The sequence below is a fragment of the Aplidium turbinatum genome, chromosome 15, assembly GCF_918807975.1.
Source record: "Aplidium turbinatum chromosome 15, kaAplTurb1.1, whole genome shotgun sequence".
NCBI classification, from domain to species: Eukaryota; Metazoa; Chordata; class Ascidiacea; order Aplousobranchia; family Polyclinidae; genus Aplidium; species Aplidium turbinatum.
The window spans coordinates 13,185,461-13,257,549 of NC_137486.1; the positions used below are offsets into that span (position 1 = coordinate 13,185,461).

The window sequence follows — 72,089 nt, forward strand, 5'->3', positions numbered from 1 at the left end:
TTTGTGCAACCGACTAAAACACTTGTAAGTTATTGAAAAGCTGGAAAAAATTATTAAAAGAAGACTTTATTTTTTTGATTAAACTTATGCGACATTTAGCCTAGCACTTCACATGGTTTTATTCTTGCTTTGGCTTTCTGCTTCTGACTTTATTCCCACTTCAAGTGTGGTCATAAAGACGATTATGTCGGAAAAAGAATAAGACAATTGGAAGTTGGTAAAAGAAAGCGATGAAGGGTGAAAAAAAGATGGAGAGATTGTGTGACAGAAGATATAGCCTACCGGTAGGCTAGAAATAGTGAGAGTGAAAAAATGCTGCTGACAGAGTGATGTGGTGGACTGCAATCTGCACCGGCGACCCAACTTAAAGTGGGAATAAAACCGAAAAAAAGAAGAACCCATGCATGCAATACTTTCGCTGTTAACAGTAGTCATAAACAATGACGTGCTGACTACTTGTTGTTTAGCGCTTTGCTTTCTGGTAGTCTACAGTAGGCTGTTGAATGTTTGTTTGTTTACAACATCTCAAATCTAATATGAACATTGATAAGTAGGCTATAGCCTACTGTGTTGTATTTTGTGTGAAAGGTGTTGTTGGGGTAAGATGAGCATCTTTTTGCTCAAGTTTCTTTTGCAAAAAAAAAACAATAGCGGTTCGCTTTGTAAAGTATAAAAATGGTGGACTTAAAGCACCAGCAGTGAATTAAGCTACATTTTCAGATTGAGTTTGATCGCCTTCTGATTTATACAGTAGCCTATAGCTATGGATGGCTGTGTAAGCATCATCAATTCCTATTGCAACCTCCTTGTGGTGACGGATGAAAACAGTTTGGCTGGCTAACTGCAAAGGGCTCAGGAGAAGGCAATGACAAACCACTCCTGGAAAAAATTGTCAAGAAAACTCGTTCATGAACATTAGACAAATACACTTATATAAATGCAATGGCGTATGTGAGGGTTTGTGATAGGCTATAACCTTTTCGCCCTGCAGGGGTTGCGGTGACACCCACCAGGCCCAATCTGCTACTAGAAGGCAACAGTTCTGTAGGCTACAATGTAAATCACAACATGGAAAGCACGCAGTGTTTAAAAATTGACAATGTGCTTCAGGAAATGAGAAGAATAAGCATTAACATCTTAGAAATAGCTAAAATAAAATGGACCAGCATAGACGTAAGAGCTAGGGGTGCAAAACTTTTCAATTAATCAAAGTTTTGAGCAAATTTGATAAAAATTTGGTCAAGAACTTTCAGCATGTTTAAAAAAATTTATTGATATTGAACTTCAGAGTCACTCTGCAACTGCAGAAGACGGTCACAAGTAGGCCTAGGTATGAATATTTATTTACATACATCAAATAGAATTTATAAATATACCGTATTTATGAAATAACCCTGTTGAAGATGAAGTGATAAACAAAACTTTCAACAATTGTTTAAGTGTGAAGGAACTTTAAACCAAATTAACAATGCATGGTTGCAACATAACAATAAACCATAGACCCTACACAACGAAATTTCAACAAGATAGAAATGTGTGTGCATCAAGTGTGCTAATAATGAGATCTATAAGATGGTCACCATTTTCATGCATTATAATGCACATGCAGGAAATCAGCCAACGTGTGTTAGATAGAAAAGGAATGTCAAATAAATGGAAGACGAGCGTGGTGATACCCACTTTCAAGGGAAAGGGGGATGTAATTGATTGTGTGTCACTGAGTCATATAAGGGAATAAAACTGTTGAAGCATGCAATGAAGGTAGAGCCAAGTAGAAAGGGTGTTAGAGAATGGAATTAGATCTGTGGTGAAGCTGATCGAGATGCAGTGTGAAGTTATGCCTGGGAAGGGAACGACAGATGTTATTTTTATTTTGAGAAAGAGGAATATCGGGACAAGGGAAAGAACTTGTACATGTGCTTTGTGGACATAAAAAAGGCGTTTGATAGAGTTCTATTTGGAATGGGCAATGAAAAAAAAAAAGAAATACCAGAAGCACTCGTGCAAGCAACACCGAGTTTTTATGAAGGTGCAAGGGAAAGAGTTCGAGTTGGATCTGCTCTCTCAGGCGAGTTTTCAGTGAAGGTGTAAATGTAAGCGCACAGACAGTACAGATTCCTTTGAAGCGAAGCGAAAGAAATTGGCAAGTGGTTTGTGAAAGTGTCGCAATACGAGGCCGCTTTTACATCGGAAACATGGTCTTTTGCGCCACCTCACGATCAACTATTTTATTCTTGTGTTTTCTTTTTTTGTTGGAAGTGTTAGTTTTTAGTAATTGTCGTAAAAAATAAAATCCCTCTCGTCAAAACATGAAACTTACTGTTTTAAGTGCATTAAATCTTTAGATGAGTAGATTAACTAAAATTGCAAGAACTTGCCTTGAGACGTGCGGTTACTCCACAAACTCAATTTTAATGACAAAATTCACACACAATAACAACACAAGGTTGGTTATAGACTGTAAGATCGATTTTTTTCTAGCTTGGCGATATAACTTTTATCCAAAATTAATAACCAAATGCGTAAGTGCAATTTAACTTAAAAAGTTAACCCATTTGTGCCGAAAGTGAAAGTAGCCTACTTAAAAAAAATTTCGGAAAATTTAAATATTGCATAGTTATGACCTAAAAAACATATCACAATTATTTTTTTCCTAATTGTGTTTGCACTTTTTGAGAAAAAAGCCATCCTATATAGCCTACAGTGTTGGGCGCGATAACTCATTTTTCAGTTAAGCGATAACGATAATCGATAAACGAAAAATGCCTAAAGCGATAACGATAAACGATAAATTAATAAAAAGTTATGCGATAACGATAAACGATAAAATTATCGCCGATAATGTCCGATAACGATAATTTTTTCTTTCTTGATTAGAGCTGCCCCATCCCATGCAGCACGAACTGTTTTCATCAACATGACAAAAAATCGAACATAATATACTGTAAAGGGACAAAACTTTTTGTAAGTTATGCATGAATAGAATTGCAACAGCGGCAGTGGGTATCGAATCTCCAACCTCTTGATCCAGAATTAAACCACTGAGGTAACCGCCGTGCTTATAATTATACCTTCAGATACCAGTTGGATGCTTTTATCAATTGAGTTACACTGCCGCTTACGTGTAGTAGGCAAAATAATTAAACCAAATGAAAATACCATAAAAAATTCCAAACTTTGTATTTTTTTTTCTGCTTAAAGGGCAGTTTACAGCAAAGTCAGCAATAATTGAAAAAATTCCAAAAAACGCAAAATGCTTGAAAATTTATCATTAATCTTAAGCGTTATTGGTAGTAAAAATGTGCATACTGTGAAATCCATCAAGCTTGTCAAATTAGTCGTGTTTGTTTTAGAACAATAAAATAATTATCGTAATCTACTGATAATTTCAGATATTTTTTTTTGTTTTCTTTGCGAACACTATCATTAAATCAATGGCAGAACGCTGAGTTGTTGAGATAAGAATTATAATATAGGCACTGTATTAGTGGGAATAAAAATATTTGATTGAAGTAGGTTATGTCGCATAGGTAAATGAGAAAGGTTATACTGTATTTAGCATAATTTTACCACGCAACTCGATGCACCTATTGTCATGCGAAAACTACTACAAGATGCAAAAAATGTGATGTCGGTCTGCATGTCACATGCTTCAAGCAATATCATATTCTGCAATGACTTGTTTCAGTGATGTTGTGTTACTCTGCTAATTTTCATCTTCATATTTTTTTAACTTTCATTTCAATAAAATGCTCGATGACAATAATGACATGACAAGACATAAACAAGACATTTCCCATTTATCACTTTGAGCGATAAGTAAAACGTAATAACGCTTACGCACAAGACTTGTGAAATCTTGTGAAACTTGTGAAATATTTTTTTTAATCTTGATTGTAGACAAAATGATTAGGTTTAATATTTTGCGCTATTTAGCGCTAAAAAAAATAGATGATACCATCATGTAAGAGAACCATCATGTAAATGGCAATAAAACGATTATAATAAGTTTAGATATCCTCCTCAATGGATGCGATTGATACGCATCTATCCCTAATACGCATCACCGAAAATATAGATTTTAGCATTGCAGAAACGCATAGAAATGCTTTTTTGATTAAAATTAGTTAAGCCTGCACTTACAATATTTAGAATATTAACTTTATTAATGACGTAGGCTAATCTTAGAATGTCACTGCTATTTTTTTGTCTTACATTTGAGTTTTGAAAGAAAAGTTTCAAGTGCACGAATTACGTAATTTAAGTGAAACTGAAAAAATAGGCTACTTCTACTGTGTCAAAATGATTGGAGGACACTTGCCCCCTGTGTCCATGAGACGCTACTCTATTGGACACACGGATATTGCTTTACATACGGCTCTTTGCTTGTCTGAATCGTCAAATTGACTGTTAGGCCTACTATCAATCAGACTGTTACTATCAATCTTTGTATTTGGTACACTACGACTCAGCTCTTTGGAGTTGAGTACTTACTTTGTTTCTTACTTTTATGTGTGACTGTAATATGGACAATCTTGAGTCTGATGCAAATAAATATATAAATTGGTTGACACAAACAAGGGTTGAAATGAACTGAGATATATGAAAGTTTGTTTGTTAAAGTTAAAATTAAAAAAAATTAAAGTAAGAATTTAATTCCAACAAACAAGATCCAATTTAGAGATGATTACAGTTTTTCTTTCACATTACAACGGGGCAATCGATTGTCATTCGTCAAAATGGATTCTGATGGCATCTTTAAAATTCGTTTGGAAACATTGCACGTGTGTTTCTCACTTTCTCTACTTTCTCAGGAGCCGAGCGTTGCAAGAGTTGACAGGAAATCAGCCAGCGATTTTTCAGTTTTATATCATGGGCCTAACCATGGCGGTCAGTTGCCGTGCTTATTCTGTGTGGATTAGTTCTTAGTAGATGTAAAATTCCTGCATTATTAAGTGTAATAGTAAGTTAAAGCTTGTTTCTAGAAGAGTCAAATAAATATAGGGCTCCTATACTAGTACTAATAGGGGTACGTTAGGGTGGCTCTTAAAATTGAGTTTTTGAATTTTGCTTGGGACACCCTTTCAAATGGTGAGGTTGTCAGAAAAAATAACTCTTGCAAATTTTTTTTTAATTTGAAGTTGATTTAAAGGTGGCCCTCCCCCCCCTAAAGTTCTGTGCCCTCCCTCGAAATACCAAATCTGCATAACTCGAAAACCACTTGAGCTAGAGATACAGTTATTGTGTTAAAAGATGCAGAAAACATGGTTTTCTATCTGCTTTCTGAACATTGAATGCATCTATCTTGAGTAGAAAAGCAGTTATTTAGAAAAAACGCATTTGACCAAATCTTGATTTTACAACCTTTTTTGTGACCACGCAACCGTCTACAAAATTTCTTTTTTTTTGTCTTAATTTTTGCACCTTAGAGGGAACACTGGTAACGATATTCATTTCAAAATGTAATTCTGGTCAGTATCATACTGGAAGAAGTGATATTATTGACAATATTTTACATATTGCCTTGCGTATCGTGACAGGATGTCTGCGACCTACACCATCGGACAATTTCCCTGTCCTTGCAGGCAACCAACCAGCTGAGTTTCGTCGCGAAGAAGCCATCCTGTCTCTTTCTCGCCGCACTACGAACCCCAACCACTTGCTCCACTCAAATCTCTACGAATCTGTGAGCGAGCAATCGAGCATCCTCGGCAACTGAAATCGAGACACCCATTTGTATGTGACGCACAACTCCTGATGAAAACCGCTGAAGACCAATCCATCAGCGCGGCTACCTGGGAGGACAGCAAATGGAGCTCAGAGTGAAAGAAGAACTCCTCAAGACTCTAAAGTTGTATCTCCGACACCAGCCCCCATCCAACCGGAATGGATAATTTGCCAAGGAAGGCCTGGGTGCGGCTCAACCGCCTGCGTACTGGGCTAGCCTACTGGAGTCAGACTATTCCGCTTCAACATGCACAAATGGGGGATGGCTCCATCCGCAATCTGTGAGTGTGGCAAAGAGGAACAAACCACAGACCACACCATCTGTAACTGCACCAAATGGTGTGCGTGGTCTGCTTGAACTGGATGACGAATCAATGGACGAATCAAAGGATTGCTGCTCAACACCTGCTCAAGCATCTAAACAGCATCGCCACTGCCCAAGAGTGGTAAAAGACAGAGCCCTTGACCCCTGGAGTAACAAAGAAGGTTTAAAGTTTAAACGAAGAAGAATAGACAATATTGTTCTTGTTGGAATTTGGAAACAGTTTCCTGTGTTCAGTAACAACTTGCAAAAGAAACTGAAGTTGGTACTCATCTTCAGTTAAGATTTTGTTAAAATCCTGGATTAGACTTTGAGCAACTCCTCTCTCTGCTCTGTCATTGACTACTGAAAGTCCCTTCGCCATGTGTAAAGCTTGAATAAATGCACCATCTTCAGTCCAATGAGCAGGATCCTTTGAAAGTATAATTATTGCTTCATTTTCACCCAACACCAACAGCTGAAGAAGCCATTTTGAATTAGAGGTGCAATACTGATCTAGACCCTTATTGCTAAGAAACGCATCTACTTTGATGCTTGGTCTCCTTGGTGGACGTTCTCCTGTTTCATCTAACATGGTTGCCACCATTAGCTTTTTACTTTCCACAGACAATCGAGAGTCAAACAAGGCTAGACCAACCATTTCTTCGGACAGATACCATAAATGCAGACCAAGCTTTTTGCATAAATCGCCTTCGCCATCCAACAAGTGTGATGCATAGCACCTGAAGCTTGAAAGCGGATTCCACGCTCAGGAATTTCTCCAAGGAATATGATAAAAAACGGGCATTTTAGCTATGCATGAATGCATAAAAGTTTAGGAATACTTATTTCGTTTATTGCTTTACCAGTTTTACAGGTTAGTTTATGAACTTTGTTTATTGAATAGCTTGGGCCACAATACTTGTTTAGCACTGTTTTGTGCTAGAATACCGAAAACAGGTTTTTTCTAAATAACTGCTTTTCTACTCAAGATAGACGCAATCACTGTTCAGAAAGCAGATAGGAAATCATGCTTTCTGCATCTTTTGACACAAAAACCGTATCTCTAGCTCAAGCAGTTTTTGAGATATGCAGATTTGGTATTTTGGAGGAGGGCGCAAAACTTTAGGGGGGGAGGGCCACCTCTAAATCAATTTCAAATTCAAAAATTTTTTGCAGGAGTTATTTTTTCTGACAACCTCACCTTTTAAAAGGGTGTCCCACACAAAATTCATATTTTTTTCATTTTTTGCCAAATAAGAGCCACCCTAGGGTACGTAGTCTACTGCTATATTCAATTTATTTTTTGTTGCTGGTGCAAACATGTAGAAAACGATAACAAATTTCGCACTAACAAAAGGAAAAAAGATGACAAAACCGAAAGGTGTAAAATAGGCATCGATAAAACGCTGTTGGATCTTGAAAATGCATACGTACCGTACGGTAGTTACCAAACTTGAAAAGAAAGAGAAAAAATAAAACGTTTATTTCGTCAGTTGTAATTTGTAAAAATAGGCCAACAATCAACACTTGCATGTGTAACAAGGACAATTTAAATTTTACAATATACGATAGTCGATAGCATATAAAAGAAATTCAAAAAGTGACAAGTTTCCTGAAGTTTTTACCTTGAGAGTCTGAATTCCAAAACTTAGTTGTGATGTCATAAAAGACTAATTATTATTATTGTAACTGTCTCCGCCGCCAGTGCAGCCAAATCGTTTGGCATCATAAACGACTAAGCCATGTAAAAATTAAATTATGACTTACGGCTAAAAACATAATTCTGACATAGAAAACGAGATGTTCTTTTTATCATTGTCAAAAAATTTTGCATAAGTAAAAAAGTATTTCCATTGGTTCACGAAACTCAATGTGGTTAGAAGCAACAAGTAGTATATTTAAGAATTTGCGTATGGTTATTAATATTTCTTGACTTACTACTTTCATAAAAAAATGATACGGTACTAAATTTTCTTGTAAAAAATTGATGTGGCCCATGTTTCATATTTGGCCCACGAGTAAAGAAGGTTTCACATGTCTGATTTACAGTGCCTGATAACTCCGGAATGGCTTGTTTTGGTGAGTCCGATTCGGTGAATCCGATTTGGTGAGTACGACCCTATTCAGTGATTTTTTGAATTTTTTTTTTTATTTATTGGGTACCGTAGCCTAATTATCATTGTCGTTTTAGGGTTAGGGGTTAGAGGTTAGGAACTCACCGAATCGGACTCACCGAATAGTAGCAGACCCGATAACTCAGTGGTTAACATCCAACTTTGCGCATGAACACGCCTCCAGATCAAGTGGTGATTTGGCTAGGGATGGTTAAAAACGTTTATTTTCAGTCATCTTTTTTATGTTTTTTATTTGTTTTTTTATATTATTTCCAATCGTTTCATACATTGTTTCAAGTATACTGGTATAACAAGTGTTTTCATTTGTCATAACAAAGAAGTGCGAAAAAATGTGTTGAACTTGTGGTTGGAGTTGCTGCAAACACCCTGCTGCAAACATTACAAAGTTTCTCTTGATCTTTTCAGGGCACAAAATAAGTTGCATAGCCTACTTAACTTATTGAGGGTTAGAAAAGTTTCTATTTCTAACCCTAACCCTTAATAAGGATTCAACCTATTGGTCAGGATTAGGGTTACAAATGTTTCTATTTCTAGGGTTTGCTACTATTCGGTGAGTTCCTAACTTCTAACCCCTAACCCCTTACTCCTAACCCTAAAATGGCAATGATAATTAGGCTACGGTACCCGAGAATTAAAAAAAAAATTGAAAAAAATCACCGAATAGGGATCGGACTCACCGAAACAGGCCATTCCTCTATTTCTAACCCTCATCGTTAATAAGGATTCAACCTATTTCGTCCCCTGAACACTTCGTCCCCCGATAAAGCTATGTCATCAACACATGATACTTTACCTTTGTTTGTTGTCATGTTGAAAAAAAGGCAGAGGCTATATTTACCATACCGGTACGGTATATTGTGAATATAACCTCTAAGGCCTGTTTCATCTGATGCCTGAATATAGCCTTTTTCATCAAGCAAGTCTTGCAGTTAGATGTCTCTGCTACAGAATGTTTTGATCCCTATGAAGTTGCCTTTTTTGCTTTTTTATTTATTTGATCAGAATTTCTACAGAAAAGCTAACCCAATGATTGCTTTGTGTTTAATTATTGCTGTGTAACTAATTTTAATGAAAATATTTTCTTTCTATGAAAGAAATCAAAAACTACTGATTAAAACCAAAGTAAAAACACAGTTTTAAAATGGGACGCCATCAAAGAGACCCTGACAAGGGTCGTGTTCGAGCTCCTCGAAGAAAACCACATCGGCAAGAAGACTTAGTTGTACCATCCAAGTGGAAAGGTAAAATACTCTCAGTAGTTTTTTTAACAGCTAAACTGTTTTTTGACTGAATAATGCATACTGGCTATTATTTTTTACAGATGATGAGCCAGAAAAATCTCTTTCAAGTCGGGCAAAACAAAGACATAAAACTAGACTTTTGAAAAAGAAGTTAAAAGCAAATCTGCTGGTTGATGTCACAAATGGTAATGTAGTAAAAGCATTTTGATCTTGAGAAAAGTTTTGTAAACTTCTTTATGTTTTACCTCTGAGAAAAATGTGCTTTATTTAGCAATATTGTTAAAATAATATATATTATGTAGGCTACAGTACTAGTCCCCGTTTATTAACTCCATGTTAATAGGCCCACCCACTTATTAAGCTCAATTTGGTCCGGCTCGTAAGTACTTTCATTCATATAGTAGTGGCAGAAATTTGTCTTTGCTTAATACGCCACCTTAGACCTGTTCAAACCTCACAAATTGTTTAGCTTCTTGCATTATTTCCCATGATTTTGACCATGAGAAATTCGAAAATGACAATCATTTTGCTCTCAGATAATAGGATACCCTGCCTCAAGAGGCCTGAACATTTCCGTTTTGCCAAAATCACCCATTTTTGACCTGTTAACCCATGATTCTGACGGTGGAAGTATTTATAAATTATTTCAACTGAAAACACTTTCATCCAATGTCTTACTGATAACTCACTAGTGAAAATCAACTTTTGGATGTCTAGCATCGTTTTGAGAAGTGTGAGGGTAATAAGAAGATTAAGAAGCAGCACTTAACGACCCTAGTGGTGAAAAGGCATTTTGATTATTTCAGGCAACCTATATACATCTGTTAAAATTTTCAATGGGTCTAGTCTGACAGAATAAAGAGACTTCAGATTTGTTTTTGATGATGACATCAATGTGATGTCATAAAAGTCATGATCATTCTGAAATTTTAAACTTGTGCTATAATGATCCTTTAAAGGACAAAAAATTAGCTCATTACTCTGTAAGACAAGACAGATAGAGATTTAACTGATAACCGGCGTGATGACTATGTTACAGAATACAGGCCATGAACTAGTTCAGAATTAATTATATTGGCATTCCCAAAAGTAATTATTATTGCCGACGAAAAAGTTTGCACCACAGCTGATAGTCTTTCGGTGTCAGGGTAAGGTAAATTTGAAAACTTTTGATTTTTGAACAGGTCTAAGTCCAAAATCATCCGGTCCCGAGGTGGGATTAATAGGCGGGACTACTGTGTTAATAAAACATAGTGTGAACATTTATAAAGTTATTATTTGATAGCTGCAGCTGATCACTGCATGAGCTCAGAGATTGACATACTTGCTAGGGCCGGACAGGCCAAAATGAGTTCTGCCATTAGCTTTAGCAATTCTAAAATGCTGATCCACTGGCTTTTTCATTTTTCTTAAGATATTACGACAATACATTGGTACATTACATAGTGAAATGAGAGAAGAAAGTGAAACACCTTAAGAAGTCAGCTTCCAGCTGTGTACACCAAGCATACACAGCATAAAATTTATCGTGCAATGTACAGTTGTACAATGTACATAGTAACATTATCTTAAGCCCAGTGACTTCTTTTACTATGTTAAACCCGCTAAAGTTACTATGTTTTATTTCTTTATGGTTCAACAAAGCAAACTCTCTACCAAAGCTTTATTAATCTGAAAGACCGCGCTGAGATTTCAGAGTAAATTTTCTTGTGAAAATTCATGGTTTTTAGGTTTATCTCGGTTAGTTCTGATAGATTTCTTGGATTAATAGTAGCATTTGTTGTGCTGGATTTTGATTAAAATTCAAAATATGTTTGAATTCTTCATTGATTGAGCGCAAAGCACAAGCCATGAAGATTGCATCCAATTTAAAGTGTGCTTTTATACAATATTGTCAGTAATGAATGTTTATTGTTTACTGTTGTATTAAGAAACCGCTGAAGAAACCAACATTCCAGAAGAAACCAACATTCCAGAAGAAACAATAGTTGAACCAAAGGAAGTAAAAGGATTTAAACTGCTGCCTGAAAGTGATGATGATGACGACGATGATGAAATGGTTGGTATTTGCAACTCAGTTATTGTTTTGGAATGTGTATTTTTTGTGACCAGAGAATGCTCAAATATCATGCGATGTACTTAGAGTTATCAGAGAGGTCATATCACTTTATACACTAAAAACGAATGTCATACAGTTTTGACAATTTAAAGATTTTTAGTTTGAAACTTTCACGTTCTGGCAGAGTTTTTTTTGTTTCAGCTTGGCGATGACTTTGATGGCTTACAAGATGTTGAAGACGACGTTGCAGCTGGTATAAAGGAAACAGTTTTATCAGAAATGTTACCAGATAAAGAAGAAGATGAATTAACATCTGATGAAGATTTTGATGAAGACAGTGATGATGATGAGCTTCCGATAGAAAAGAAAGCGAAAGCTATTCGTGAAAAACGAGCTAAAATTGACAAGTAAGTTTGTCTATGAAGGTGCAACTGCAGCTTGCAAATAAATTATGACACAACTGCAGCTTACAAATAAATTGCAAAATGCAGCTTGCAAATAAATTATGACAAAATTACAACACACCAAATCTCTACTCTCACTGTCTTTTCATCATGTCTTTTATAAGAAGTAAAATATTAGAAATTATGTGACTTGTTGATAGTTGAATGACCAAGAAAAAGATATAACTGTCAATTTTAGAGGTGTTGATCCACGGAATGGCCTGTTTCGGTGAGTCCGATTCTGTGAGTCCGATCCCTTAAAGGGGGATTTTTTTTTTAAATTATCGGGTACCGTAGCCTAATTATCATTGCGGTTTTAGGGTTTGGGGTTAGGGTTAAGGGTTAGAGGTTAGGAACTCACCGAATAGTAGCAGACCCGTTGATCCAAGTCCTGTCAAAATCTTGTCAGAAATGAAGATGTCAATATGGGTGAAACAGGCCATTAAGGTTTTTAGAAATTTAGTGACTATGTTTTGTATAGTTTGTTCTGCTTGGCATTGAGTAGTGAGTACTTTATTGTACTATGAATTAATAGTATTTATCGTTTTGTATACGGTATCCGACTATCCGTCTTTTGTATAGCGAGCAATTGATCAGGTTCTACTTGCTGTGAGGTATGCGAGCATAATATGTTGGTGACTAGAAATATTTAGACCAGTGTTTGTCAACGTTTATCGAGCCCTTACCCAACGAAACGTAGCGGCTATGACGTATTACCCTCGATATTTTACTTTGTAAAAGAACTCAATCATTGTGCTCATATTTATATCGATTTGTTGATTACTTTTTAGTAAGTTTTTTGAAACGATCACTGCAAAAAAGTAGCGTTTTTCGTTGTGACTGTTGCAACTGCATAGCTGCGACGTGGAGAACAACATATACCATGTAATGGTGAACTACAACATTACATAACAACATAATAACGAGAAATAACAACATCTATTTTTATCGTAGCTGTGATGCCGCGTTGTCCCCTATTAATCGCATATTACCCTCCTGGGGTAATTTACCCCCAGGTTGGGAACCACTGATTGAGAAAATCCAGCTTAGCATTATCATGACGTCATATTTTGTTGTTTAGGTCTGTCGTTGAAGGAGACCTACAAACCAATATTTCTGAATCTAAAACCTTTACGCTGCCAAGTGGTCAAGAGATTGAAGCTGAAAATATCCTCTCACGTTTTAAATTGATTTTTTGCTTTCTTAGTGCCCAAGATCTAGCAAATTGTTTGAATAGATTTGGTAACAGTTTTCAGAACTGTGAGCTAGTGTAGAGTATTAGAAATTTTTATGGATTTATAATTTGGCGTCTGGCACTTTCGCAAAGCGCCCAATTTCTCAAAAGCATACGTAATTCGAACTAATACGTAATACTTCATTTTATGTACGTAATGTAATACGTAATTCTATGTTGAGCTAAAAAATAGTTCTACGACGTAAAAATAATTCGTATATTTGTGTATTTCAACTGAAAGTGGCAGCTAAGTTACAGTGGCAGTGTTCATTTACCATTAAGCCCTATAAAGTCATTTGTGTTTTATTTCTTAACTGATACATACAATCCCATCCGCTTGGTCTTGAAGTGGTTCATCAAAGAATTAAGGACGTCATTACAGTTCTCACCAATTTCAAATCTCTGTCTGATGGTACAAGGTGAGCACATTTCAAAACTGTTTTCTTCATACCAGTGCCAAATTAGCAGTAAACTATTCCAATCGTTACACAGTTTTAAAGAGAAATAGAGCATAGCTACTCTTTTGGAAGATAAAGAGTGCCATGTAAAGGAGGAGGGTGCGTTTCCATTGCAATTGTAACATCAACATTCATTTTGAAAGATTGACCCTGCATACTCATCAGAACATATTTGCTTCCAGTGCACCAGATTCAGTTTTTCCATTTTTTTGACAGATCCCGTAAAGACTACATGGCCATGCTCAAGAAAGATTTATGTACTTACTACAGTTATAACGAATTTCTTTTGACCAAATTCATCGAGATGTTTTCTGTTGATGAGGTAAGTTGCTTTTGCGAACAGTCTTGCGTAAACACCTGCCGTACTTTGCAAACTCCATTAAGTTTCTCGCTGTAACGGTTTGCACATGGTCTTTGGCATACGAGTACACGTTGCAAAACTGCAGGCTAGTGTTTTCACACAAGTTGATTTTGCCAACCATTCATCTCACACAATCGACATTCAACATCACACTGCATACCCATGGCAAAACCCGCCCTTTCAAAACGGACTCGTTTGTTCCTTAGCTTCGTCTCCAGCTTCGCTAATGCACTTAGCATGACAGAGAAGTAGGAGCGTTTGCTCGACGTTCGAAAGAACGCCCATTCTAAGTCCACCTAAAAAGGACCACGAGTCTCTCTTTCCACGACAGAACAAGAAGCTGGAAACTTTGAAGTTGATACCAGACACGAAGGTTGTTTCGTCCATTCAGTCTAATCTTGAAACACCCGGCACAGCCTCAGAACGACAAAAACACATTTGAAAGAAGTGTTTTGTCGCCTTTCTTAAAACAAGAATAATTTCATGGCTCTATTTGATTTAAGGTGTTCGCGAAACGCGAGTTTACTTGAAATATCCTTGCAGCTTATTGCCTTTTTGGAAGCAAATGAAGTCAGTCGCCCGATCACAATACGAACCAATACCTTGAAAACCAAACGAAGAGATCTTGCCCAGGTTTGAAGTTTGACAATTCACTGGCCCTCAGTAGGATTATTTCTTGTTTTTTTACCGATTATATTTTGTTCACTGTCGTGTCGTTCCATCAGTGTGCTGCACAAGTGCACATGCTTGTATGTATAGTATAGAAAATAGAAGATCAAAAATATTCTGTTGTTTACTTTCACTGCAGCATTTTTTTACTACTCCCTTTAATATTGATTTAGTATCGAAACAGACATTTCAGTGCTTCCTGATTATTTCACTCTTTCAGGCTCTCATCTCGAGAGGAGTGAACCTGGACCCTCTGGATAAATGGACGAAAGTTGGCCTGGTTGTATACGACGCTCCAATTCCTATTGGTGGGTATTGCCTACTGCATGTATTGTGATCGAAGGATCAACAACACTTCGTGCTGTCCACATTATTTCACTTTAAAGAGATTGAATTTAATTGTAACTCTGCCTCAAATTATGAGTGCTCTGGTTTGTATGGTGAGAAAATGTTTTATAACTCTCGTGCCACTAAACTTCCAAAAACACACAGGTGCCTCGCCTGAATATCTCGCCGGCCACTACATGATTCAAGGGGCGTCCAGTTTCCTTCCAGTGATGGCGTTAGCCCCGCAGACGGGAGAGCGTATCCTGGACATGTGCGCTGCTCCTGGGGGAAAGACCAGTTACATAGGTAATGATGACTACTTTAAGATTCGGTTAATTTCACAACTCAATGTACCGATGCACAATCAAAAACCTCATTGAATGAAATTTTGATTGCTAGGATTTCCAATTATATGACAAATATTAGCTAAAGTAGATTTTTTCCTATGCAATCTACCTTATTTTTTGTTTCAATGCTGATAACTAGCGCGATTTTTTTGTAACCTAAAAAATTCAAAAAAAGTGACTTTAATTTTGTGAAAAAGTAACCAAAAAGTAACTTTATGCAACGAAAACAAGAAAGCGAAAGAAAAAGCAGCAATTCAACATAAAAAACATTTAAATTAGCTTCAATTTGTGCTCAAATTATAGTTACACTTTCAAATTACACATATGTAATGTTTTACATTCTCTGGCAGGAAGTTCCTGTCAATCAAACACTTTAGCCTTTGCAGGAAAACAAGTGGTTAAATATAGTTAACACAATCTGTTTCATCGAAAAAGTTACCAGTACTTTACAAGTTTTCGGGAATACACGCGATACGAACAAGCATGGGCTCGTGCAAACCTAAAATCCCTACCATAGTAGAAGATATATTAAAAGTCTTGACATTACATAGAATGTAAATTCATTTCTCCAGTAGCATTGAAAGATAAATAAATAGGGGAATTAGGCAAAAAGTATGCAAAATAAAGTGACCTAACAATTAATAAATGAAAAGTAACCAAAAAACACAAAAAGTGACTTTTGGTAACTTTATAACTTCTTAAATATTGACCCCACAACCATGAAATTTTGGTTCTACATTTCTTTTGTTAATATTATTGGTACAACTAATAAAAAAGTAACTTTAATAACAAAAAATCGTTCTACTGATAACCTTTTTAAATCGACAGTGTTTGACAAAACGGAGTTGGTCGGTGTGACTGGCTTTCATTTCTTTTTGGCAAGAAGTCTATCTGAACATGCTGTTTGTATTTTGTCGGTTTCAGTAACACTGTCTTGGCACGCCACCGCGATAATATTCGTATTTCCAAAAATATTCCAAAAAATTAATTTCAGCTCAACTCATGAAGAACTCTGGAATGATATTTGCCAACGACATCAACAGAGACCGATTGAAGGCTGTTGTTGGCAACCTGCACCGAATGGGAGTCAGCAACACGGTTGTGACCAACTATGATGGAAGGTCGTTTCCCACGGTAAGTTTTATAGAGAATGAGGTGGTTTCGCCTAAATGACGGCCATTTTGGATTGATTGACGTTTCTTTTGTTGCGAATATAAATAAAACAGATCCATCAAGCAAGGTCAAATAAAACAAACGATCACGTAGAATGTGTGGATCCTGCAACGGGGGGCTGCAAAGTGACCTGGAAGGTCTTCTAGTCAAGCAGCCACCCTCAACAAAAGGCATTAACGTCATAATCCATCGTCGGTTTGTTCCCCACTAGTGGGGGTGGCCGATTGCTTCCGCGCAGCAATTGTTTTAATCCCTTTTCTCAATTTCACCCTGTCCCTTGCATCTTCCTCCTTCAGTCTGACTTTTTTAAACTCATCCTTCACTTGTTGTTTCCACGTTCTTCTTGGACGACCGCGTTTCCTCTTCCCATCCACCTTTAGATCTAGTGCCGTTCTAACAAAAATTCCTTCCTCCCTCCTTATCACATGTCCATACCATCTTACTCCATTTGCCCTTGCCAGTTGGTCTATGGTCTCTCTCATCTCTAGCATATCCAACAATTCTTCAGTCCTTTTTTCCCTTCTCGTTTTCACCCCACACATTGCTCTCACCATTGACCTTTCCGTTCTTCTCAGGATTGCCAGTTCACTCTCTCTCAATACCCATGTCTCGCTACCATATAGCATTGCAGGCCGCACACAGCTCCGATGTACTTTTCCTTTCATCCTTAGTGAAAATTTTCTGCCATACAACATTTCCCCACATTCCCTGAACTTTGCCCAGCCCAATCTTGCCCTTGTTGTCACCGCTGCTTCACATCCACCACTTCCATTTATCCGAGCACCCAGATAACAGAAGTCTGTCACTGTTTCGATGCCATGGCAGAACTCATCATCATGGCCTTCCACTTCATTCCTTCCTTTACTGCATTTCCCACAAACAAAACACTTCGCCAATCTTGTTGCGGCTCTCTTGACATTAGCACATCTTGCATGTACCCACTTTCCACATTCCTTGCATTGCATTGAATTTCTCATCACTCTCTTGCCACATATTCCACAGGGATCTACTTTGCTCTCAACAACTGTTCCTTCTGCTCCACTCACCATCACTTTTGTTTTTTCAAGATTCACCTTCATACCCTTGGTTTCAAATGCTTCTTTCCATTTCTCAAACTTTCTCTCCATTCCCTCCATACTATTACTTGTCAAGACCAGGTCGTCTGCATACAAAATTTCACTCAATAAGCCCTCCCTCACTCCTTCAGTTACAACGTCAACCACAATAGCAAATATCAGAGGTGACAAAACTGATCCCTGGTGTACACCAACCTTCACAAAAAACTCGTTTGAATAATTTGATCCAACTCTCACTTTTGTTCTTGCATCCTCATACATAGACATCACAGCTCTCACTAATACCTCCGGTATACCTCTTTTCCTCATTGCCCATTTCATCACTTTCCTTGGTACTCTGTCAAATGCCTCATAGCTGAATACGAGTTGAAGATGATTTTATCGGGTGTGCATTATTTTAGCTCTTTGCCAAACACAACGTCCGGTGTTTGTTTCAAATGTAAGTTTTCACACCAGTTCCATATCAGTTTATATTCCAAGCGCACTCATGTTCATTGCTTTTAGATCATGCACAACTTTTCGCGGGTGTTGCTTGACGCCCCATGCAGTGGCACTGGGGTGATATCGAAGGATCCATCCGTGAAGACCAACAAAGATGCAACTGACATCAGCACCTGCACACAACTTCAGGTGGACTGGATAGCACTGGTCTTCAATATTGTCCCACCGGTGGACCCAACCCGAAATTCAGTCCATTTAAATTGATCCTACGTCTGCAGACCAATGTAAATGGACTAAATTGCTACGCGGGAGTGGTTTAATTCGTTAAAATACCACATTTAAGGATAGAAGTAGACGTTAGAATGATAGTGACTTAGTAATTAGAAGGAGTTCAAGTATGACTCTTTATACGAAGATTGGGAATACCGTATTTCAGTTCATCCGCAACGGACCTTTTTCTACTTTGACGCGGTGTACGAAAATGTTTTCGTAATTTTCTTTCGCTTTTATGTGCGTTTTTCACTTTCGCACAAGAGTTTTATAAGAAGGTATTTCACCCCCACTTAATTAGTATTTTTATTATTTCCTTTTTCAATTCCAGAAAGAGTTGCTGCTCTGCGCCATCGATTCCTGCAATGCTAATGCCGCTAACGGTGGATACGTGGTCTACTGCACCTGTTCTGTCATGGTGAGATTAACTGTATCAACTGATTGCTGTTACTGTTAAAATATTGTCTTTTGCGAAGATGTGAATTTAAAAGAAATGATTTGTTCTCAGGTACGACGCTGTTGAACAGTACATGTGGATCTCACTATTAGCGTGGGGTAAAGTCGTAAAATATTGATTTACTTACAGTACCACGCTGGTCGCACTGATGGTGGTGTGCGGCTTCTGTTAGTCTGAAACTTGCTTAAGTTGCTTTAAGATTCCCACTCGTGATAGCCTAGCACTTTTGATATGGATATTAGGTGTTGTTTTACCTGAATTGGAGTTAACAAATTTTTGGTGGTGCGTTTACTATTTTTTTTCAAAGTCTACTAAAATGTTGCAGATTTTTCCTTGGTTCTCTGTTCATGAACTACCAAAGTCTCTCCTCAGAATGCAGACATCTGCTGATGTCACAGGCATCGACAACATTTATTCATTTTTACAGTACGATCGCTTACTGCCATTTATTGTAGACCAGTTTTTGTTGTTTCATTTTCTTGAATGATTTGTGTCTAGGTTGAAGAAAACGAGGATGTGGTGGATTACGCCCTCAAGCGGCGCAATGTGAAACTTGTAGCGACGGGACTGGACTTCGGCGTGGCGGGTTTCAGCAAGTCAGTTTTCTTGGAATGCTTGTTGTAGATGTAACTGACTCCATTAAAGCATGCAGCCAGCCATTTGCAAACAGGGGTTTCCAAAATATGAGCCCTTTCTACAGAATGACATCGTATCAAAACTTTTCTTTTATTTCTTTAAAAATAGTGATCGTCTCCACAAATCGCCTTGACCCACTCAAAATAAGGCCCATTTGTCTCAAAGCGCAGTCAAGGGTGCGGGGCTATCTCATGGTTTTACATTCGTTATACCCGCTTCAAGGCCGACGCTATTTTTAATGCTTTAATTTTTATCTTGACTACTTTGAAACTACAACCGCGAGGAATAATCTTTTAGACTGAGAGATTGCTTTTGCGAAAGCGTTTAGATTCTTTGAATTGAATGTAAGAAAATGGGAGCGACAAAGCTTTCTGGCCACACTTTTTTCAAGTCTGCATAATATATATTATATCTAAATCTAATACGATTGAAAAGCATTTTGCCGTGCGTTATGCCCTTGAATGTGTTTTGTGTGTGCTTCTAACTGTTTTCTTTATATCGCCATTTTTATGACAGATATCGCCAATTCCGCTTTCATCCTTCGTTAAAATTGACGAAGAGATTTTACCCTCACACTCACAACATGGACGGATTCTTTGTTGCCAAGTTTAAAAAGTTTTCAAATAAACTTCCTGAAACAAACAAGGAGGCCGATGAAAACGTCGAAACGGAAAGCGGAGTTTTTTCCGGCGGATCAGGTTGGTTATCCGTTGTTTTTTCATTTTTTCAGAAGAAGATTCAATTTCAGTTCGTTGATCTTGACCCTTCTCTTTTATCGCAACCGGTCAGTTCTTTCACTGACTGCGGTCACATTGTGAAGTGATTCGTAATGATCGTCGCCCCCCCTGCTTGGGAGTGCTCTTGGTATGTTTTGTGACAGTAGTGCAGCCAAAATCAGACCGCTACGACATCACAATTAAGTCGTTGACCAGACCCTGCGTGCTTATAAAGGTCTCACCTTCACGTTCATGTTGCACGAATGCATATAGCCACTCCTCTTGACGGGAGAGTTCGACCCAAGCAACGGAAAAGTTGATAACTCGTCTCTTACTACAGACGCGGACACCCCGCAGACGGAAAAGAAAGGAAAAAAGGCTGCAAAGAAGCGAGAAGCATCCAGCGATGCAACAAAGGGACAGCCTGCTGCCAAGAAAGCGAAGGTTAAGAGTCAGAAGATCGCTAAGAACGCTAAAGCGAACACTTCCGCTAAAGGTACATTTTTTAACGATGCGTCTGTTTTTTTCAAAGTTACGTTAAAATGAAATAATTCCCATGTATTTTATTTGGTGTCTTAGATTTGCGAATTGTCAGTGTCTCTCAAACGCTGGCTGATCACACCGAAAAGTGTTTTAACATTTCTAGCATTGCATCGCTTGTCAATTTCCCATCGGTTAAATTATGGAAACATCTTTTTTGTTTGCATAGAATTTTTTTTTCATATATGGTATCCTCATGAATGCCAGGGTTGAAATATAGAATAAAGTCAAATACCTGTAACCAACCTTCTCAACAGCATTGCGCTTGCCTTTCATAGTGCATGTATGACGTTTCGCAATCAAGAAGAAATATTTCCTTCTGAAAATGATTTTGTACAGAAACGCTTACTTAGATTACATCAATTTTCTTGTCCGCGTGCCCAAGTGTCGTTTTAATAAAAAAAACTTCTCCTTTTGCAATATTCAGAAATCGATAAAGAAACAATGAAAGCAAACCTGCAAAGCATCAAGAAATATCAGAAGAAAAAACACAAGCCCGGGGTCTGGGTTCGTCCGCCGCAAAATCTATTCCAGAAGAAACGCGAAGTCAAAGGCTACTTGGAGAAGCGACGGGAAAGGCAAGATAGGCTGAAGCCGAAGGACTCGCAGTCAACTGCCGATGCAAAGCAGAGCGAAACCACTGCCCATGTTTCGTCACCAAAACCGAAGAAAAAAGTATCGTTTTCAAAAAAGAAAGGGGGAAAAGTAAACAAGAAAAAACAACAAAGAAAATCTTAAGCAATTTCTCTGGTCATGTGAAACTTTTTTATCGTGTACGCTCACAACAATAAATTTTGCCGTGACGCATTGTGCTTTGCCTGTCAAATCTTGCAAGAACCAACATGTTGTAAGTTCCCAGGTGTTTCAGTTTTGCATTCAGTTGCAGCTAGAAAGTTTTTTTTTCAACATTCCAGTCTGCAACTGGTATAGTGCTGTGGCAGGCCTGTATGCCGTAGACCAAGTCTTATTGTAATGGACTGATACGACAAAGATTTTTCTTTACCGGCAAACGTCTGCGTTGTAAAAATTGCAATTTGTGACTTCGTAAAGCTCAAATTGCGTTTTCTGAACGTCATGAAAGTTTCACGAATCATGATTGGACAATATCTTTAGGTGTTGCAAAATCTTCTCCATGAGGAGGATTAGATTTGGTATATCTGTGTGATGTAGAATTAGTTGCCTTTACGACAAATTCTGAAGACCAGATTTTATCAGCATCGCCAGTAGATGTCGGTAAGTCATAAAAAAGACGAAAAAACTGATCTGAGCAAATGGCGGCTATGGTCGCTATTTTGAAGCCCGCATCGTACGGTACTGGTACTAATTTTTGCTTGTTTGGGAATTCGTTTAGAAGCATTGAGTTTTACTGAAAGATACGCACCCCAAGTACATTTCGATTACTCGCCAAAACAATTATGTCATTTTCGTCTTTGGTAGGATCAGGGATATTTATAACTATATCCCTGGGTAGGATTTTCAAAACATTCTCATACGAATACCGTAGGGTACTAAAAAGATACTGCACAGCATAAGAATCACGTGAAAATGTTTATTCAACACCAATGGTATACCAAATACCAGTAGCCTACATTATAATTATAAAAAGGTTATTTATCGACATATAGATACTTCCACACTAAATTACTGTTTATAAAACCACTGGTTTGTACCACTGTAGTAACGTCACTGCTTGAAATGACAGACAAGTAGCCTGCGAAGTTTCGGCGTGGGATGAGAGCATTTGCTTGCAGAGAAAAATTGAGCGAAAGTGCATAGTTGATTTCCTTTTCGGTCAACGATTCAATAATAATATTGCCATTCAACATTTGATATGATTTTTATCCAGACAAGTGAATGCATCTTGTATTGACACCAGCCCAGGCATTCACTTTATCAAGTACGGTACAGAACTTCAGACATTAGCCTACCCAGATAAAATGACTCTTTGGCGAATACAGGGCACCACGCCGTTACGCTCACAAATAATAACTGAACGACAAATTGAATAAAAATCACCAGGGATCAGTCATTCGTGGACGAAGTCTTCATTCACGAAACTAAATCCATCGAATTCTGCTTGGTTGAGGTTCATAATGAGCAGCTTCTCGCAAGGCGTCAATTTGACGCTTTCTTTCGTAAAGGTGCGATCAAAGTTCGTGACGTCGCGAAGGCCTTTTGACTAGAAATATCAAAATGAGTAAATACAACCACAAGCTAAACGCAAATTATTAAAAAGGAGGTCAAATAAAACGAAGACAAGAATGGGTAAGAAGATGCCTATTGCCTAGTCTACTTGGGTAACCTATCTTCAAAAAGTGATACTCTTATCCTTATGAACTGCTGGGCTATTTTGATCACCTATTTTTTTTCACAATGTTTCAACCAACTTTCAAAACATTTACTTTGATCGCATGGAAGAAAAATGTTCCATACAGTGTGCAAGCAGGTGATCAAGCATCATGCGCGGATGAAACGTCACAAGCTTCAGAAAAACAAATTGGTTGCAATCAGTCGTGTAGCTCATTTGGCAATAATATCACAGCAAATTGTGTAGTGATGCAAAAAAAGTATTTTTAAATTTGTCAAACTTCCACAATCTACATGCGATCAGTATCCCAACCTGCATCATGATAAACTTTTAGTTAGTTTTTTTTAATCTTACTTCATACGATTTAATCACTGCGAAGCCTGCAAACAAAAAAACTGCATGATCACTAGCCACCACTATTCTGCCACCTGTACCCAGGTGACTAAATAGCCCGAAAGGTCATGTGATCTTCGAAATCGCCAAAAATTTCAAAACGTGAGAACCGGTTAAGCTGGTTTTTGCTTGTGAAGGTCTAAGTTTATATTTGCTATAATAATACAACATTGGCTTGTAAATGCATCACATCGATCACAAATTATAAAAAAAACACAATTTAGCCTACCTACGATATTGACCAAAATATGAAAAAATTATTATTTCTTGCAGAGCTAGGTTATTTAAATCATTGTTTAGCCAGGGTAGTAATATACTCAAGCATAAAATTATTATCTATTTGTTATCTTACACCAGAGGTGTGCAACCTGTAGGCCAAATGTGTCCCGGGAAGCTAAACTATGTCACACGTGGCTCCAAGCAGGCCTTTCTTTCTTCCAGGACACGAATACTCCGAAATGAAACATACCAGTACTGTATTAGTTAATATGAAATGCAAGTTTGACCTGCAGCCAAATCGATACCATCAGTGGACCCGGCAGTATGACAGGTCCCACATCCTTATGTTACGCCATATAAAAAGGAAATCGGGTCGAGTTAGATACACGATACCTGCTTAACTGATTTGCGTTAAAACATCCTACCAAGTAAGTTAAACAATTTTTTTTCACTTCACCCTAATGACCAAGGCAGGCGCGGATCCAATAAGTTGTTTCAGGGGGAGCGATTTCGACAATTATTGGATGTACGGCACATTAATCCGATCTTGTAAAAACACCGTGAATAAAATTACTTTTCTGTGATTTATGGGAGGGGCGACCGCCACCTCCCGCCCCCGGATCAAGAGTTCAACTCCCAGCGTTTGCAGCTTCACATTGGTGATCTCGATGGCAGAGCTTGCGTCAATGATTCAAGCATGCGAAACTGTCAGGAATACGCTTTCAGACTTTCTTAGCCCACGCTAAAGATTTCTACAATGAAGAAAGCATTATTGCCAAACTGAAGTAGTCACTTTTAATTAAATATCTCTCTGGTCCAATCTCCAATGCCTGGTGGTGTGAGTTGTTACCTTTGACTATTTTACGTAGTTTATCAATGGCCTACATCCTAATTCTGGTTAAAATTTGATGGCAATCAAAAGTGATTGGATGACTCATTCATGCAGTTCCGAAGAGCAATTGATGCTGGCGTGTTTATCGAGTTCGACTATCACTGGTGAAGAATCTTTTCTTTTGGTGCTGCTACCGTTTGTAGTGTTCGGTTGACTGCATATGCCATGACGAAACTTACAACGTCGTTATCAGTCTAACTCCAAGCTATCTTGCTCACAAAGCCAGGTATTCTGACTGATCTTTGTGCAATAGGTCTCGCCTATTCGGAGGTACAAATCTCATGTAAAGGGGGTCTCATACTTGATTCAAGTGTCGGATATGAGAAGATAAGGTTCTCATTGTACTAAGCCTTCGGCACTGAGAGGAGGGTGGCCAGTTGCTTTCTCTCCGCCGCCTTTACTTCAGCAACTACGCCCACCCAATTTATTACACCCTGGGTAGGGGAGACTCGGGTAAGTTGGCCCAGCAAAATGAAAAATTGAATTTGTGAGCTAATAACAAAACAAATGTTAAAGCGAATGCTATTGAAGAGTAGAGAATTTATCACTCTAGAAGTGGACATATTCTTACATCAAACAAACATTCTTTGGTATATAATTTTTCAAGTTTTCCGAAAAAAATAAAATGGACCATCTTGCCTTCCTGTGCGGGTAATTTGGCCCACCATGGAAGGTAAGTTGGCCACGTGGGCAACATGTCCATCTACGGTATATTAAACAGTGGAAAAGTTCTCTTTCTCCCCAATTTTATTTTCCTTCTAATTATTTCTTGGTTTTATAGAGGCAGACATACCGTACATAATTTATTCTATGTATGCATTTATGTATGGTTTATAATATAATACTATTAGGCTATAATGCTGTATTTTACCTCAGTAAACTTTTTTTACATGAGTAGCCTACACCAAATAAGCTTTCGAAAATAACAAAGGTTGTATCAAACATCATGTAGTTGGAACGGCATGCCTTTATTCCCAACGATCTGGTCACCTTAACGATACTGATAGGTAGGACCTTGTTTGCAATAGGCTACAAATCCCATTTTTGCATGGGTACCAATATCGGATTATTTTTTAATCTATCTCCGAAACGAGGTACGTTTTAAACCGTCGTTTGAGAAGTGGTTGATACACATTTCCGCGATTGGTTTTCTTGATCTAATTACTTACCATTATTCTATTATTACCATATGGGTTAGGAAAAAGTTGTCGCAATTTGTGGCATAAAAACGATGTTAGGAAGTGTACTATTGTTATTGATCGTTTAAAGCCGATGTAAAGCCGCGATTTATTTACTTTGGATACTTGATGATAGGCTACTTCAATCTGGCAAAAATAAGTCATCGTATTAATTAGTCGATTATTATCATTCTATGTAATACCTCATGAAGGCAAGTTGGCCAACGTACCCACCCACGAAATGGGCCGACTTTCCTGCATGGCAACCATATTGTAAAAACTAAAATTTATGTCAAACTATCGAGCTTCTAACAACGGTTTCACCGTCAAAGTGAGCCTTAATAACCACTCTAGCGCTGCACTCACTAAATAATAACCTTTCTTATATAGTAAGAAAAAACTCACTCGACATCTAAAAAAATTCTAAAATCTAAAAATCATAATTTTTTATACAAAAATTGTGCTCACATGTTTATACTGCTTGCTAGAGCCTCCCAACCTGGTGATAAGGTAGTTTCAACAGCACTTTCTCAGTATGCGTATCAGTATACAATAACTATTGTAGCTAAAAAATTATTTAGAGTGGGCCAACTTACCTGAGTCTCCCCTAGAGGTATCTCATGTAGCCTATCTACCAGAAATTTTGCTGAATTAATTATTGATGTGAAGACTGAAGAGGTTGCATTGGATGATGGTTGGTTTGTCAGTCAGTTTTAGACAAGTATGGATTGTTCAAGTTATTAAAAAAAAGAAAAATCTTGTTTTAAAAAAATATTTTGAGATGTTGAACGCATGCTAATGTGACCGCGCCTGTTCGAGCATTTTTACTGCGTCTTTTCGTATACGTCTCGATATGTTTAAGTAGTTTTTCGATTGAGTTTGTAGACTACACAATTAGACTTATGCAAGATGATTAAATCATTTAGTAAGGTAAATGAAATTAGTTAATGTAGGTCAAAGGTTAAATGAAACTAAAAATGTTTGAAAGCGCTATCGAAACACAAGCCAACACTCAATCAATCTTGTTGGGTACACTGAGATTCCAGATTGATTTGAAAAGAACGTTAGTTTGAAGGAACCCTCCAGTGTCTACCAACCACCAGTGCCGGATTAACCATTAAGCAAAGTAGGCACGTGCCTACAGGCCAGTCAAAAATCCAGGCCACTTTAAAATCAGTAGAAATTTAGTTATGTTTTCAAAATAATTATTTTCTAAACTAATAAGTATTTATCTTAATAGCTCTGTTTTTCCAGATGAATTAAATGTTGCAAAAATCGTTAAAAAAGACGAATTGAAGCATGTTGCCACTTCCTTTTTGATGTTTTTAAAGATTCGCATTTCTGTTGGGTGACGCAACGAAACAAATGTGGCGTTGTGTTAAGAAATTAGAAATAACTTTTAGTCATATTCAGAATGATGATCAGATCAGATTGAGTATTTGGACGTAGGTAATGCAAGATTGAGTCTCGAGTGTATTTACTGTATAGCAGATCCTATTTGTAATTTTCCATAGACTAGTTTTATAGTGCAATTGAAGCTGTGAGTGTGACTTGTGAACCGTTTAATTTTAGTTTGCAACCCTGATTTTCGGGCCACTTATAAAATGTGCCTACAGGCCAGCAGACCCTTAATCCGGCACTGCCAACCACTAATCCACTAAGTCCCACACGGAATACTTGCTTTAACAAAAAGAAGCAATTACGAAAAAGTATTGTCAGCATTTCAACTATTTATGCTGTGATTTATGGCAAATTGTAGATCTTTGCTACAAACCTAGGGAGCGCTGCCTGTATGGGGGAAGGCTTGATTAAACACCACACAGACAATTCATTCCTAGATATGCAATTATATAAGAATCGATCTGAATAGAAAAAGTAAAGAAATTACAACAAACTTTGATGATATTAACATGCAACATATTTTTAGAGTTTTGAACACAAATTAAGTTTACTGAATAACTGACTTGGTGACGCCCAGCATACAACCTGCCACAAATGACAATACAAATTTTCTATGTTAAATCTTTTTGAAATACAATAGAATTCGTTTAATGTGTCAGTTCGCCTTATTTGTCACATTTTCGTCGTCTCAGCATAATTATTTTTATATTTTTTATCAGTTTGCATAATTCGTCAGTTCGCCTAATTCGTCACTTTTTTAAAATCCCCTCAGGTGATGAATTAGGCGAATTCTACTGTATATTTTAAGTTAAACGCTTTGTGAGAAATAATTCCGCAGTTTAATCAAGATCATTTTACCCCAGCAAGCTAATCAGTCCCTTTTCACATTAATTTAATGTCTTCAAACTGTGAATCAATGCAAAAAAACTGATTTGCTGGCTTGGACATAAACGACATGAAGACAGTACGCATAATCTTACATGCAACTAAATGATAAGACGAAAAACAGAATCAACAGCCAATCAATCAATAAATGAACAGCTAAATCATGGATACAAATACATCAGCATTTAATGAAAATGACAAAGAATTACAAATTAAAACACACAGCATGTGGAATGTGGATAGCTTTTTCTGTATAATTCAGGAATAACTTTTGTATACTGTATAGATGCAGGATAAAAAATATAGTTAAAAAAGAAGGGGCTTTGCGACAGATGTCTCCTTCTCTTCAAATTAACACGTAGCCTACTTTAAAGGGTGGACGTTAATATCTTAAAATTGTTTCAAATATTTTTTTCACTAAAAAATATAGGTTGTTTTTTTCTAATATGCTAATTAATTTGAATAAAACTGAAGTTTTGAAACATATTTTCTCCGTTGCATTAAATCTATTTCATACTTGGTTCTCGTTTACCTGATGAGATCATGAACATGCAATTTCCCGCATGGCAAAATCCCACCCGGCAACAGCAGACGTGGTAGGATGAAATGAAGCATTCAAGTGATACAGTATTGACTATTGAGTGCTACTAAACCAGACAGCAAAATTCGGCATTTTTACCTTGATTTAACGTCTGCAGATGTTGAATTAATGTAACAATGGCGGGCTTGCTGCCGGGACGCCATACCGATATTCACATTGTCAGTAAGTCAATCAGTCCTTTTTACATTGATTTGTATCGTATAATGTAAAAAGGGCTGATTTGCTGTCTGTGTTGATAACGTTGCATGTACCGACGTAGCGATATAGAATTCCATTTGCACTGATGCGAATAAAACTATCAGTACCGGAAAAGTGCGTTAAAAGACGGTCATCTCTTCATCAAATCAACGTTTGCTAACAAAAATAATACGTAATCTCTTGGCTAGAGTTGCAAGTAACGGAACGTACAAACTTAAATAGGCAGAATTTTAATGATTGCAATCCAACGGCAAAGATATAATAAAAATAATGATGCTTGTTTTTATATAGCGCTGTATCCATCGCAGAATGTGTTGCTCCTCAGCGATTTACAAAGCAGACAGTGTCATATCGGTTTCATGTCGGCTTGGCATCGGCAACGATTTCTTTTTAAACACTTCGATTAAAATCTATTCACTTCCAATTAAAAGTGCGTTTAAGGCGAAGGTGCGTTGTAATATTACCTTGTACCACAATGCAAAAGCAATTCGAAAACGTTTATCTTTTCATGTGTAGCGACACGTTTCTTAGAGTCTAACGTTTGCAGCCATCACGTATAAATGAAGTGGTTTTTTGGTATTTCGTAACAATTTTGTGAAACATTTTGAGCACGATTGAACTACAAAATAATGAGGTTCTTTGTTAACAAAAAATAAATTGCACGATATGGCAAAGATAACTTCCCAGCTGAAAAAAAATTGTATTTTTGCATTGATTCAATGTCTTCACACATTGAATAGATGTAAAAGACGAATTTTCTCATCTAGGTTAAAATCTCTGCTTTCAAAGCCAATATACAATTAACTTGAGCCATACAGCTCATGTGGCGTTAAAACTATAAGTAGAAACATGAACTTCATGTAAAATAACAGCAATTTTGTCGGAAATAACACTACAATATCTACGCTGATGATTAAAATATTACAACAGCCACAACCTGTTTTACTGAGTATTGTCAGAAGTTGAGCAGTTTCGCTATCAACAGGCGGTAGCAACACTGCAACAACCTTGGTCTTCTTGATAAACAAGGGCAGTTCAAACGCAGGTTTGGTATAGAATTGCAAATTTAACATGACTAATGTTGCAACGTTGAAGCTGAGAAATACACATCGGTCGACTGGATGGCAATGCGCGGAATCATTGTGATTAAGATGCCGCATAAATACTGTACGAATATATACGTAGCATCTAACAGTGAAGAAGCAATAAAATTATTTTGCTTTGTTAATCAATACTGTTCAATTCAGTTGACGTTTTGTGGGGGGGGGGGGGAGGGAGGAGGGAGTCGCATGTACCAATACCCAGTCGGCCAATTTGTCCTTTTTTAGATTGATTTAACGTCTGTAGATGTTAAATAAACGTAAAACAATGACTAATTTTCCGGCTGGGTAGGTTACAAGTAACAACCGATTAGCAAACAGTGGAAGGATACGCAAAAACTGAATTTCTGCGCTACATTTTACACAGCAACGGAATGCGGAGACAAACAGTTTATATTAACGACCGAACATTTCAGCCCAAAGAGCAAGAAATATCTATTTTACTTTGAATAAACGCCAGCAAAGGAGGAATTTTGCTAGCTAAGAGCATTTCTTGAAATCGACGCTGAAACGATGTCACCGTACGTTTAGTAGCGAGTTTTCTTTAGTGAGAATTGGTGTTTACCCGGACGTGAGTGACTGCCTGGTAACAGGTACAAACGCGTGGTTGCAGTAGGAAAAGCCGTCGAACTCTGCTTGGTCAATATTTCTCAGAAAAGCGCTGTCGATCGGGGTCAGGACTGGCTTCCCGCGGGTGAAATACTTGTCGAAGTTCTCAGTGATGCTCTTCGACTGTGACGTCAATCAAGAGGTGGTTGTCGAAACCGGGGAAGTTGAAAACATGAATTACAGCGAAACGAACAAGCCGGTTGGTGAAAGTATGATGCAATGATGACGGAGGGCAACACGTCATGGGTGATGATCCAACGTCATGATGTGAACAACCAATGATGATACAGCACGAAGGCGAACATGAAACATATAAAAATGACATGAGAAAAAATGAAAGTTACATCTAAATCCTTGGCAATGCTCACGCCAAAAAGATGTAAAACTACATCGAAAAGATCTAATTTCTTTCCAAATTTCAGCACTAAAAGTGATAACTAAATTGTGTCATCTACTGGGCATGGGCTCACCTTAACTACACACTTGGCTATTTGGACCTAGCTGTGATAACTGATCTTTTACATTAATTCAACGTTTGCATAAGTTGAATTAATGTAAAAAAGACCAACTTTACGACCTGGAAATGTTTCACCAGTGCCGCAAACGAGCCCCAAACACCAAAATCCGTCATGGCGGATTTTGCTGTCTGGGGCTTAAGTTTTAAAATGTTGACTTGAACATGTCTAGCTTTGGATTTCTTTCGTTCATGACAACAAAAATGTAACGTTTCAGTTTCACCATGAAATAAGAATCGCCTTAAAAAAAAAAAAAACTATGTAAAATACGGGATCGATTTTTTATTCTATTTTCGTGTGTAAAATTAATCAATCTATTGACAGGTTCAGACAAGAGGATAGAACTAGGACACGGTGGACAATCAATGATTTTAATAAGCATTGGTCGGATTGCAAATATCGAATTTTATTTGGAAGTGAGCGGGGAGTTCTTATCGTCGATCGATTGTTGCATCAATAGTCGTAATTAACCTAATGAGTGGCCGGCTCGTGAGGTTTGAAATTAATTCTTAAAACCTTGTGGAATAATGTAAAGTTTACATACAAAGGTGTTAAAGTAATGTATTTTTAAGGTAGAAAAAATGGGAAAAAAACGTACAACTTTTGGCTTGAAAGGGGGTTGTATTTCCCTGGCTATGAGCTTGTCCCAGTTAAGCATTCGGAAAAAGGCGTGGTCCATAATATCCCGCTTGTTGGTGACTCCGAAGCGTTTGGAGGGATGTTTCTGGAGGAGCTGTGGGAAAAATAGAAAATGATTCTGGATAACTCGCATCCAATTGTTGGGTGTATGTCTGAGTTTAAGTTGCATGACAAGTTGCGCCGTGAAACTTCGCGGCTGTATTGGACGTAACGACTTTACACGGGACGCTAGTGTCGTCGCGAAAATCAACGAACTTATCAGCTTAAACACTCAAAAATGTCGCTTTAATACTCAACGTCCAATTTACATGATACTACAGCAAAAAAAGTTTAACTAAACGTTGAAAAGACGTATCTCTTGTTTCATGCGTAATATGCCTATGCATTTTTCATCGCTACACTTAATGCGATCAAAGAGAAACAGTTCAAAAATATCGCGGCAGAGCGGCCATTTCGGCGGCACTTCCTATAAATAATTTATTTCGGGAATAAATAATTCTGGAAACCGTCACTGGGCACAAAATTGTTCTAAATGGAACAATCTTAACGGTTGTAATGAAATTATTTGTACATTTATTGATAGTTTAGCGAAGAAAAAATCTTGTCAAATTAGGCCGTTCAATATTTTCTAAACATTGATTAGACAAAAAGTTTCTGATTTCTCACAAGCACGAAAAAACTTTACCAAGGCAATAAATATCAGTTTACAAAAATAGGTTTGTAAAAAGCATTACCGTCAGTAAATTAAAAATATTCAAAAAAAATGTTGCCACCTTTAAATCTAAATAAAGCAAGCGTCCAGTAGGGATAAACCATACACTCTGGAGGATATTGTTGATAACACTAGAGAGTGTCCTTTGACCTCTGATGAGGACCTCTATCCCAACAGGAATTTGGCAGAAACAAGTGAAAGAGTGTAGCTCTTGTACTGTAATTTTTGTGGTACAAGTTCAACTGCTTCTCGTGAGTCGTCGCCAGACGTCAAAACGATGTAAAAAACCACAACTTTTCCGCCTGGGTAGTTGTTAGCAGAACACTTAAATTAATTTATAATTGGGCTTTTTGGGGGTAGCTAAGTCTTTGATGAAGCGTGAGAGAGATGGATGGAAATGTATTTTGTGACTAAACTAGTTGGCAAAACCGCAGTGATTTTCGCATCAGTTTTATTGGTGTCGTAAACCACGAGAATCTACAAGACAGGAAAGTTACGACTAACAGAGATTGCATGAATTACTGTACGTTGATATACAAGCCACACTTTAAGCAAATATGTGATCTAAGATATCAGTTCTTCAATGCAACTTGACGCTGAAGAGACGTATAAATCGTAAATCAAACGTTACTTACTCCTTTGCAAAGACCAACAGCCTCTTTCGACATTGACCTTGGGTAGGAGACGGAGCTTTCTAATATCGATTGAAATAATTCGTCTTCATCTTCTCCATCAAAAGGTGGCTGAAAAATCAGCAGTTGTGAGTGGTGATATGAAGCAGGAAATAATAAGATTAACCTTTTTTCAAAGCATCATCATCTAATTTCAGACTAGATTGGGTGGACTAGTTTAGTTCAGACTAGTTCGGGTGGACTAGTTTAGTTTAGACTAGTTCGGGTGGACTAGTTTAGTTTAGACTAGTTCGGGTGGACTAGTTTAATTTAGACTAGTTCAGGTGGACTAGTTCAAACTAGTTGGGTGGACGTTTGTCTGGGTATAGGTGGAAATGTTGGTCTAGTTGGGATTCAAATGCTATATTGTTTAATACGTTACGCTGGCGACTGAAATACGAGAATCTTAACACAGTTGAGTTGGACACTATCAAAGAACAAGATTGAGCTCACCTGTCCGGCCAACATTTCGTACAACAGAACTCCATACGCCCACCAATCCACTGACTTTCCGTACGGCTCGTATACAATAATCTGAAAGGAGACATTGATGTTCACAACAATTCTACCAAAGGCTAACGTTCAAATCTACTAACGGGTCTGTTTCAAAGACGTCGTTTCCAATCAAAGAGCATTTATGTCTTGACAACTTGACTTGATATTTTTTGTAATTGTGATGGAGGTAGCTAATGAGAACGGGGAGGTGCTGCATCGTTGCAATATCCAGAGCCAGCAAATTAAATATGAAATTGCCCGTTTGTCGACTTCAAATGTCAACATCGCAGAATTTCCCAAAATCACGCACGATGGGATTATTTTCTACGAGGATGGCTTATCTCAGTGGTTCTTAACCTTTTTTTCCCCAGCGCCCCTTTTCAGAGATTTCCATAGTCTGGCGCCCACCATAATATAAGGGCTGTAGCCTACTAATGACATTTTCTTCCAAGACTATAAGGCTAGCCTACATCCAGTAGTAATTAGTTATTAGTTAGTAAGAAAAAACTAGTTTAAGCCGATGTTAGTTTTAATACTAAAAAATCAGCACAGATGTGCCTTAAGGCTCTTAACTTAAAAGTCTTAAGGCACATCTCTGCTGATTTTTTAGTAGTTAGTAAGAGTTACACTAATAACCATTATTGACTGACTATTATTATGACCAGTCCTTATGGTTTGCTTGCACTGCCTGCCCGCTGTCCCTGCCAAAAGCTGACCACAAAATGCCATTTACTTACTACAAGGAAAGGGAAACAATGCCCATTATCAACAACAAAGGCCATGCACAACACCATCCGACGTCCACGCTTGTCGGATGGTGTTGTGCATTGTGCTGTATAGGCCAACATAGAATGCTCTGAGAGAGAATCACTACTTCCCTTGTTAAACACAATCTCTATACTGTATATAGCTCCTCATCCTCGGTGGATTCTCGTACCCCCAGCAGAACTACTGAAGCAAATTTACAGTGAGAAAAATATCGTTACACCTTCTGAATGTAGCGCCCCCTATAACGCCCCCTGAATATTTCCGCCCCTCTAAAAGTTAACAGCGCCCACTAGGGGGCGGTAGCGCCCAGGTTAAGAACCACTGGCTTATCTGATACGTCACTTTGTTGTTTTTCATATCACTTTATGTCATTAGAGTGTATTTACGTGGACATGGCGCAGCGGATAAGGCGTTCGCTTTTCAATCATGCAATCTTGGTTCGATCCAGGCTTAGCTATCTGTTGAACAACACCGTTCACCTCTACCCAGGGTGTAACAAATTGGATAGGTTGTTTTTACTAAAGATATTGCGGTCGAAAGAAAGAAACCAGCTTTTCCACCTTAGTCAAAATGATGCTTTGTACTTCACCTCAGGCGCGATATAGTCAGGGGTGCCGCAGAATGTGTTGGTAGTGTTCCCCTCCGGCATGTTCTCCTTGCACATCCCGAAGTCAGCTATCTTGATGTGACCAGACGCATCAAGCATGACGTTGTCAAGCTTCAAATCTCTAGAAAATAAAAGGATTTCCCATCAGAGATTATAATGACGTGTATAGCGTCATCATAACATTAAATTTATTTAAATGTTTCTACCGAGTCGTCGTTTATTTAAATGTTTCTAAATGTCGTCTACAGACGTTGAATCAATGTAAAAAAGGACTGGTTTGCTGGGTGGGCCTGGTTTGTGTGTCAATGCAGCGAAGCTGTTAGCTGACGCTTTTGAAAGGCCATTTGACGACTCATGTGCGGCATGGCCTACAAGTGCTACATGTGCTACAAGTAGGCCATGTGTGCGGCCAAGTCAATGAAGTTGGTGTGGAAATCATTACCAATCGTTACACAAACCGTGACTTTGCCGGACAACACAAGAAACGAATCAAGGGTTTGGAAACAATCTCTTAATAAAACACACGATAATCAACGCGAATTTTTATTGTTTTTTGGAGTGGGGAGACAAATCCAGCTAGCAAACCAGCACTTTTCACACAAGTTCAAAGTTTGCAAACGTTAAATTAATGGAAAAAAAGGACAGATTTGTTAACGGGAAAGTTCAGAACGAAATATACCGCTATGTATACCGTGCGTGTGTATCACGTGATTGCTCGACTAAACCAAACACGCAAAACAGGTTCAAACCGGTATTTGGGCTTCCGTGCGTAAACACAGAAAACGTTATCGTACTTTAAAAAACGTTCAAAATCACGATAAAACGCGAGGTAAGCTTCTTTGCATAAATCTCGAGCAAACTTAATAAACTTATCATTTGCAAAGAACTTGATAACGCGGGATAAAAATAGCAAAAGTAAACGGTGCCATGGAAAAGCGGCAAACATTGTGCGCTGCATAGCGTTAAAAAGATGGGCAGTGCCTCTGAGACGTGCAAGTATGTAATTATTACCATGGCATTGAACCAAGCAAACAATGCGCCGTTTATAAGGCGACAATAGTTCTGGATAAAGTTGCCCTGACATAGCTTGCTGCTGCCTGACTCAAAGTTTGAACAAGCTCTGTCATTCAAATCAAACATTTAGTCGAAAAAATTGCAATGTAGCGACTATTCAACGTCCGCAGACGTTCAATCAATGAAAAAAAGAACAATTCTGCCAGTTGGGATGCTTACCTGTACACAATACCTCTGTCATGAAGATAAAACAAGCCCAGAGCTATCTCGGCCGCGTAGAACCTAAAAAAAGCAAATGAAAGCAGATAAAAACGACTAGCACGTTAATCGAACCTCAAAATTGATCTAATGATCGCAATTAAAGAGCTGACAAGACAACTTACACAGCTTGTGGTTCCTTGAATTTTCCAACTTGTTGGATGTGGAACATCAAGTCTCCCCCATTGACGTATTCCATCACAAAATACAGGCGGTCCTACAAACGGAGAAATTAACACAAGAAATACATCCCCCACTAATATCAACAATAGCAAGGTCGAACAAGCTTTGACACATTTACTCTCGCACATGACAAGTATGCCTTGAAAAATAAGGACATTTAAAAATTGAAACTTGTAACACAATATTAAAAGATCAATGTGGAAAAATCCTTTTGCACAGCTAATTCAGATGCATCGATAGTTTTCCAGGTGAAAACATAACAAAACAAGGTGCAAGTCGGGCGAGGGCAACCTACAGCCGTTTGGAAGCTCGAATGAAGCTGCGTGAGAAAGGGAGGCTTCTCAGCAAGTGCAAGCACCCTCTGCTCAATCAAAGTGCATTCGACGTCGTCGTCTTGAACGATGATGTCCTTCTTTAAGATTTTAATGGCGTAGATCTCATCGGTACCCTTGCGCTCGGCCAATAGAACCTTGCAAACGAAATAAACCAAAAGTATGAAACAGAATGGAATATAGCCTTGTTTGTACAGTAACTTACAACAGTTTGTCACTGCTCGGCATTAATCGAATAAGTAGATAGTGCTTTTGATAGGGCAAACAAAAGACGTTGCACAAAGTAAACGGTCATCTCCCGCATTTCAGAGAAAGATTTAGCCAGTATATGTTGAGAACTTCTCGCGCAAACACTACATGAAAATCTACACGAACAGCATCAATGCTGTGCATAAACATTTCACCTTTCCAAAGCTCCCCCGACCGAGCACATGCAAAAACGTGAAGTCGGACGGTTTCATCTGCTTCATAGACTTTTTCCCTCCCTTAGCCTGCATTTCTGCTTTAGCCTTCCTTTCCTCTTCTCTCCTTTTCTCAGCCACGATCCTTTGTTGCTGTGCAGAAGAAGTGAAGTTACCCAGACAGAAAATCAATCATTTTTACAACCGTTTGCACCCGTTGAATCAATGTAAAAAATAACTAATTTGCTGTCTGGATAGGGACAATGTAACTCTTCTTTAAAGGTTGTAAGCAATGGCGTCGCACACATCAAAGTTAAAAAACAAACCATTTGATTTTACAAATAAACGTGTGGTCCAAGGTTTTAAGTTGAATTTACTTTATAAAGCAATGCAATTCAGATCGATTAATCCAATGCACATACAAAACTTTTTTATTAGAAAGAACAGCTTCCCGTGACTAATAGGGTGCATCAGGAGCCCCGACCATGCAATTTTTATTTCTTCTATTGTTTAAATTGTTAGGCTATATGAATTAGAATGTGTGGTAAAATATTATTTAATTTTTCCAACGTTTAGGTATGCCACACAGAACATAAAGATTGATCCAGTACAGGCCATACAGGGTTGCCACTTAGCAGATTTATTGCAAAATTTGAGAAATTTTGCAAAATTTTTAACTGTTTTGATGCGAAATTTTGAGTTGGCAGAATTTTTAAGTTTGGCAGATTCACAAAACTCATAAGATTAGTTGAATTTCATTGAATTTGTGACAAAATTGTGGTTCTATCTTGTTGTTTGTGAAGTAAATGGTGATTATGTTTTGGTTGTTATCATTTGCTTTTAACAAAGTAATTATGAAATCTAAGAATGGAAAGCATATTAGTTCATTTTTGTGGGTTTCATTTCAGTTTATTTTGGGAGTAAACTAAGCATAATTGGTTTGGCAGATTAAAGATGATTTTGGAAGATTTTTGGACACTGTTTGGCAGAACATCAAATTTTTATCTGGCAACGCTGATCCAGTAACTGTGTGCAATTAAATTGCTAGGTGCTCAGATAAACTGTACTAAGGTAATATCGCTGATTTTCGTTGTTATATTATATAGGCTAGTGCAAAATAGGATAGGTTTAGGTATGGTAGATACCAGTTTCAACATCCTTTCAGCATTTTCTGTTGCTTAAAATTGCTTTTATTGTTATATCAGGTGAATTTATAACTAACAGTGATTGAAGTAAATTTAATATATATATATATGTCTTTGAATGAGTCAATTTCACCACTAACTCTGTTGAAGACAAGTGGAACAGGTGTGAAATCACCCACCCAAACACTAAAAACTCGACAATGTTCAAACATTTTTGTGTAGGTAAAGGACTGTCTGTTAATGCTGCAGAAATTACAGGGAGCAAACTGCCATCGTCTATGCAAGTATTACGTTGCTGCTGTATCACATTGAAGATGGAGCCAAAACCAATCGAACTAAATTTCAGGCTTCTAAAATTGTTCTATCAAAAATCATTCCATTTTAATATAAAGCCAACATTCCAATGGTCACCGAACTTTATGCCTGTAACAAAATCATTAAACTTTTTGACTGCAATAAGAAACTTCGTGACATTCCAGCTAACTGAAGACAAACTCCATTAGTGATAAAGAAATTAGGAGCCAGTAATTTGAGTTTGTCAAAGACTTTTCGACTGTGGCCTACAGATGTTGAAAAACTGATAAAAAATGAAGATGACATAAAGTTCCTAAAATCCATGCAAACTGATAGAGTAGCCACTTTTGGGTCGTGTGATAAGAAACAAGCTTATTTGGTTCAGCGCTGCCAAGCACGCAAGGAGGCTGAGACTCGACGTCATGAAAAAGCACTTTCTGATATGAGTGCTAACACCAGCACAGCAGTCTTAGACGATAGTGAAAGTTAAAATACATGTACCTCGTCCGATCAAGCAAAGGCTAGCCGAAGCCACAAAGGTAGCAGGTACACAGACATTTATACCTCATTATATTTTACAGTCCCAAAAGCTAGTACCTCTTGCGACACACATGAAAATGATCCCAGCTCAGCAGGTTGCATTTGAAGTTTTTATAGAAGAAATTGGAGGTGACACATCAAAGGTAGTGACATCATATTCTTCAGCGGATCTCACCAGACGAAAGGTGGGAAAAAAATAGCAAGTTCTGTGAAAGAAAAATGGAATCCACCAAAACTCCATTGGGATTCGAAGCTGCAATGCAAACTAACTTACTGTATATAAATGAGAAAGAGGAGCGAGTAGTTATAGCAGCTGGCACTACAAAGGAAATGAAAATTCTGAGCATCCCTAGTTATGAACCTCAAACAGACCGTAAAATGGGTGAAATAGTTGCAAAAGTTTCAGCTGATTTGATTAAACAATGGAACTGTTCGAAGTGCGTTGTAAATTTAGTGTTTGATACCACTTCAAGTAAGTCTGGACATGTATTGGCAGCATGCATCAGCCTGCAGCAGCAGTTGGATCGACCGATTTTATGGTCTGGATGCAGGCACCACATAGGTGAAGTGGTGATCAATCATGTTTTCAATGAGCTAAAAATAGAGACATCAAAATCCCCTCATGTGATGTTGTTTGTAAGACTACGCAAAAACTGGGGAATGATTCCACATTGCTCGGCTGAAAAACTAGCTAGATTGAACCTATCTAATTTTGATGAAGAAGCGAAAGTATTAGTATTACAGCTTAAAGAAGATGTTCTCAGGTTATGCACAGCGCAGGAGAAGTTTAAACGTGATAACTATGTATAAAGAATTTATTCATTTGTGCTTGGGTTACCTTGATCCAAATAAACGAGGCCGGGTGCTTTAAAGGCACATTGGATGGCCAAGATCATATATATTCTTAAACTAAGCATACTGGAACACCAGATTATACAGAGCCTAATTTAGCTACCCAAGACCGCGAATGTTTGTGCATTGCATGATTTTGCATCCTACCCTGCTATACAAGATGGAACCCAATCATTATGATGTTCTAAATATCAATTAGTGTAAAATATTGTTCCGTACACGCATACTATAGTGGCACTAAATTCAGAGTTGTTAACTAGAACGTGACTTTTTGAGTTAAAAGAGGTTAAATTGCACAAGAGTTACTGTTCAATAACATTAGGGTCATGTGGCATACCTAAATGTTCACGAAACTTAATAGCATTTTCACACACTGATTTTCTCACCCAGTCTAACAGTTTAGGCAATAGAAGAAATGCGATGTTAGTATTTTTCAAAAATATGGGGCAGCTGATGCACCCTAGTGACTAAAGTGTTTGTAGAAAAAGAGGTACCTCCAATTTCTCGGACAAAGCAGCCATCTCCGCGTCCTCAATGATGGGGACATTGTAATACTCCCCTTCTTGTTGGCTTAGCAACTTAAACCACCCCTTGGCTGAACACTTGTACAATTCTACAACGTAGTAAACAATCGGGAATGAAACTTAAGTAAGGTTTCGGTTTCATTTTCGTGCTTGTAGTCATGCAGGCACGAATGTAAATCGAAGCAGTGACGTTTGAACTGAAGAGCAAACGTAAGATGGACGCGACAAAACGTTTTTCAAACACACAAGCGTAAAAGCGAAATTACAACTGATAAAAAATACCACCGTCGTTCTTAATACTGTTATTTATGCACAATTCTCTTGACACTGTTTATTGAAAGCCGTATCACCATGACAGTGACACGTGACATATTCAACTGATTTGAATGGAATCCCTAAACTTTACATTATATGAAATACACGGCAAGCAAAGTGCTAGAATCAAAACAAAGACTGGTGGATCACCCGGCCATCAAACCAGTCCGTTTGCGGACATGGAAACATTGTTAAAGGAACTGATTTGCTGGTGTTTATCTGAAGATGATAGGAACCAATCATGCTATGACGGGAAGAAAAGTATCCAATCTAATTCACGCTCATGGACGCTTTAACTAAACTATTGATATAGAAAAAAGTAATATTGCTGTAACACTGCAGATAAAGCAAAAGAGAGTTAACGAACATTGGCAGTAATTCATCAAAAATTTAACCTCAGCAGCAAAACTTCTCTTTTTACAACATTTCAATGTCTAGCAAAATAATGTACAAAGACGAAATTTGGTGCCTGGAAGAGTATACAAAAAGCAAGGCAAGCCAACCTGATATTCCAAATGACAAAGATCCCATGAAATCATTCGCAGAGGTACGGTCCCAGTCCCATACTTCAACAAGAAGACGGCGGTCTTTGTCTGTATCTTTCAACGGGCTATAAAAAAATAAACCATCTTCTATGATTATATAGATTAATTGAGGGAACTGCAGCACTACTTTGGATAAATATAACACAAGTACTTCACGTCAAACAAAGCAGATTTTAGGAGAAACTCACATGACAAGGGTTTCACCCCAAGTTGGGTTCAGATTTTTCTCCCTTATAGTTGTTTTTCTCTTTGAATTACTTGTGTCATGTTTTTGAGCTGGGATCAATTTAATTTTTACGTAAGGGTCTGACAAGCCATTCGGGTCCATTGGCACGAGATTTTTCGCTTGATTGACTGAAATAAAACGAAACTGGTCAGTTTATTCACCCATAAAGTCCCTTGTCGTAAAGGAAATCATTTTGCTTAGCCTAGTTATTTCATAAATCGATGTACAATTTCAAAAGAATTGATTGGAAAATTGCTTAAAAGCGACAAGGCCGATTTTTCGACATAAAACTTTCAGAAGCTGTCAATGCAATGCTCAAATTTAAGTGACGTATTGATCCATTTTCCATTTCCTGGCAATCGAAATGTCGATGAAAGCCACAGTTTTCATCTCGTTAAGTGTGGCTGACGACACAAGCTTGCCCCTGAGGAAATCAGGGTGGTCTCAAGTGTTTTTGATTTCAAGTGAAAAATACATTTAGATTTTTTTGGTGATCCATGACGTTGTTTTGACGTTTCAAATGTCAATAAGTAGGATTAGTGATACTTTCCAGCCTGGCAAAAGTTTACGTTTTTACATGGTTTCAACGTCGCGACGGAAAGCCGTGTTGAAAAGGCCAACTTTTACTGTCTACGTCGTTCCTCAGATAACTGCACTGGCACATGCTCACAAGAAAATAACTTTTTGCAATAATAAAGCAAAATAATCTAAATTGTGCTTTTTTTTCTCGTTGCTTTTGCGCAACAATACTATGACATATCAACTGTTAAATTACTGTAAATATTTGAAGAATAACATAACGCTACAGACAAAATCTTTTATAACTGTTTTCTGTCGGGGAACTCAACGACAAAATGATGGTTAAGGTTGCCTGTAATGAATAAAATTGGGTCTCTACTATGGATTAAAAAAAACTTCACCACACGAGCTGCTAATTCTAATTTGATTGAACTTTTGCTTTGACCGGTTTACACCGCTTCGTAGGTGTAGGACTGTAGGTGGCTGTGATTGCTGAAGGCAAGGAATATCAAAAGTCGTTTAGAGTAAAAACAACTTGCCACCCTACTCTCGTTAGTGACGAAGGCCCCAGATATTGAGAACCTTATCTTCTCTCCTGAAGATCCGACAGCCGAGTATGTGACAATCGTTTTAAAGCAAGATCAGTGTCTTATGTTGTTGCCTATCTTGATGTCTAGCTGGCAAATAGTCTGTTGCACATTATTACTATGCTGAACATTGCTATTTCTTTGGCAATTCTACCGCCAGTTACTACGTGGAGATTCGTTTTGCCGAGAGTAGTTAAATTTTGCTAAATTGGAATATATTTTTTGCATTCTCAAGGTGCGGTAGGTGCGCCAAGTTGGTAGACAATTTTATAAGCACTTTTCCGAGAGATGTTGGTTATTTATAGTTTTAACTCAGATTTCACATAAAAGTAAACTTTAGCCTACTCCAAAAAATGTATAAAACCAGTGATACGGAGATCGATACATAGAGAAACATGGTGTAATCATTCTTAGCCACGGCGTGTTATCACCAAGCCAGCAAATCAGTCCTTTTTACATTAATTAAACGTCTTCAAACGTTGAATTAATGTAAAAATGGGCAGGTTTGCTGACTGGGTAAGGCATGTGATGTGTCAGTGGGATGATCACAATATGACTGCAAATATTTAGTTAACCTGCGATCAAATCAGCCCTTTCTTACATTAATTCAACGTTTATAGACATTGAATCAAAGTAAAAAAACGTTAATTTACTGTTTTGGGTAAGGACGTGCCTGTTTGTATTAGCTAAATTTTATCGGAATTTAACGACACCTGATTGGATAAACATTAACTTAAATTGACCAATTGGGGCTGATTTGATTTGCATTATTCAAAACGGCAAAAATATCCTAAAAATTAATGCTAAAACACATCGTTTTTCAACAGAACTACAAATTTTAAGAGCAAGGGTGTTGTTAAAGTAATAGAGAAAAAACCAAGTGAAGTGTTATTTTATGATGGAACAGAATATTATTTTAAAAACATTCGAATGGGTTACGCTCTGATTCCTCATATTTTGCAGACATCCGCAGACTGTCAATCACACTCTACCGAAATTTTATAAAAATTTCATGATATCTTTCAATGCTTAATAATTTCATAACCCCAGGACCCAGGTGTCGTTTGGAAAAGCAATAAAAAAAATGAAAGAATGTACTTGTTGGAAAATTTCAATTAAGAGCATGCAACAGTCTGTAAAGTACGTATAAGTAATCCGACCGCTTGCTTGTAGCCTTAAGAAAACCAAACAAATTTTCTCACCAATGACTGTCATTTGTTTGTCCTCTATGACCGCCGATAGGTGAATTCTCCCTCGCTTCTCCGTATGGTCGCGTCCGCAAAGTGGTGGCACGTTGGGAATGCATTTCTTGTGGAAGTTCAGGTTGCAAGCTGCAAAAAGACATAAAGTATATTGCATCTACATTGATTCAACGCCCGAACAGAATCAATGCAAAACTAAGAAAAAGCAATCGTCAGAAAATCGTTCACTCTTTTCATGTGAAATCGATGCTTGATTGCTTTTAGTTCATGTTGCCTCGTCGGCAGCATTGCCGAGTGGTGAGAGCCCCTAAACGACGTTCGAAAGGGCGCCGGTTGTAAGAGCATGCGGCTGTGTCTTTGGCAAGACACTTAAAGGCATGCCTGAAGGTGGTCACGAAGATTGGCTTCCTTGCCTTCCCGTCCACTTAATATAAATCTTCAACCATTAGGTGTAAGCCTGGATACGACAAAAAAAAAGGTCATGTATATATATATGAAGTCACATTGCGACATCCAATGATGAAACTTTGAAAAATTTGTACGTAATCAATCGTACAAATGTAATACAGACCTTGTAAGAAACCAGAGCTTACAACAGAGAAATTTCAGAGAAAAAAACTGAATGATGATGAGACAACTTTAGTTAGTGGCCATGGTTACATGTAAAACGCTATGAAATAAAAGAAGATTTGCAGTTTGTGATACGATTACTGTCTAAAGCTCTGGGCAAACAGCCGCTCAACAAACTTACAGGTGCATTTCATGCCTTGCTTGATGAGGCCGTACAGCAAAGAGCCACAGTGGTCACAGAAAGTGAAGGAATTGTAAGTGACAGCTTTAAACTTGTGTTCAGTTTTCCCATCCTATAAGTACATAGAACAACTTCAACACATTGATTCTTTAACAATAATGGCCAAACGAAATTTGACACTTAGGCTTCCCTATAGCAACTACACAGCTGACAGAAAGTCGCTAGTGGCCAGCCAGAAAATCGATAATTCTTTACATTGCTTCAACATTTGCAAACGTTAAATTAACCGACAGGAATAAAAAAAAAAAAAAAACAGGTATTAAGTGACGAAAAATTAAACAAAATAGTGAAGGGGACAAGTGCAAATGAAAGGAGTGTGCTGTGTATTGCAACTATTGAAAGTTGCTGCAGCAAAAAGTACTAGTCAGCAAATGAAAGACATCAAAGCGCAGAATACATTTGGCTAAAACTATTGTCACAAACAGATTAAATTTTAATTTTATAAAAGGGTGTCACAGTATATCTTGATGAGCACTTGTTTAAAAATGCGCCACGCAAACAGACCAAGATAAATAGATCAGTTAAACAATCACAGAATTTAGGCTATTGGAAGAAATGTTTCAAGATTGGGTTTGTTTTTCCAAAACAAACCTATATACAGGTGACACCGAACGATTACATCACAACAAAGAAATCCTTCAAATCAATTTAAAATGCTGTTCTAAAACACCAGTCCTATTTTTACATTGATCCCACTTCTGAAGATTTGCTGGCAAAAAAAACTTTATCTTAAGTTGTTTCTGTCAACGTAAGCACAACATAACGCCACCGGACAACGTTGGCTTAAAGGAGGGCAACTGGCAACCCTTTGATGTAATTTTTACACATGAGAAAAACAATATTAAAAAAGTCCACATTTCGTAGTAAGCTTCGCAGGGAGTCACCTCAATTAGTTGTACCAGATGTCGGGATCAGAACATTCTGGGTCCGCTAGGTTACCTTTTTTGTTTTTCGTAGGTTGTGCTTTCTGTTAAATGTTGCACAGCTTTTGCGTCACAATGAGTGTTTAGTAAAAAAAATTATAATAGGAATTCAACACTGGTAAACAAACGTATCTGCACAATGCAAAATATGCTCAACAGATGAATTAGAATTCGCACCAAATAGTCTCTGCAAAATGTACACTGCGCCGAAATGCCCTGTGACAGATCGGACACAGTCAATTGGCTCGCGCCGGGTTGACTGCGCCGAAATGTCGTGCACCCGTGAATATCACTGAACAGTTTCAGTAAAATTGATACTCATGATAGCTTTGTGAAGTTGATGGTGCACGAGCAATACTGAATAGCAATTAATAAGTGAGGGCATTTTAGCTGACCATTTTAGAATGCACAGTTTTCTATACTTGTTTACTTACCCCGACAATGTTTTTATCATCCACTCCCGGGCAATCAAAGGAGACAAATTCATGACATCTCTTGTGAACCACAAACCTACAAACTATAGAAACGCATTAGCAGACGATTATTTAGAAGGAACGGTAATGGAAGGCTGTGTAAATCTGAGCTAAAACATTTTTCTAATGGAAACATCAATATCGAGCGGTATTCTCACTGGGATGAGATGGTAAATCTCAACAAAGAAATCATAAATTTTTCATAGCCATTTAGAACGATTCAGTAATCGGCGGTGTTGCACAGAATAGAAAATTAACACACACAGACAATCAAGAGACCTTAAAATTTTAAAGTCATGCCATAGTGCTGAGCTTAAATTATTTATTGATACCATTAAGCAGAAAAAAACAAAAGCACTTTTATTTCTATAACCTTTAATCAAACACTAAAATGCATTAGCACATGTGCTCCAAACATTGACAAAAATGCGTCTTTGAAGCAAAATGAGACACTGAAACAATCTTCCTTTACGAGTGTACGTTAACTAAAGTGGGTTTCAACGATTGTAAAATTTCTCAATAAAAATTTCGAACTATACTTGAACCTCAGTAAAAAAAAAACAGGTAAAATTTTGCATTGTCCGAGAAGTTTTTAATAGTTTTAATTATTTTTGGCAACACAATTCTCCTGACCAGCACAAAGTTATTGCTTTTATTATTGTTACAGGTTGAACAATGTTGATTGTGAATTTTCAATTCGGCTTGATTCGTAATTGTCCGAAAGTGAACGTGATAGCAGATTTCTTAAATTTTCGACGCATAAGTATCTGCTTTACGTGGATCCCTTACAAACTTTACGTTTATTTAAGGTTAAATGTGTCAAACCCCTTTTTAATTAGTCACATTTAACCCAGCAAATTAAGGTACTGTAGTACTTTTAATCTTGTTTCGATGTAGCGAGACAGTGCAGTAGTGAAAGATATATAAATATCACACCTTAATTATACGAACAATACCGCTTCAAAGTGAATACATTCACACACTACATTATTGTTTATGTCTTGAAATTAATACAGCCATGATACAACGCGGTGTTGCACTATAGCCATCGCAGATATGCGCTGCTCTCAGCGCTTAACAAAGCAGACAACGTCAGCGCAGCAGTAGCATCGGGGATTTTGCAAGATTATATCAGGAAATTTAAAATGCATCACAATTCATTAGCTATGACCAATATGTGATTTACGTTTTCGAGTTCATAATCTTGTAATGTATTTCATATTATGTAACAATGAAACTATGACATAACACATCTAAACCACTTCCATATACTAAACATGGTAACGTTTATAGTTTGGTTTCTGAATAGTTTAGATGGCGGATATCACGGCAAGGAAGCGTAGTCGTGTTGCAACCCTGTGGACAGTGAGCACTGAGCATATGCACCGGGAAGTAGAAGATCTTAACTTTAACTTGTAAGCCAGCCTGTATAAACTGGTTTAGTGAACCCGAGAAAAGACTAACACAAACTTGTTGTGTAAAATATGAAACCACAATAGTAGTATGTTATGATCTGTTTTTCTTTTCAATACAAGCAAAGTGTAGCTAAAACGTTGCAGCTATGGTTTACAACTATGTTGAGTAAGGAGAAGACTACAACTTTTGCGCGTCATCTACTGCTAGAGCATCTTAAAACAATTAAAAATCCATATAGAAAGCAACTTCTTACAAAAATACAAAAACTAAAGCTACAGACGCGGGCCATTGAAGATATGATAACGGCTGTCTTGATCATTTAATATCCAGAAACAATATTGCCAAAAGATCAGGAAACTACTTCAAAGTGGACTTTTATCACTTTCTGAATTCCAAAATACAAAAATGAAAACCCAAATCAATTTAATCCTGTAGCGCCTTATGTCGCATATTGATCTATGCAAAATAGATTTTGGGGAAGAAAGTGAACTTTAGGGAGTGGGACAAATGTTTGTGAAGAAAATAACACAATTTTTTTCCCTATTGATTTGTTAAAACCCAATGTTCCAAATCTGCAACAGTTTGTACTGCTAACCGTTCTTTGTTGGTTGGACTTCACATTTCCAAAACAAAACTCTTTAAACTTGGTTTTCATAGTCGGGCGCTACGGAGTGCTTTGTTGAGTTTTTTTCAGACGTAGCCGTATCAAACCAGTTGAAGCGTCACGTGACTCCATTAGTGATTCAAAAGCCGCCGTCTGTTTCTTTGCTCAGTATTTTAAGTTTTCTGTCTCCGAGCTATAAGAAACTTGGTAAAGGCGTCAAAACGCAATAAAACCACCATAAAGGAAGTTTAGTCCTCATAAGCACAATAACCAAACACCGATGGTGTAGCCTCGATCAAGCATATGCGCCGACATCTCAACCACGGCAGTCGGTTACTGATAAATGCAAAGTACCGAGTGCGCGAATCCATTGAAGAAGTACGGTAAGTAACAATGCTGAAACCTGAATGCTCTGCATTCACTCACTGGTCACCAGACACAGGTGTATAGAAACTGTAAGATATGCAATAGAATAACTACATAATATGGTACATATGTGCCATTTGATCAGTTAATAATATTATAAATTTTTATCAAAATCTATACTTTCTTGATTTATGATAGGAACGCAATGCAAGTGAGGAGTTGTGCGATGCACAAGCTTATAGTATCCTTTGATGCAAATGGAATTTTTATATCGCATTTGCATGTTTCGCTAGACAACATTTTACAAAGTTAACACGAAATACTCGCTTATTAGCTGTAACGAAAATGCAAAACTCAAGTTGTCATTCAAATCTTTATTCCAAAGGCATTTCTAATGGTTACCGTATAAGAAGCACAATTGGTCTGTCACTTCAAAGATGTTGAATCAATAAAAATGACAGATTTTGCGGTCTGGGTTGGAGATGTAAGTAAGATGGCTGTATATTTGCATGTTCAAGAAAATGAAATATCTTCTGACAGGTGTCAAACCCACAACAATGCTTAAAAATAGCTAAAAATCGATTTCGATCAGCTAGATCATCTTTAGTTAAGCTTATTCAATTAGAATATGCACATAAGCTCACGATTCTATTTGAATAAGCTTAACTAAAGATGATCTAGCTGCTAGCTGACCGAAATCGATTTTTAGCTATTTATGATTGAACTGACTCGTGTGAAAATAAACTCCTTTGTATATTTGCACGTTAATTCACATTTGTTTTCACACTTGTTCTTAATCCAATAACGAGAACAGAAGCACATCAAACAAGAAACAGAAAGTTCCGACAAGTTGGCAATCAGAAAATGATTCATGGAGAACATTCCACTGATGCCGTGTTCTAATTGGTCGCTAACTTTAAACAAATTGACAGATTAACAGGTTTAATGGTGCACTTGCTTGCCAGACCAGTTATAACAGCATAACCGATTTGGTGAAGTCAACTTTTCAATGACGTTCGGGCAGTAAACGTGACATGCCAAACGTATGGCTTTGCAGGACCAGCAAAAGTTGGCCTTCGACATTTTTTAACGTTTGGCAACAGTCAAATGATGTAACAAACAGAAAAGTTTTTTATATGAATCTGATGGTGGGAGTTTTAAAATTTCTAAGTCAATTGAGAAATATTGTGATAGAAACACGCCCTCCTTTTTATGACACAAGCAAACATCAACTCTGTAGTGATGAATAGGCGCAGTATGGACTGGTTGGCAATTGCGATTTTGTGTTCAAGCATAGAGTAGGGTGGAATTGAACGAATACCTGTGTTTTTCGATAAAATGTGTCAATTTTGCAACAGCAAAGCAGACAGTCGACATCCGAAGCTTACATTGTTAGAGCTACTACATTATAATTCCGCATCAATTTTAATGGTTATTAAAGCGGATGTTTGCAAATATACGTATTAAAAAAGCGTACTACCAGATACGGTTACTTCCATCAAGACCTGTGGGTTAAAAAGTAGTTGACACTGCACATGTATCACTCAAACTGCCATTATACGCAACATACATCACAATAATTTCCGGATATTTCTTAAAAAGAACACAAAATGCTTCCCTCTGGGGCACAGGTGAATGCGTGCGATGACTACAACTACTGGCAGGTGACGGAGAAGCAACTAAGAAGCTTCCTTTCTACCAACACTCACGTCAATATGATGAGTAAAAAATCCAAATTAGAGAAATAGATCAAGCCTCTAATATGGAAAATCGAAAGTAGGTTCGCATATTTTAAGACGATCATTGAACGGCCATAATGTTGTTTTCTTTCAAAGGAGACATATGAAAACGCGTCACATTGTTGAGTTACTGACGTCCTACGTGCAGCGGAAATACGATAAAAAAAACGTTGTATTCCACGTCAAAAATAAGTTACCAATTTTATACTGAGAACAAAGATCCTGTGGCTTGCCGTGGAAAGGTTAGGGTTTTGTTGCCCTGGATAGATAGCCTACAGGTAGCCACCCACATAAACAACATCTTAAACATCGCAGGGCATGTCGACGTTAATCATGGCGCGCTGGTGCAGCCTATTGCTGATTGTACCAGTATCAATGATTAAAATGAAATGATTGCTAGCATTATTGTATTTCGATTTCAAATCTAACGTTGGTGCAATGGTGCATGTCCCTCGACCTAACAGTTTCTGGTCGTTACAAGCGCATTAGATGATCCTGCTTGGAAACAAACATAAATGTAACATTATTTCAGCGATAAAAGCAACTTTGAAACTTTTGCTTTGGTTACGGAAGAAAACAAAAAGTTTCTAAAATCTTATTTTCTAACTTTATTAAATTTTGACAAAGTGCTGTTTATTTCGTGATATTAGCACAACAATGCTAGAAGTGGAGCTAATTTTAGACCACTGGAAATTCTTGCTTTGCGTAATGAGCGCCAGTACACATTTCAGAGAAGCGTATTTTCATGCGATGCATCGTACGCATGGTCCATCGCGTTAAATAACGTAATTGTTATGAGTTTTGCAGTGCGTTTGATTTTATAAAGCTGTCTGCAGAAACATATCACTATCCATCAAACCGAATCGGTGTAATCAGGTCTGTGGCATGTGATAAAAAATAAAAAAAGGTAAAACAGTCATCACTGAAGAAAAATGACGCGCCAATACAGCAGGTTGTTGGTGTCCGCTACGTCTGTCACATTTGACACAGTGCATGACCTAATGCTCGGGGTTGGACGACATATCATGCAACTTCCTCATCAGGACTGAGCGTTGATTGAGGATTCTTGAAATTTCATATGATTAGGCAATTTATAAAATTTTTCAGTCGTGAGATAAAAAAGTGTTTGACATTATTTAAACCTTCAGACGTCGCCTTTCTTGTATATACATGATTTCCTTTAATTGTTCCACTGCATGCAATTTGTTAAATTTTCTGTTTCTTATTTATTGTTCCAGACAATTATACTTTTCTTATCACGTGCGACGTTTTTCAAAAAAATGTCTAGAATGACCAGTTATCTTTAAATTTTGTTTTTTACGCTTATGCTGTTGATGGGCAATCGTTTGCATTCTGCAGAAGAATAAAAACACATCTTGCACGGAATGGCCCGTTTCGGCGAGTCCGATTTGGAGAGTCCGATTCGGAGTTCCTTATTCGGAGACAGCCTTTTTCGGAGAGTTCCCTAATCGGAAATTTTTTGAAAATTATCGGGTGCCGTGGCCTAATTATCATTTCCGTTTTTACATTGTTTTAACGTCGCTAAACGTTGAAATCGTGCAGAAAAAAATAGAAAATTATCGGATATCGTAGCCTATTTATCATTGCCGTTTTTACATCGCTTCAACGTCGCTAAACGTTGAAATCGTGCAGAGAAAATAGAAATAAAATGTTTGAACAATTAAATGAAAATTCGTCATGTCAGTTCAGTTGAGTTGTTTTTATTTGTGACCATCACATCAAAAACAATACACGTCAACATAGCAAAGGTCGAGAAAAAGGTAGAAGCGACAAAACGCGAACGTTAAAACGTGCTTGTGACCGAAGTAAGTGATTGAGTTGAAAGAAATTTGGCACGGCCGCAACACCTTCAGAAAAATTTAAGATATGAAGGGAAAATAAAAAAAAGATGTTACAAAAAAAACCATGTTTATGTCTATAAGTTAGTACTTTTGAATAGTTAAAAATAAAATGATTACCGGTAGTTTGGATCAACAAATGTGTGGCCTACAGCTTGGATTGAAAGGATACCGTAGCCTAGTTATCCCAACCAGTAAAACATTGTTCCAAGAACCCGGTTAGCCTAACAGTTCATTTTTACATTGTAGTAACAGATAACCAAATGTGTGGCCTATCGTTTTAACGTCGCTAAACGTTGAAATACCGTAGCCTAGTTATCCCGACCAGCAGAAATTGCCGTTTCTACATCGTTTTAACGTCGCTAAACGTTGAAATCGTGTAGAAAAGAGAACTTTAGCTGACTAGGATACGCATACTACTTAGGATATTCCACAACATCGTTTCTTTTATAGTTGAAATTATCGAAGCTTTAGATGAGTGGGGTTTAGACCTAACCATTGAGATCTTAAAATTAAAAAGCGAATTAAATTTATTTTTGAACTATTAATGTTTGCTCAGATAAAGTTGACATGTATCCTGCGTCGCCTTCTGCATGCAAACTTAGAATATATTAGAATCCTCAACTATTACAAAATTCTAAATCCAACGACGCCTTCTGTTTATTTACAGTAGAGAATTTTGTATTTTATTCCACAATATCGTTTCTTTTATAGTTGAAATTATCGAAGCTTTAAATGAGTGGGGTTTAGACCTAACCACTGAGATCTTAAATCATATTTATGATACCGGAAAGACCCTAGTGATATGGTACCTTTCATATTCATAACTTTACCAAAGAAAACCGGAGCAACAGAATGCTCACTCCACAGAACAATTAGCCTTGTGAATCACCTAGAACAAACATCTTACTCCGAATCATGATGATGACATTGAGACCAAAACTACAATCGGAAATTTCAACAGCACAGTTTTTATTTGTTCCAGACAAAGGGACCACAAAAGGAATTTTGACATTAAAAATTTGCCATAAAAGATGAAGTTAAAACCTAAGTGGCAGTTTAGAGTAAACCTATAATTTTTAAATAATTAATTTTTAAAATTAATAATAATTTCAAAAAAAAATTTCAAAAAATCTCCGAATAGGGAACTCTCCGAAAAAGGCTGTCTCCGAATAGGGGACTCTCCGAATCGGACTCGCCGAATCGGACTCGCCGAATAGTAGCAGACCCCATCTTGCAGCATCTAGGCTGTTTCGATTTTGTTTGCTCACAGTCCAAGTTTCACAACTATATTGCAGAAGTGAGGGAATAAACGAATGTCGAAGCTCGTTTCCTAGTTTCGAAGGTGTTTGTTTTTGAAAAAAAAGCATAAAAATACTAAAGTCTGTTTTGCTTGTTATTGTTCCTTTGGTAGCTCTCCAACATCTGCCACTGGTGATGAATAGATCCACCGTATAATCGTATATGTAAAGTTGTACTTGCTCGATGGGTTGATTCTAATTAAAACTTTATATTTTAGTTTAAAATGTGTTTTGTAATTACAATAACATTCCTTCTTTTTTAGTTTTAAGCCATACTGAATAATTTGCTTTCTTTCGGAATTATAGGTTCACTAGTTTTCTAGTCTAGCAACACAAGTGCTGATATACTGATAGCAGGAAAAAGTGCACTGCAAGTGGATAAAAAGTTTTTTTTAAATGGAACAGCAACTGTACATAACATATCCGAAACATCACAGCTGCCCACAGGATATCGATGTGTTTTATCAAACTACAATGTACTTTATATTATATTCTATCCAGCAAATCAGTGTTTTTTGCAGTGATTTAAGAAATGAAAACAATTAAAAAAACATGAATTCTCTTCGATCAAATATCTTCGTTTTCGGATGTACACTTTACTTCCTTGTGGTGAGACAACTGTTTAAATTTGTTGTTATCATAGTTACTCATCCTCCCACGGACTAAAAAACGCCATAGCAGCAGCATTTTATCACACAGAAAGGTGTTGATTAATTGAAGCAACAAGCTAACACATAACAATAATTAAAAGACAAACGAAATTCGAATTCAGAAAGGTTTGCTCTGCATCGCCTAAAGCAGAAGACGTTGTCTTACACGTGTCTGTTTGAAGAAAGGTACTCATCATAACATCATACGTCAATGAAACGTCACGACAATCACGCTTGCGCATTACACTGACGGACTAGTGAATAAACAAAATGCACAACCTAATATGTAACAACGCAGAATGTGAAGACGCAATTATTGACTAAAAAAAACAGTTTGAAACATCTCCGCTGATGAAAGACCAAAGTAGCCAACGAACCCATCTTGTATTTCCATCAATTTCCCATGAGATGTTACAAAACGCGGTAGCGCATTAATTACAACATGTGAATGATAATAATAATCAATATACCCATTTAAAACCCAGCAAAAAGCATTGGGCTCATCAGTGCAATTCTACAGATGAATTAGTTTTCTTAATCTGGTCCTTTACCAACGTGATTAATATTGGCTTTGTGATAAAGTTAAAAAAAATACACTTGCTTTTTGTAGCATGTGTCATGAAGATGCAAGGGACAGGGTGAAATGGAGAAAAGGGATTAAGACAATTGCTGCGCGGAAACAATCGGCCACCCCCACTAGTGGGGAACAAACCGACGATGGATTATGATGATGTGTCGTTATGTACGTTACGATAATTACCCCCGAGCAGTAATAGAATTAACATCGGTAAGCTGTCACTTTGCACTCTCTGTAAGGCATGTAGCTAACGTATGAAAATATAACTTTTTCGACATTGCCGATTCTTGTGTTGATCAATAATGAATTTACACTACAGTGACAAAATTTTTTTTTGTACTTTCCAGGTCACCCTACAGCTTACAGAATCAAATTTAATGTATTTGAGCAACTAATTGTAGGCATACAATAGTAGAAATATGCGGTTTATAAAAGTACCGTAGTTAAATTTAAGTGGACAAACAAAAATAGTAATTCAGAAAAAATCCCACCATATGTGCGGAGCAACAAGACAAAAAGTGAAAAACAGGAGAAGACAAATATTTGAATTGTCAGCAGCATCTGTCACCACTCAAATCAACCTTTCACATTGGGAGAAATTCAATGAGCAAACTGTCAGAGTTGTGTTATTGTCGTCAACTGACCTCCGAAACTACCGCACCGATATGCCATCAGATCTTTGGTCGCCGGCTTCCACACGCCTACATTTCTCCACTTTGTTGGTATTTGAAACCTTTTTTTCTCCACTCGCGTTCCCATTACAAACAGTTTTTCTCCACTCGCGTTAGTACGCGAAACTTTTTTCTCTTCACTGGCATTTGCAACTTTTTTTTGCAAACAAGACAAGTTACTCACACGCCGACGAGAAATACTGCTGATAAAAGTTTCACAAAACGTCCGAGCATCTACCTATAAAAATTTGAAGACTAGCTCTACATCTGCAAGGGAAGTAAGACAAAGTGCATTTAAATACAACTGCAAATACGTTTCAGGGCCTTGTTTGCGCTGTTCTTACCTCTGTGAACGCAAAAACACGATATCAATTAACACATTTTTAAAAACACGGATTTTTAACGGATTTTTCATTTTGGCTGCGGGCAGAGAGAATTTGGGCGCCAAAAAAATAATAGAGCTTAGAGGCCTGTGTTATGATTTTCAAACCATGGCTTGCGTTGTCGTCAAAGGTTTTACATTAAGGAAGACGTAGTTTGCCTGGAAACTGAAAATCGATAGTGGTTGTAAACAAAAAGACTGAGTTTTAACTGCCCTTTCCAACATGAAACGTCTTGTGGAACATCGGGTGCCGCAGATACAATTGGAAATAATACTAAATATGACGGAAGTGTGTTTCACAGCCAAAACTAGACCATGAAAAAAATCACTGCATCAGTTGGATTTTTAACAGACTTCGAAGCGATAAAATAACTTAAATAACTAAAATAATCGCCCTTTTGAAAAACGCACAAAATAACCTTATGACGTGACAGTATGTGTTCGCCGCCCAGCTATTTTGAAAACTCGGCGCCTATGCCTGACGACCCCCCATAAACACATAGAACAAAAGCATGTTTAATGCAAAATTTAACATCTTTGATTCACGACGACATCCAGTTTTGTTTCGTTTCGCTGTTCTAATGCAAACTTTTGAAACCAAAAACGTCTTTTCACGATGTTATTACGGCTTTTTTACATTTCCTTCAGTTATTTTTTCCATTTCTTATCAAGCTTGGCTAGATTATGGGTGAAAAAAAATAATGAGAATAAGTAACATTTTCACCGTTGAATTCATTGCAATTTTTATGAGTTTATTGAAATTAGCTTCAGTGAGATGGTTGCTGCTGCATTTTTAAACAAGCTTGTGAATGCTTGGAACTTGCAGAAAAAACTTTTGAACAAAATACTAGCCTACGCAGTACACATTGAATTTGTTCAATGCGATTGAAAACGATATGTACTGACAAATCTATATTTGACGTAGGATTTCAAATACGGTAACCTTGCTTTTTTACCATAGCGTGGTTGCTGGTTAACTTTAGTTTGCATAAAGAAACGTACAAAAACTAGGTGAAAAACATTGAATACCATTCTATTGTTAAAGCTTTTGCAACGTTTGAAAGCGTAAACGTAAACAATAGAATAACCTCACGTCGAGGAATGATCGATTGCGAAAAAAAGCACAGTTGTTAGTCTTTTCAGGCAAAAAAGAATTGAGAACGATACACAGGATTTTCAGGCGTCTTGCGACCCCCATGTTGAAAATCCCTGCCTTAGAAGGAACAATAAGCAACTTAAAAACAGTTCACACACCAACAGTCCAACACCCACTATCCAACGACGTAACACCATTAACGACAAATATCCAAACAAAATCGCTTACAAATACACACCAAGCCGTAGCATCAGATGAAAGATGTAGTACAAGCACTTAAAAAAAACAAGGCTATTTGCATTTTACTAACCAATATAAATTCAGAACATACTATTCAATTTGCTATAGAAGGCATTTAAAGTTGTGTTAAACCAATGTTACTTTGTCTAGCTATGTGCAAAAAACGTAACAGTATTTTGAATAAAAAGTGTATCATACGTTACGTTACACTTACCGTACTTTATCGTTCACCGATAGCGCTAAAACTAATGTCTATGTTTTTTAACCAAGATGCGTTGCAACTATTTTGAGTTAAAAAGCACGCAAAATCTACTGCATTGAAGCTTCCGGTTTGACAGAATAGTGATTGTTGCAAGATTAGCTGCATGGTAAAAGCAGAGAACGGTGCAGAAAAAAAATCATAAAAACGTGAACAGCAGGTTCTTTGTATAATAGAACTAGAATAAAACAAAGGCATAAAGTTAATATTCCCTGACAACAATGCATAAACGTAACACAAAGTACTACAGGTATAAGAAACCCAGACAACAAAATCCGTCATTTTTACATTGATTCAACGTCTGCAGTCGTATAATAACGTGTAATCTGCAGACGTTGAATCAATGTAGAAATGACGGATTTTGTTGCATAGGAAAAAGCCCTTACTTTGACATTGATATCCTTGCTTTCCAAAGCCCCTGAAAATAATAATATTATAATGAATTTACGTCACATTTTAACTAGCAGCACACTGAGTTTATCTTGGGGAAAATTTATTTACGTGGTCAACTGGTCAAGGTCACTGCAATGACCAGGTTAACAACATACCATAATCGTATGAAGCAAGGCTACTTTTTCACAAAACGGATAGCCTACACAAAGGAATTATATAATATTACTTTTGCACAACATTGTTTGCATTGATGCACTCATTTTGGCTAAAATGTTACACAAAAGAAAAAGCAATTCATGTAGGCTTAAAGAGTTTCTGATTCACATTAAGCAGTTCAATAAACTTTCCATTTAATTGCGAATTGTAATAATTATTTATATTCATTCGTGAATACATAATAAAGATTCTAAACTTATTTAAAACAATAATCATAAAGTGTAATACTTTCCCATTTAATTAGGGGTCTGCTACTATTCGGCAAGTTCCCTGTTCGGCGATTTTTTTGAAAATCCAACCATTGAATATTATTCAATATTCAAACATTGAATCAATGTAAATACGAACTGTTATGCTAATTGGGTTCTTTGAACAAATCGAACGGCGTTTGTAAATGTTTCTCAGGTACAACCTATACCTGGTCAGCAAAAGTTCCCTTTTGTACACGATTTCAACGTCTGGCGACGTTAAAACGATGAATTGCCTTTACGTTACGGTTACATTCAAAAGTTTTGTTGACATCAAAAATTCTTTGACTGTTTTGAGTTACAGCATCGTGTTGTGAAAAGGTTGTTTTGATGTAAAATATTATTTAAAATATCATATACTATAGAATCAACAAATAGCTTATTTAAAAAATGAATAAACATGACAAATGACATAAACATGACGCAAAGACGGTTAAAGGGATACTAAAGGAAAAACCTGACTTGGCGATTTTCCACGTTCTTTGTGTTTAACTTGCTACCATAAAACGATTTTCAATAAAATTTTGCCCCATTGCGGTCTGATCAGCATTCCGCGCGTACTTTTGTCAGAGCTTTCAAAACCAGAATGGGCCTGAGCAGCGAAGCGTGCGACTGTACAGTCTACGTAACAAAAAACGAGCAATCAGCTGATCACGCAACAGTTGTTACTGCCGGCGATTTAACTGTAGGCTATGTATGTATGTACATCAAAACATCAGATTTCAACGTCAAAACATCAGACAGTTTGCTCAAAACCTCAGATCTGATGTTAAAACATCAAAAGTTGTAATTACGTGGCTTTTGTTATTGCTGTCTTTTGTGACGTATTCTCGAGCTGTGTTTGCACTTTTTGGTCATTTTGAAAAAAAATGAAACATTGGACTTTGGGCATTGCCAGCGCCATTAAAACAATTTTTTTTCGGTAATTTTTTTTTGAAATGTATTTTTGAATGTTCAGTTTACGCATTTTAATGCTTAATTCTCGTTTGAAAATTTCATTTAGTATGCCTTTAAGGTTATGACGTAGGATACATGTCAATTTTATGTAAGCAAACATTTTAATTTAATACAGTAGTTCAAACATTTTTTGCTAAATTTCATTTTAATTTATTTTTCTTTGTCGGAACGCAAAAGAAACAATGTTGTGGAATAAAATACAAAATTCTCTAAATATACAGAAGGCGTCGTTGGATTTTCAAAAAATTGCCAAATAGGGAACTCGACGAAAAAGGCTGTCGCCGAATAGGGAATTCGCCGAATCGGACTCGCCGAAACAGGCCATTCCGTTTAATTAGGCACCTTTATTGTGATAAACGAATCGCTTTTGCAAATATTTGAACTGAACAACTTTCCTGAAAAGGTATTCAGCAGAATACCGACAGCATTTATAACCGTTTGAAACATGCACACACAAGAAAAAATCTTTTGTCAATAAATCTTATTGAAATAAAATTTTGACTAATAAAACTTGTCCAATAGAGTCTTGAGCTTGAGTAACTAAAAGGAATGTAGGTACAGTATATATATATTAGTAATCACACATCACAACAAAATCTTGAAATTGATTACCTTATAAATTTTAACTTTCACATTTTTAAAAGTGTTGATTGATGCTGAATACTGATGATGATTCATAAAATAAACATAGATGCTAATTGCTGAAGGGAAATCAAATTTGACAGAGAAAAAGCAAACACAAAAACAGATAAAGAAAAATTAAGTGCCTGATAACATTTGTCCAAGAAACAGGCTTTTAAAACAAGATCAAGGTACAGTACGGTATGTCAAGCTAATAAGTAACAAGCAATTATGCAAATATTACCGGCAACATATCCCAGTTATTGGGTCTGCTACTATTCGGTGAGTCCGATTCGGTGAGAGCCTTTTCGGAGAGTTCCCTATTTGGTGATTTTTTGAAATTTTTTTTGGAAATTATCGGGTACCGTGGCCTAAATATATCATTGCCGCTTTTACATCGTTTTAACGTCGCTAAACGTTGAAATAAGACCTTAACCTCTAACCCTAAAACGGCAATGATAATTAGGCTACGGTACCCGATAATTTAAAAAAAGAATTCAAAAAATCACAGAATAGGGAACTCTCCGAAAAAGGCTCTCACCCAATAGGGAACTCACCAAATCGGACTCACCGAAACGGGCTATTCCGCCAGATACTACTGGGTATAATTCAAACATATACCACAAAAATACAACTTGTACGCTTACCAAACAAATGCAGTGCAGTGGCCACAAAATGTAAACTGCTTGAAAAAGCGAGGAACAAACTCATGACCTTTGACCTTGTGAACTTTTTGTCTCAGGGCACCCCTGCGAGCAAACCCTTTACCTTTTATAACATCATCTTCTTCAGACATCTTGACCACTTCAATAGCAGATGCAAACTACAGAGATTTTGGTTCTAGCACTGCGGGAAGCAAAACAATATAATAATTTTTATCCATTCTAATATCTTGGTTCAAACACAAAGACAAGAAAGGTTGCAAATTTGAAAAGTCTGATTATTAGTCTGACATCAAGATAAGTTAAAAGTACAAACACACTGTTGATTGAGACTGAGTAACTGACTGATGTGAACATCTGACACATTTGAATTGAACCAGAAGTCAGACAAGATTTGCAGATTACGGTTTGGGTTACGATTAAAGATGCACCAGAGGCAACAGTTTGGCCAAAGGCCGGATGTTATGGCTAAAAGATGTGAACTTCAACAGGAGACTAGAGCTCCTGGCCTTTGTTGATATATATCTACTTCATATAATCAATGTTTTAACCGAGCAGTTGTTGGCAGTTGCATTGATGGAGATGCAGGGAGTACTTTTGAACAACCGGGGTGATTTTAAAGGCCCAGAACCATTCCAAGGGGCCAGAGAACGAAGAAACGACATTGTATTTATTGAATACGATGCATTTGAAGCCTGAGAGTCTCATTAATACTGGACCCAAATTATCCTCTTAACAGCTTTGATTGTTGGTACACTACTCTACACCACCAAGCAATGAAGCGATAACCAGGCACTTTTAAAGAAGGTGCTTTTACTGCTTTATGGCAATGCTTATGGTCCTTTAAATGGGTTAATTTAGGAGTAAACATTTTGGTGGATTTCAAATTTTGGTATGTTTTCCATCCACCTGATGTAGAATTGTTTTTAAGATACTGAACATTTTAGATTGACTTCCTTGAACCTGTTTTCAATCTTACATTGAACATTTTTGTGTATTTTTGCTTTACTACAATACCACATTGATGCATAAAATTACTCTTTTCAAGCTCATGTACTTGACCACAGCCACACACACACCTCCAGGCCAGAGATAAGTTTGACAAAGTAAATTTTCTGAATGTTGAGGTGTTGTGATTGTCTAGTTGTGAGTTATTCCATGCTGCTGAATGGATATCTGTCTTTGACATGCATTGCTCAAGTGCACATCCCAAGAGTTGAACCAACGCCGCTTAATTTTTAAAATTCTTTGTGCAGTCAGACACTTAACCAACTCAGTTACCGCCGTGGACTAAATCAAAAGTAGACTACCGGTCCGGTACTGTACAAGCCTACTATCAAATCAATCACACAAGCCAACACACTTTTTGTGTCAGCATAGTAAATGTCATTCTAGGGTATATTTTGGGTCCTGAATTCAAAAATCACATCAGATTTTTTGTATCACATCATGATTTTATGATATCTGAATGCTGTTTTGGTAAAAATGGATAAAATCGACTCCTAATCTACATTGGTAGACTATGGCGTTTCATGGAATTTAAACTATTTTTTGTCAACAAGGTCTGTGATAAAGTCTAAATTCATCACAATAAAGTCTAAAGTCTACACAAAAGATACAAACATAATATTAATGAAAACATTGAGGTATTTTAATACCTGTTTTATTTTTTATAATTTTATTGAAGTGTGGTAACTTGAGCCCAATTCTTCACAGTTTATCTGCTAACACTAAACGTTTGTTTTTTGTTTTTTTTACAAGAGTAGGCTACATTGTGATATTTTTCGTGTTGAGAAGTAGGTTTGGTGGCTTTGCAAATCCCCAATACATATTTTAAACCTTTTGGTTTTGCCATCTTTTCCTTTTGTTGGTGCTACAGTTGTGTGTTTGTAATGTCATTCGCTATTATGTTTGCACCACCAAAGAAAAATAAAATTGAAGAAATTGAGTAGAATAGACACTTAAAAATAGTTTCAATTCTTCAGAAAAAAGGAAATTCACGTGCACATTTGGGAAACGTTACTCTGGACAAACTTTCACTTGCATGATTTTTGTGAATGTTGTGAGTGGATTTAGGATTTCCATTGATCTATCGTCTTAGGTTTTCCACACAAGCTTTACATGCAGCATGTGTGGAGCCCATGATTTATCCTGATCACCCAGGCGAATTTTAAAGTAGGCCTATGTAAGATATGCTTGTTTCACAAAACTTGTTATGGTTTGCCTCTGGTTGGGAACAGTACCGAGAGCTTCTTCTCGGCGGCCAAATCTGCGTGCTTGGAGGCCAAAATACAATAACGATAGCACAAGTAAATAACATTAAACTTGCAACAATGTTAAAATGATCACTTAGCGTTGTTGAAATCTGTGCGACATCCTGCAATAGAATCGTTGTACCACGCATTAAATGCTTTATCGGGATTGTAATCCGGTATTGTGGGTTGCGGGACCATCTAACGACCCTAAATTGTTTTAACTGCTCGCAGCTCAGTAAATTGTTTCAACTGCATACCTCCTTTCGTAAAACCTGACCATTTATTCCGTTATGATGTCACCATTGAGGGTGTGAAGTCACTAACCCACAGCGTTCTCAACTATGAAGACACGTGTTTTACCCACGGATGTCAACTAACCTAGTTCTCCTTTTTAACAACGATTCAATGTTCGACAACATTGAATCGATATAAGAACGACAATATTGCCAGCCGATGTAAATTAGCACTTCGAATTAACACTTCGTTAAAATAAACATCGGGAATTGCAAACAAGACTTACAGCGCTGGTGATCGCAGCTGGATATATTCAATACAACAGTAGTGACTATGATGTGCTGACCTAATTCTGCGTCACTCTTTGATACTACATATTTTCGACATTTAATCCACGATCATTCTATTGAGAAATTAAATAATTGGCTAGAAGAAACCGGCGGCCAAACTTGGCCGACGGAGGAGGTAGCACAGGCGGTCATTCAGGCACTACTTAGCGACCATGGCCGCGATGGCCGCCGGCTGCTTTAAGGCTTGAAACACAATTTTCGTATTTCACACTCAGTTACGTTTAAAGCTATGCAATCATCATCACAAAAGTTAATGAGACTTGTGCAACTGTTCACAGTTTTTCACAATCTTCTGGTTTGGTTGTGTCTTATTAAATTGTACTCCTTGAAAACAGCCACGGACTCACGGCACAACAAGCAAACTGCTTTATTCCCAATTTCGATAAAATAGTATTTAACAGGTCATTCCTTATTGAAAACACGACTTTCGTCTTCAATCTTTCGCTTCTTAACAGCACTCATTATTTTAACCAAGTAAAAATATAAATCTTTTAGTTTTTAACAAAATCCTGTCGAAGTAGAAAGCATTAAACTGTGCGTCTCAAATAACAATGAAAAGCTATTTGGAGGAAAGTAGAAGTACTGGTAAACCTACGGTAGCCGCTACCGTATTTGTATTTTATGATCAAACAATTGAATCAAACAATGCGTGAGAGCATGTTGCAATACATGCGCGACTGACATGTGTGTGTTTACGCACTGAAAGTGAAGAGAAAAACACACTCATAAAGAGAATAATATTTTGTCATGTAACCTGTTTAATTAAAACAAAAGGTGATGAGTAGTAGTTTCTGCAAGTGCCGGCGGGCCGCATAAAATGGTCTCGCGGGCCGCATGTGGCCCACGGGTTGTAGTTCACCCACCCCTGGTCTAGGTGACTCTTTTGACCAGTGGATCATCTAGCTAGGGGGGCTTCTGACTAGTGTACCTTCTGAGGGTAGGTCGGTCACTCCAATGGTCATGGTGTCATCAGACATCTCCAAATGTTACAAAATAAAATTATTTCCATGAATATGACAAATTTTCAAACACTATTGGCTCATAAGGTCTTTATAAAACGGTAACAGTAAGAGAAAATTCGGCCAAAAAGCCAATATTATGAGAAAAGATATCATGCAAAAATCTCAAAAACCTGATGTGATGGGTAAATTCTGATGTGATTTTTGAAATCAGCAGCCTCAAAATACCCCAAATCACACCTTACATTGTAGACACAAAATTTTTTATCTTTTTTGTTGGCCTGTGTCATGCTTCAACTAAACAAACCTGACTTTGAATGCAAGATAGGTAGCCTATAGCAGACTAGAGAATACCAAAATGTTATTCTACATCTCAGGACAGGTCTTTAAAAACTACTGAAGCGCATTCTGCTTTGCTAATTATTTAGGAGCATTTCTTCAAGGAACATAAAAGCTTACAAACCTACATAAAACTGAATTATTCTAAAAGCAGAATCCCTTTAGCAAACACAAAACAGTTAAATCTTGATGTCCTAGGTGCTCTCATTACACATATTTTACAATTTAAATGTTGCAAATCTCCAACTTCATATCGGCCTAGGTTATATTTCATTAATCACACAAAAATTTAAAAATGAAGCTATCTTACAAACTTGAAATTAATTTTAGCACTAACTAGCAAAACAATCTTGTACAACTGCGTTCCTCAAAAAGTAAAGAAAATTTAGACATCTGCTGGGAGAAATTCACACAATCAATCAATCATTTTATTTTTCGTCATTAACACGTCCGGGACGAAAAAGATACTAACGACAAAAATCGATATAAACCTACCAGCACGTTAACGAATGGGAAAAGGTGGCAAAACCTTAAAAGGTTTAAAACGAGCCTGAATGAAAAATTATGTAGTAGGCTAATATGGCTATATATCAGTAGTTAGCACGGCCACAAAACCCAAAAAACAAATAGCAAGAAATAAAACAAAAACAGAGAGAAGCACACATGTAGTAATGAATGACAGCCTAATGAAAAGTGTTGTGGTTCGCATTTGCCAGTTCCAATATTGATGTGGATGAGCAGTCATAATAATAATAGGATGGAGAAAGAAAACCAGACATAAAAGAAACCCATCCTCAGGCAAAAGCCCGTTTCGACGTGGCCCAGGAGAGCAGGTGTTGAGCTCTTTCTATGGTAATAAACTGCACATTGCACAGTAGCCTAAGACGATTGAGATTTGATATCCAGTTTAAGTTATTGTTTCTTGTCCTGGTGGGTGATGGAATGGATGAGCTGGTAGATGATGATGTCCTGATGGTGTTGATGAAGCTCTCATGCCCCTTTGCGACGTGTCGTATTAATTATGGAGTGTTGCGTTTGCTGTTAATATCTACAAACATAAAAGTACCGTACAGCACAAGCAATCGATATTATTGTTAGGTAGCCTAAGCCTAATCTTTTGTAAAGAATTTCGGATTTCCACTAAAATCTTCACAAGAATGCAAGAAAGCCTTTCTACGTTGTCTTTCTATTGCGTGTCCGTTTTGCTTAAATGTTGTTTTAGTTTCATCTTTTTTCCTTCAACAATGGAAATACTAAACCTTTCTAAATAGAAACGTTGTCTATTCTGATTAGTGATTGTGTACTTGTACGGTTCAGTTTAAGATTACTTTACTTTAAAACAAACAAGCATTTTTACCACTATCTCATCAACCACTAGCAGACAAACAACACTAACAGCGTAAAAGCAAACTTTCTAGTGTAGGGTGGCAATTGACTAGTAGACCGTATGGTCGTTTCGTTGTCTCCCTGTCGGTATGGGAACTTGTGTAACTTTTGTACTGTGTATATTGCATATTTCAAACATGTAGCCTACCTATGTTCCTGTTACTGACAAATAAAACATTGATTGATTCTCGCCGGCTTTTTAGCAGCGCTTTTGATTCAAACCACTAGCGCCACTATTTGGCCGAATTTGGAAGGCAGAAATTATTTTTATTAAACGTTTGTTTCGGACCTTGCGATCGATGGGCTATAAAGTATAAAGCAAAGAAAACAATTCAACAAATTTGCTTACATCATTTGCATGCAACATGCACCATAAGACATACGTCAGTATAAACAAGTAGACACAACAGGCGTATACGTTCAAAATAAACTTATACGAGATACAATTGTACGAAAGAAAAATAACTTTATTTGCCCATCAGATTCAATTAATAGTAGCCTACACTATAAGTTCAGTTTGTTTTTATTTCTGACCCATCACAACGAAAAAATATATATGCAAACACAGCAGAAATCTAGAAAAAGGTAGAAGCGACAAAGTGCAAGATATCAAAACAGGACAATCAGTATAAAATATGACACGGTTGCAATCGCAACTCGCAACACCAACACTTCATCATAAGCCATGTAGGCCTATATAAGCTTAGCCTACATCCCGGTACTTTGGGAGCCGGGCCCGGAATAGATTTAGGGGCCCGCAACATTTTCAAGGGGCGCGGAAACATGACGAAACAACAGTGTATTCTTTAGATACCAGTACGGTAGTACCGCACATTGCGTTTTTCTTATAAATCTTGACCTGGGGCTCAAGGATCTCATTGGTAGCCTACCTGGCCTAAAATATTCTCTCAACGACTCTGGCCGTTCACCGGCCCTCTCACTCCGGCCGGGGAGACATGGCTGATTGAGGGGCCTTTATTTTAGTCTGTAGCCTATGAATCTGATGTTTTCTGGCTACCGATTTTAACCCAGGCTACCCAGGAGCCCTCTTATATTTAGTTCAAGCAACGTTTTTCGGCTTGTAATTTTACATGTAACTTATCAGTACCCAGTGATGGGCATTATCGGCGATAATTTATCGGCGATAATTATCGGCGATAAATTTTTATCGCTTATCGTTATCGCTTAATTTTTTTTTCAGTTATCGTTTATCGTTATCGCCAAAGGCAATATTTGATTATCGCCGATAATTAATCGCCGATAAATTTTATTTCGGATCAACACACAAGTGGAAAGAACATGAAAAGTAATATTTTTACTAGCCACCTAGTTCATGAAACTAAAATTAAAACCAGTTCTTCTTCAGTGCCTGAAGTGTGTGTGCACAGGTCGTTGTCATGGGAGGGGCACGCCCCCTGCAGCGACGGCCCTGACAACACAATAATTTTTAGAGTTGCAAATTGCAATGCAATGAAATGCATGCAACAAGTCTCTTGTTGTTTTGCTGCAATCGGCAATCGCGAGTGAATTTTACAATTAAAATGTAAGCGCACAAGCGGTACAGATTCCTTTGAAGCGAAGCGAAAGAAATTGGCAAGTGGTTTATGAAAGTGTCGCAATGCGAGGCCGCTTTTACATCGGAAACATGGTCTTTCGCGCCACCATCACTGAAACAAGTCATTGCAGAATATGATATTGCTTGAAGCATTCGACATGCAGACCGACATCACACTTTTTGCATCTTGTAGTAGTTTTTGCATGACAATAGGCGCATCGAGTTGCGTGGTAAAATTATGCTAAATACATTAAGTTTATAACCTTTCTCATTTACCTATGCTGCATAGCCGAGTGGTGAGAGCGTTGGAACGGCAATCGAAAGGGCAGGACACTGTCTTTCGCAGGACACTTAAAGGCATGCCTGAAAGTGGACATGAAGATTGGCTTCCTTGCCTTCCCGTCCACTTAATCTAAATCTTCAACCACCGGGCGTAAGCCTGGATACGACGACGATTTACCTATGCGACATAGCCAACGCTCAATCAAATATTTTTATTCCCACTATTAATACAGTGCCTATATTGTAATTCTTATCTCAACAACTCAGCGTTCTGCCATTGCTTTAATGATGGTGTTCACAAAGAAAACAGAAAAATTTATCTGAAACTATCAGTAAATTACGATAATTATGTTATTGTTCTTGAACAAACACGACTAATTTGACAAGCATGATGGATTTCACAGTATGCACATTTTTACTACCAATAACGCTTAATATTACTGATAAATTTTCAAGCATTTTGCGTTTTTTGGAATTTTTTCAATTATTGCTGACTTTGCTGTAAACAGCCCGTAGAAAGCAAAATACAAAGTTTGGAATTTTTTATGGTATTTTCATTTGATTTAAATATTTTGCCTACTGCACGTAAGCGGCAGTGTAACTCAATTGATAAAAGCATCCAACTGGTATCTGAAGGTATAATTATAAGCACGGCGGTTACCTCAGTGGTTTGATTCTGGATCAAGAGGTTGAAGATTCGATACCTACTGCCGCTGTTGCGATTCTATTCATGCATAACTTACAAAAAGTTTTGTCCCTTTACAGTATATTATGTTCGATTTTTCGTCATGTTGATGAAAACAGTTCGTGCTGCATGGGATGGTGCAGCGCTAATCAAGAAAAAAAAATTATCGTTATCCGACATTATCGGCGATAATTTATCGTTTATCGTTATCGCTTAACTTTTTTTTGATTTATCGTTTATCGTTATCGCTTTAGGCATTTTTCGTTTATCGATTATCGTTATCGCTTAACTGAAAAATGAGTTATCGCGCCCAACACTGCAGTACCATTTAATACGATAGGTACCGTAGGCCTACGTTGTTTTTTTGTTTTTTTTATTTTGTCAAAATTTTCTCGCTCGCTTTACTCGCTCAACCACATTTTATTTACATAACCGCCAACCGGCAATTAATAATGCTTGGGCTTGCATAGCCTAGTATGCAATCAACAGCGGATTTAGGAAATAAAAAGCTTTTTTGTGTCCCCAAAAAATAACAAAATGATGCAACATTCTAAAGTCCAAAGCATTCGCTCATACCTAGCTGTAAATTATTGCAGCAACATCCCGAGCACATCGGTGGTGGGGATGATCCGAGAATGATGTCTGGATGTCTACATGTAGGCTATGAGTTTATTGCAGAAAACAAATCTTCAAACCATCAGGACGCATTAACTCAAAAGATTGTAACCGAAAAATGCCTATAACTAACAGAACATGGTGAACTGAATCAAGCCCGCAACCAGCAAATATTTTCGGGGGAGGCATTTAATTTTTATCAAAGAACAAACATTAAAATGATGCATTGTGACATTTTTATGTTAATGTCCACGCCCATTGATAGAGTGTGTGGCACTACCATGTTACGGTTCAGTTGTCATAACTTAAGTCAATCACGTTTTTGTTTAGTAGGGGAGAGTGGGGCTAGTTGGAAGGCGGGGTTAGTTGAAAAATGATCATTTTTTTAACTCTCCATAACTATTTTAAATATTTACTGCAAACATGTGAAGTAGTTTATAAAAACACATGATCCATGTTAATTTCGATTTGTTGAGTCAAGGTATGTTTGTTTGGCTGACATTTTTGTGTTTTCTTACTTTCGAAGTAAATTTTTTGGCGTATTAAAAAACATCTTATGCGTCGACATCGTTAAAGATGGGCACAAGTTTTTTGGTGTGTGTCAGCTATAGGTGTTTTACAACACTAAGAAATAAACAAATTTTAGTCCAATGCACTATGCTTAAATATTTTAGGAAAATAGTTTGTCATATGCTAATGGGGCTATAGTTGGAAAATAGTGGGTGGGGTTAGTTGGAAAATGTTTTGATAACGGTATGACTATGTAGTATGATATGAGTATATCGTCGTGGTATGATAATAAGTAGTATAAGCTCCAATGTACTTGTTTTAAGCAGACATACATTGTAAAATTTTAATTTGAATTACTTGGAAAGTGCTATATATGCGGCATTACAAGTTTTAACAATGCGTTTATTAAAAATGTATTTAAGGTGATTAGATGTGGAATTCATTGCATTTTGATTTTAAAGAAACTGCAATATAAGTAACACCGGTTCGGCTCTCGGGGTGTGTGCTTGACCAACACATTTCCAGAACTTTCAGAGGCACCTAGAGGATGGAACAATTCAAAGACATCAACATGTCGACAATTACAGTCGTCTTGGGCCACATATTTACAAATGGTTATGATCGTTTGCTTCTGACTGGTCAGCGTAGCAGTATAGCCTCCTTGTTTATAAATCCTTTTGCGGTAGACATACAGTTTATGTGACGCTGGAAGCATTAAAGAAGCATTGGTTAGCCTACTCCCTCGAAATATTGATCAATGTACCGCTGCGCAAGCATAAAGCACACGTGTCAACCCACAAAGTGCTTTTGGTTGTGTTAAATCGAAATGAAATAGGCTGCAATTGAGATCTGGAGGACTTTTCATCTGTACTTCACTGTTGAAAGAACAATAAAACAGTGGATTTGAAAAGGTTGAATGGAGAACTTTTCAACAAATATGAGATTAAGTAGGCTTTGTTGTAGATTTTTTTTGCCTAGAACAAGAACTATATGAATAGCTAGTGATCCGTAACCTTAAAAGTTCCAGTTTTTTAGCTTTTAAATCACACTTAATTAGATAGAATTTCTACGTGATGGTTATAGGCAAATTGTTCGTAAGCAATTGTTCGTAAAGCAATAATTGTTTGTAAGCAATTGTTCGTAAAACAATTGTTTGTAAACTGTTTTTCGTAAAATGAAATCCCTAAAACAATTCTTCGTAAAGCATTTCTTCGTATACATCAAATTTTAACTGCATGCACGAAAAAATGCTTTAGGAAGAATTGTTTTACGAAGAATTAATTTTACGAGCAATTGTTTTACGAACAAGTGCTTTACAAACATTTTGCTTACGAACAATTTGTCGGGCACCCTGCGTGATGCAGTTTAGTAAAGAACACATATGCCCACATGCAATGTCTGCTTAAAAATCGGAAAACAAAAAGCTGCTCAAGTTGTGTTTGGGAAACATCAGTGGGAAATAAAAATGTTAAATTTCAGATATAGGCTATTACAATATCACAAATTGATTAATTGACATTTTATTTGTTGCGAGTATAAATACACACATCCAGCAAAGTCAGATCACACATAAGCATTCAGACATACACACATTCAGCGAAGTCAAATAATGTAGCCTTTTTGATACGTCAGTTCAATGTTCTGCAGCGTTCAATAGATCTACAAACTACACAGCTACAATGAAACTACAAAGCTACAATGAAACTACTCGCTGATCTGTGACAAGCTGCAGGGTGTCATTTTATAAAGGATAATAATGAGCTTAAAGAGGTTTCACAATTCAGATCGTTTCGTTTGTCAACGTTTTCATTGTTTGATCGAGTGCTTATCCCCATCAAAAGTATCAATTTGTAAATGTAACAAAACAAGGGTTTGAGTAGCTTTGAATGCCACACTATGCGTTCAGGTGTACACTGTACAATTTATTGTACATCGCACACAAGCACAGTACAAAATAATTTAGGTCTTGATTAAATCACTTGAATATGTTCTTGAACCTCTAGAAAGTACCTTACGTACCACAGATTCACCAATGTTAGTGCTTTGCACACCGCAATTAGTCAGCTTAAGAAATTAGCTTTGTTTGTAGTATGGTGTTGTTGTTAGTGAAATCCTAAAGACAACAACAATGTGGCAAAAGAGCTCTTGCTGGAAGTTCCATTAAAAAACTGGCTTCCCTCAAACGAAAGAATAGCATGTTACATGTTACTAGATACTTCTGATGTTAGATAAGTAAAAGTAAGAAAGGCGAAGAGTATTTCTGTTATTTTTTTGACAAGGTTAGCCTACTAGAGTCAATCTTTTTCGGAGTGGTCAGTTTATAGGGACTTACCCTTTTTTGTTGCTTTTGGATATAACATAAAAAGGCAAAGCTTAGCGCCTTAGCTAATCTCTAAAACCTCATGTTGTGGTTCAATATCGTTGGTTTAATGCAATAATTACATTTTAATGTGCAAAATAGTTTTTTAACCGTTACATCAGCCAATCTAATAACTCTCAATCAAAATTGCTCGAAACTGATATGTTTTGAAAATTATTCAAATTATTTCAAGGTTTCGAATCAGTTTATATTCCTTATGAAGTAACATTTTTCAGTGCAAACATATTTTGAAATGATTAACAGCGTTTCGATGAAAAAGTGTCTCTCTTAACTTTTATTCTGTTTCACGTGGATTTTTTTTTATGAAGAATTTTGTTTCTAATAAAACAAATC

The 72,089-nt window shown here is 37.2% G+C and overlaps 2 protein-coding genes across 3 annotated transcripts; one reads left to right on the forward strand and one right to left on the reverse strand.

The window, feature by feature from the left end:
- Positions 1–9,263: 9,263 nt before the first annotated feature.
- LOC145784170 (uncharacterized) lies at positions 9,264–21,418 on the forward strand. The gene is made up of 17 exons (XM_082595934.1): positions 9,264–9,407; positions 9,488–9,592; positions 11,339–11,466; positions 11,668–11,873; positions 12,991–13,076; positions 13,469–13,562; positions 13,818–13,923; positions 14,506–14,595; positions 14,852–14,939; positions 15,124–15,264; positions 16,300–16,439; positions 18,059–18,184; positions 18,597–18,683; positions 19,221–19,318; positions 19,875–20,056; positions 20,415–20,570; positions 21,042–21,418. The coding sequence occupies exons 1-17, from the start codon at positions 9,308–9,310 to the stop codon at positions 21,350–21,352; spliced, it is 2,244 nt and encodes a 747-aa protein (XP_082452060.1). The 5' UTR covers positions 9,264–9,307; the 3' UTR covers positions 21,353–21,418.
- A 976-nt stretch (positions 21,419–22,394) lies between these two features.
- LOC145784562 (protein kinase C alpha type-like) lies at positions 22,395–60,382 on the reverse strand. 2 transcript variants are annotated; one of them, XM_082596409.1, is made up of 17 exons: positions 60,192–60,382; positions 57,496–57,527; positions 45,911–45,993; positions 44,494–44,605; positions 43,743–43,871; positions 41,397–41,562; positions 41,167–41,273; positions 40,319–40,437; positions 36,997–37,146; positions 36,556–36,729; positions 36,203–36,294; positions 36,039–36,101; positions 34,788–34,926; positions 33,389–33,469; positions 32,900–33,007; positions 31,512–31,646; positions 22,395–22,793 (listed from the first exon to the last, which is right to left on the reverse strand). In XM_082596409.1, the coding sequence occupies exons 1-17, from the start codon at positions 60,338–60,340 to the stop codon at positions 22,641–22,643; spliced, it is 1,992 nt and encodes a 663-aa protein (XP_082452535.1). In that variant the 5' UTR covers positions 60,341–60,382; the 3' UTR covers positions 22,395–22,640. The 2 variants fall into 2 exon arrangements, with proteins under 2 accessions (XP_082452535.1, XP_082452534.1); XM_082596408.1 differs by lacking the exon at positions 22,395–22,793 and adding an exon at positions 27,438–30,521.
- Positions 60,383–72,089: the final 11,707 nt, after the last annotated feature.

Bases quoted from the DNA above. Each gene is read 5' to 3' on its own strand.
- LOC145784170 (XM_082595934.1), top strand. From the start codon at position 9,308: ATGGGACGCCATCAAAGAGACCCTGACAAGGGTCGTGTTCGAGCTCCT. The intron at 11,874-12,990 runs GTAAGTTTGTCT...TTTGTTGTTTAG, and splicing joins AAACGAGCTAAAATTGACAA to GTCTGTCGTTGAAGGAGACC. The intron at 13,924-14,505 runs GTAAGTTGCTTT...ATATCCTTGCAG, and splicing joins AGATGTTTTCTGTTGATGAG to CTTATTGCCTTTTTGGAAGC.
- LOC145784562 (XM_082596408.1), bottom strand. From the start codon at position 60,340: ATGTCTGAAGAAGATGATGTTATAAAAGGTAAAGGGTTTGCTCGCAGG. The intron at 33,008-33,388 runs GTGAGCTCAATC...CTGATTTTTCAG, and splicing joins ACGAAATGTTGGCCGGACAG to CCACCTTTTGATGGAGAAGA. The intron at 31,647-32,899 runs GTAAGTAACGTT...TTTTTCCCACAG, and splicing joins CTGTTGGTCTTTGCAAAGGA to CTCCTCCAGAAACATCCCTC.